General features: G+C 53.0%; 4 protein-coding genes across 4 annotated transcripts; 2 read left to right on the forward strand and 2 right to left on the reverse strand.

Annotated features, from left to right (window-relative positions):
• The first annotated feature begins 2,745 nt into the window (after window positions 1-2,745).
• On the forward strand, window positions 2,746-8,880 carry LOC128979952 (uncharacterized). The gene is given in 5 exon segments (XM_054398347.1): window positions 2,746-2,808; window positions 3,043-3,192; window positions 5,764-5,863; window positions 7,894-8,024; window positions 8,602-8,880. Coding segments are annotated over 5 exon segments (723 nt in total).
• A 961-nt stretch (window positions 8,881-9,841) lies between these two features.
• On the forward strand, window positions 9,842-25,756 carry DCAF10 (DDB1 and CUL4 associated factor 10). Its single transcript, XM_054398348.1, has 8 exons — window positions 9,842-9,914; window positions 9,975-10,149; window positions 15,341-15,454; window positions 19,248-19,445; window positions 19,848-20,050; window positions 21,760-21,873; window positions 22,675-22,820; window positions 25,388-25,756. The coding sequence occupies exons 1-8, from the start codon at window positions 9,842-9,844 to the stop codon at window positions 25,754-25,756; spliced, it is 1,392 nt and encodes a 463-aa protein (XP_054254323.1).
• Window positions 25,757-33,239: 7,483 nt separating this feature from the next.
• SLC25A51 (solute carrier family 25 member 51) lies at window positions 33,240-39,462 on the reverse strand. The gene is made up of 2 exons (XM_054398345.1): window positions 39,431-39,462; window positions 33,240-35,809 (listed from the first exon to the last, which is right to left on the reverse strand). Exon 2 carries the CDS (start codon window positions 35,768-35,770, stop codon window positions 34,907-34,909), a length of 864 nt encoding a protein of 287 aa, XP_054254320.1. The 5' UTR covers window positions 35,771-35,809; window positions 39,431-39,462; the 3' UTR covers window positions 33,240-34,906.
• A 9,177-nt stretch (window positions 39,463-48,639) lies between these two features.
• POLR1E (RNA polymerase I subunit E) lies at window positions 48,640-61,749 on the reverse strand. The gene is made up of 12 exons (XM_054398349.1): window positions 61,689-61,749; window positions 61,413-61,516; window positions 59,387-59,463; window positions 57,898-57,983; window positions 57,214-57,269; window positions 56,301-56,445; window positions 54,760-54,867; window positions 54,204-54,300; window positions 53,411-53,544; window positions 52,315-52,396; window positions 50,778-50,909; window positions 48,640-48,934 (listed from the first exon to the last, which is right to left on the reverse strand). Exons 1-12 carry the CDS (start codon window positions 61,747-61,749, stop codon window positions 48,775-48,777), a joined length of 1,242 nt encoding a protein of 413 aa, XP_054254324.1. The 3' UTR covers window positions 48,640-48,774.
• Between the last annotated feature and the right edge of the window lie 7,277 nt (window positions 61,750-69,026).

Below are 69,026 nucleotides of genomic sequence, written 5' to 3' on the forward strand. Positions count from 1 at the left end.
AGGGCACACAGCTCCACCCAGAGCCTGCAAGTAGCCCTGACAGCTGTGTCACCCAGCACCTGCTGAGACTCTGTTCTGGGAAGCACAGTTCAGCCACCTCTGAGCCTTGAGGAGAAGCCAGCAACCGCCAGAGGCTGCATTTCAGAGAGCTGCTGTGCACACCCTCAAATGTCCCAGCTCTAGGGGGGCTGGAGATTTTCTCAGTCTCCCAACACAGCTAGAATAAACCAGCAACTTGCCTCAGCCACCCCTTCTCCCTTGGACACTGCAGAACAGAGAGACAGACAGATGAGATGGATGGCTGAGGCAACCTTTAAAAGGTCCTGTCCAACCGAAAGCACTCATGATGCTATGATTAGGGCAGTTGCCAGGTTGTGTCAAGACTACAATGAGGCATGTCCGCTAGATCTCTAGGAGGTTTCTGGACCCTGGAGAAGGATTGTGCTGGCAGGCAGCACCCATGCAGAAGCCCCCATACCTTCTCTGTCATATGGGCAGCCACGCCGAGGTCTATGCAGAGCCAGGGTCCCGAGGCCCGGGCCGCCAAAAGTCGTTCCTTCGCGAGGGAGGCCACAGCCCTGCCACCATTCCGGCTAGCAGCCCCTGTAAAGAAGAGGACAGGACAGGGAGGGGACACGGCAGGGCAAGGTGAGGGCAACCCAGGCCCCGTGGGGCCTCGCCAACCCGCAGCCAGACCTCTCTCGGCGGGGCCGCGACGCGCCGCCCCTCACCTGGGTTCTCGGCCCGCCGGGCTCTGCTCCTCTCCCGCTCCTGCGCCCGCTTCCTCCTCCTCGCCGCCAGCACCCGCTCCCAGCGCCTCCGCTTCCTCAGCACGTTCCGCTGTGGGGGCAGCGGAGCCTCAGGCCTGCGGGCTCCTGCCGCCAGCGGCCCGGCCCGGCCTGCCCGGCCGGCCCTGCGCCGCAACACCTACCGAGCACGGCGCCGCGCCGTCCGCCTGCTCTGCGCCGGGGCTGACGGCCGAGGGCTCGATCTGCAGCAAGCGGAGGGCCTCGCAAGATACTGCAGTCTCCTGCTCGAGCTCCGCCCGCACACCGCCACCAACACCACTGCCTCCCTCCATCGCTGCCGCACCTCCCTCCGGGGCGGGGCTGCAGCCGGAGGGGCGGGGGCGGGGCGGGCGCAGGCCCGGCGCCCCGGACGGAGGCTGCCAGCAGCGCCGCGGGTGCAGGCGAGCGTTCGCCAGGCCGGAGAGAGAAGGGGGCGGAGGGGCCTGCCGAGGGAGGGCCGGCTGGGCTGGGCCGGGCCGGGCCGAGCCGCGCCCACCCGTCTCGGCCCCCTCTTCTTCGGCCCGCGGCGGGAGGACGGGTGAGCGGGGACGCGCTGCGCGCTCTGTGCCGCGCCCGTCCGCCCGTGAGTAGCGGTCGGCCCGGGACTGAGCGGGAAGCGATGGATCTGACTCGGCACCTCTGGGGCTGTGAGGGTGGCTTCTGGCCAAACGCGGACCAGGGGCCGGGTCTGGTCTCGGTGCTCTCGGCTGCCCCGGCGGCGGGCCCGGCCGTCCTCTCCCGGGAGAGGCGGTGGAACAGAACAGCGGTATCTACATCGGCTGCGGCCTCCGCGGAACCGTGGAGGTCCGCCGAAGCCGCCGTCTTCTGCCCCTGGCCGGTTCCCCGGTCGTCCTCGGATTGTCACACACCGTCGCAAATGGAGAATGAATTCCCGCCGAGAAGCTGCCGCCCCGTGGCACGCACCCTGCGCCCTCCGGCGCTTGTCCTCCCATGACAGAGTGGGAAACCCACCGGAGCCTTGCTCTGACGTGTGCGGGCCTGCTCCGGCCTGCACCTGGGGTACAGCTGACCCTCGTGTGGGGGCAGCCCTTGCTTCCAGGTGCCTCAAGCAGCTGCTTGCTGCATCTCGGTGCATTTTTTTACTTGTCCTGAGAAGTTTCATTTCTGAGATGGCTTTCCTGTTCACACTTGCTTTAGCGCTCTTCTCATCATTGTCAGCCCTGGATACATTCTAGTACTGCTCTTCCAGTGTCTTCCTTCCTTAAAGCAGCAAGTGGAGGTGTCTCTGATGCAGCTGTCCTTGTTGCTGGTTTATGCTGCAGTGGTATGTTGGTATTTCAGGCCAGAACTGAAGTATATGCCAAGAAAAAACACTAAGAATGTCTGATCCAGCAGGTTTCGCTTTCACCCCAGAACTGTGGAGATCACTATGTGCTGGTGGGGTGATTAGGTATCCTTACAGTGTTGCTGGGAAGGTCCTGTACTGCTGTGGTATGTGGAGAGCCAGGAAGGCACTCAAGGTGTGCTCCAAGCTGGGCTCAGGATCCCCAGGCTTTGCTTCCCTGCCTGCATCCACTGCCCACCACTGAGTCCCTCTATTCCCCTGCCCAGCATGCTCATAAAGATGCAGCAGCTGCTGTCATAAAGCCATTTGCCACACAGCTGACAGCAGTGGAGTATTATGAAGAGTGGCATAGTCTTGTCCATACCTAATACTGCCCAATGCTGTCTGCTCTAGGCATCCAGAAGGCCTGATTCTGCTGTCCCATCTTGTTCTGGAAGAGGGAAGGTGTCTTTGCCTGGAGGGCTCATTGGCAGAAAAATAAAAGGCCCTGAATCTATTCTTTCTCCCCTTTGTTTGGCGGAGATCTGTTAGGGCCACTAGTGGGTGTCCTTGTGATGTTGCTTTGTGGCAGAAAACAGCATTATTGGTGGCAGACACTTCCTGAGCTGAGGAGTGGCCACAGGTTCAGCAGTGGTGTAGGTGGGCTAGTCCATGGCTGCTGAGGGCTGCAAGGAGCTGCAGCTGAGGCAGTGGATAAGAGAGAGGCAAGGGGAGGTGATGCTTGCCAGGTGCCCACAGAGCAGCTTTGGGCTATAGTCAGGAGTGAGACTTGGGTGTTTTTTCCCCAGGGCCCTGACTGCCCTCCTGATGGAGCAGCAAGTAGCTTGCAGAGGTGACCCCGAGTTCTGTCATAGCAGGAACAGCTGAAGGAAGGTCCTCCTGCTAAAGGCTGCTGAGGAGATATGTCTCCTTCCAAATAACAAACTGTCCTACCCCCTTTCTCCCCAGCTGCTGCCTCTCTTGGCTTCAGGGGCACTCTGGAGGCAGCCCTGGCTGGCATACAGCATCAAGGAGGAGAGGCCTGTTGGGCAGTACCCGGTACCCAAGAAGGACATGCTGTATGATATCGTGGAGGTCATGGAAGAAGTAGAGAAAAAGGTAAAAGAGTTCTGTTGCAAGACTTTGCCACTGGAAAGGGTCCAAATCTGAGCAGTAAGAGAACAGTTCTGGTCCAGCTAGGGCTAACGCAAAGCTGACAGGAGACCAGCCTGGCCAGCACTTCATGCAAAGCCCCTTCCAGTCCACAGAATAGGGATTTTGCTGCAGTGTGTCAACAGGATTTTGAGTCTGGCTGGTTCCATGAGAGCAGTGGGTTGTTTCAGATGGTATTTCAAGTGAGCTGGAGCATTTGTTTTTCTGGGAGAGCAGAAACTTGACAAACCATTAGAGGTGTTTTTGACACTATCAATGGAGAAAAAGCAAGGGAGGAGCTGTTTTGATGACACTATTGAAAGGTGCAGGGTATTTCTGCGTTTGAACTTGGCCATGTTTTCTCCCAAGCCCAACAGGCTGCATGGTGGTAGTACAGTAAGCCTGATGCAAACTGTAAGGGGAGAAAGAGGGAACTGGACAAGAGTTTCCTTCTCTGCTGAAGAGAGGAGTGCCACACAGTTCTTCCTGGTGGCTGAAGCACTCCACCAGCCACAGCTCCCTGGAGACTTGGGGTGGTGCTTGTCCATCCCTTTGCTTGCAGCAGCACTAGTGAAGCTTGCATAACAAAGGAGTCAGCAGTCTTGAGGGTAAATACGATGTACAGAGGAAGAGCCAGCTCTAGTGTCACATGTTGTAACGCAAGCCCCTGTGTGTTTGTGTGCTGCAAGGATCAGCAGTGACCTGTGTAGGATCCAGTGAAGCTAGAAGGCTTAGATATCCCAACAGTGGTGCCAACCTCTGTTTCCAGAGGTTCTGAAGTAAACTGGTGGCTTGTGCACAATGAGGGAAGAGCTTCCCCTTGGTTACCTAGAAGCAAGCAGAGGGCAAGACAGGAGGAAGGCACAGGCAGTTGTGGGACAGTGGAGGGAAGGGGAGAAGTTGCTCTCCTTTTCCATGACAGCCTGAAGAGCCTGTGGGCTCTTTCACAATTACAGCAAACCCAGTCTGTTCAGAAATGCAGTGGGCAGCCAGGCACCAGGGCTGATAAATTCTAGCTGACTGCTGGGACCCAGGCAGCTTGTCCTGCATGTGGAGACATCAAACAATACTGGGCCCCTCAATTCAAGAGAGATATTGAGGTATTGGAATGTGTCCAGAGAAGGGCGATGAAGCTGGTGAGGGTCTGGAGCACAAGCCCTGTGAGGAGAGGCTGAGGGAGCTGGGGTTGCTTAGCCTGGAGAAGAGGAGGCTCAGGGGTGACCTCATTGCTGTCTACAACTATGTGAAAAGAGGTTGTAGCCAGGTGGGGGTTGGTCTCTTCTCCCAGGCAACCAGCAGCAGAAGGAGGGGACACAGTCTCAAGCTGTGCCAGGGGAGGTCTAGGCTGGATGTGAGGAGGAAGTTTTTCACAGAGAGAGTGATTGCCCATTGGAATGTGTTGCCCAGGGAGGTGGTGGAGTTGCTGTCCCTAGAGATGTTCAAGAAAAGACTTGAAGAAGAAAAGAGGCACTTAGTGCCATGGTCTGGTTGATTGGATAGGGCTGGGTAATAGGTTGGACTGGATGATCTCTTCCAACCTGGCTGATTCTATGATTCTATAAGAGGTGAAGAAAGAGCCTGGGCATCAGCATTTACTGGGGGCAAATCAGAGTGAAACAGGGCAGCATCCTTGTGCCAGCACATAGAGCACTTGTGTGCCAAGGGCTCAGGCTGGGCCAACCCTGCCTCATGTCGTGTAAGCCTGAAGGGACCAGGAGAGTAGTGGGAGAGTTGGGATGATCAAATGCAAGAACATCTGTGTTGGGGAACTTGCTTGTCAGGAACTTGTCAGGGAGAACCCACGGCGAGGGAAGACCCGCACAATCAATATGATTGATAAGCAAGTCTCAACTTTATGGTTCAAAAGCACAGCTTATATAGCATCTTTGGCTAAATATGCACAGGTGGCATAATTCTATTGGTACAACTTAATTGAATATACCAAGTGTCATCATTTAATTGGTTTAAGGTAAAAAGCTCAATTATAATGTCACGCCTACTTGCAATTAATTCTACGTGCAGTTCCACAAACTTCTCTCTCATTAGGTACTTATTTTCATCCTGTTAAACACAGCTGCAAGGACAACCACAAGGCCATAGTAACCTTGGCACATCCTGTAGTTCAATAACACAGCTGCAACACATCAGCCTAAAAGCTATCTGTGAGCAATAAGCAAAAAGATGGAGTATGGCCTACATATTTTGCTCAAACAATTGTTACATAAAACCATGTCCCTTAGATTCGAGCCATTCTCCAACACATCTGGAGACAGCCTCTCTGGAGAGCAGCTCACCAGTGTGGTGCTGTGATTATTGGTGCTGTGGCTGGAGTGAGTGAGGCAGTTAGCCACAGGATAACACTGCAGCAACACCTGATGTCATGCTCAGCTGTATGTACAAGTGGGCTCAAGGAGACAGAAAATGGGTCTGCAGAGACTTCCTGGACTGCTCTGCTAACAAATTGTGCTCCAAACCTCACATGTTGAAGTCTCTCTCTATGCTAAGTGACAGTTCTTGTTTTTCTTTCCCCGTGAATAGACTGGATTCCTGCCCAAGGTGTTCAAAGCTATGTCTCACAGACCTGCTGAATTTGGAGCTTTTTTTGCTTACTACAATGCCATTATGAACAAAGACACAGGTAAACCGTACCACCACCCCAAGTGCTCTTCCCTTTGTAGATGTGAAAAGTTGCTAGGAGGAACACTTCTGACACCCTCAGATGTCTTCCATCACTTTGTCTTCTCCCAGCCCATAACAGCTGCCAGAGTCTGGAAGTGCATGGCTGCTTCTGGCTTTGCTCCTCTTGCACACAGCTTCACACCCTTTAGCTTGTGGTTCAAAGGCAGAGCTCAAGGTGAGCTCTGCTGCCTTGCTGCACTGTGCTCTATACCATGACAGAGAAAGGAAGGGATGCTGCCTAAGGGAAGGTGAGCCAGCAGCTGGGTGTGCTGGCCTGGAATAGGAACAGGCGATGGTTTCTTGGGCAAGGCTGTACCTTCATGATGCCAGAGCAGGGCAGGTCTGACAGCTATAACTGGTTCAGGTCTGTGGGGATGAAGAAGATAAAGCTAGAAGGTCAGCCTAGGGCTCAGTCAGGTTCCACACCAGGCTGGCACTGCAGTGTGCCTCAGGTGGGGTCCCAGTCATGGGCCCAGTGAAAACCAGCTCCTGAGAGAGAAGCAGATCCCTGCCGAGCCTGCCTGTCTCTTCCTTCACAACAGTTCTTGGCCACGAGCTACCCAAGAACAGCATGAAGTCTGTGAAGGAGGATGTGCCCTCTGCTTCCTGGTGTGCTGTGCCAGTGTCTTTGAACCCAGAGTGTCCATACCCTGCAGCAGCTGCTTGCTCTGTGCTAGGGTGATTGAGCAGTGAGTATGGTGATGAGGGAGTGCTGGGAGCAGCCGTGCTGCTGGGAACACTATGCAGCTCTCCAGCAGGTCAATAGCTGTATGTTTCTCTCCTGCTTCCATGGTATCAGGCACTCAGGACCTGTTCTCATGGCTTTTGCTCTGAAGTAAACCCCAGATTTTGTAAAATAACTTGGTGTGTGTAGTCTGCTCCTCCTGCTGATGTGAGAAGAGGCCTCAGGAGGAGTGTCTTGGCAAGTTCTGCAGGCAGCAAGGAGTGCAGCCTTACACCTTTCCCACATGGCACATGCTGTCTCTGTGTGAAGCTCTCTGCTCTCCTGTGCTGTGGCATGAAGCTGTGAACCCATCTGTATGAGAGCTCCTTTTCCTCTTTGTGTTCCCATGCTTCCTTTTTGTCTGACCTGAAGAGTAAGGCTATTTTGGATCCCATCCTCCTCAGTGTCTCTCCTGCAGAATCATGATGTTGCCACCAGAGCAAGCAGCCCTATTTTGACTCCTCTTTACCCAGCTGTGGTGTGTTACTCTGGTGGTCACTGGAAGTTCTCTCTCTCACTGGTCAAAGCACCAGTCCTAGAGTACCTCATCATCTCTTGTGTTTTTCTTTATGCCTTCAAAAGCTGCCAATAATGTTTGCTTGCTGAAACCTGCTCAACAGGTTTTAGAGCAAGGCAGTTTTCTGTAAAATCAGCCATAAAGCATCACAGGAAGAAAAGACAATATCCTCTTCAGCTGTTTGCTTCTGAGACATATGCAGGGAAGCATCAGCTGAGCTTCCTACTCAGTCAACAAGCAATTCTGCTTCCTTTGCTGAGTTGTTCTGTCATCTAGAATTGTTGTTTCCCTGTTGACGAAGCCTCATGTCCTTCATCATAATTAGGTGCCCCACAAGCAACTATCCATGTAATTTGGTCACATGGATGATCATAGAATCACAGAAAGGTTTGGACTGGAAGGTACCTTATGGTACCTTTAAAGACCATGTAGTTCCAGCCCTGCTGCCATGGGCAGGGAGACATCCTGCTATACCAGGTTACTCAAAGCCCCATCTAGCCTGATTTGAAGACTCCCCTTGTCACTCTGGACATCTCCTTCCAGTGCCTCACCACCCTTATTGGAACACATTTTCTCCTTATGTCCAGTGTAAGCCTGTGGGCTTTCAGGTTGAAACTGTTGTCCCTTGTTCTGTCACCCACCAGCAGGCAGCTTGTTCTCAGAGCCTTCCCCTCCCAGTTTCCCCAGTGATACTTGCTGTGGTGGACATTTTTAATAGCAAACTGTGCCAAATCTGCTGTCCCTGTAGGGCAGCTCAGCAAGGCAGACAAAGAACTCGTAATTGTGGCTACAAGCATTGTAAACAGATGTCCCTACTGTGTGATTGCACATGGAGCACTGCATTGGATCTACTCCAAGCAGCCAGCGCTGGCTGACTAGGTCAGTGGCATTATGGCAATGCGTGTCCCACCTTCCTTCAAAGGACCATGAGGTCCTTTGGGTGGTGGGAATGGCCCCCTCCTGTCTGCCTTGTCACCTGAAGCTTTGATCTCTAAGTCTTCAGCAGTTCCCAGAAATCCTCACCTCTGAGGCCTTAACTCAGTACCTGACCGAGTAGACTTACTCGTGAGCAGTAGGAGTAGGACATCAGGATGGGTTCTGTGTATCCTCATCTGTCTTCAAACAAGATGTAGGGAGGAACTGTTGACCTGCAGAGCATTCACCCTTCTGCAGTGTTCTCTGCTGGTTTAATCTGGTCTGTGGGGGATCTTGCTACCAATGGGGAGCTGCAGCATCCTGGCAGCACTGGGTCCCGTTTCAAGAGGTCCTCCATAGCCTGCTCAGCAAAATTGTCCCTGAGAGGAGAAGGGTGGTTGTGCTTTGCTGATGGCAGCCAGGACATCTTGTTCAGATGCTGAGTAAGAGCCTGTGTGCTGCCATCTCTTTGTTTTGCAGAACAAAGAAGGTGGTCACCCAGTTAGGCTGTTTGCTGCCTCTACTTTCTGCCCTCTCACAGGTCACTGTGAACTGGAAGCTGGCTGACCTGAGTGGCCGGGAGCTGGCTATGCTGGAGTTTGCTCTCGCTGTCTGCCATGCTGACGTCACTGAAGAGCATTTCCAGAAGCTGGAGAGGCATAGGTTTGGCCATGAAGATGCCTGGGACATAGGCATGATTTCTGCTTTCTTTGCCATGTCTAATTGCATAGCTCACTTCATTGACCTGCACCCAAACAAGGTGTTCTACACTATGGGCAGGATGCCACATGGGGAGAAGGATGAATCTGAGTGCACCTGATATGGCTCTCTGATGCCTCTGTATGTGAATGACCAATTGAGCTCTTAAATCTCAAACTAGTGTGCCTTATTTCTGAATGTGTGGAAGGATCAAAAGGTAATGCCAGGCTGTAGGCATGAGGGATGCTGGAGATCCCTTGTCCTCAGCATTCAGAAGTCATAGAATCACAGAATGAATTTGGTTGGAAGGAAACTTTAAAGGCCATCTAGTCCAACCCTCCTGCAGTGAGCAGAGACATCTTTGACTGCCCCATCCACGTGACCTGGAATGCTTCCAGGGATGGTACATATACTACCTGTGGGCAACCTGTGCCAGTGTTTCCCCACCCTCATAGTAAACCATTACTTCCTTCTATGTAGTCTGGTTCCCACCTTTTTTTGGTTTAAAACCATCACCCCTCGTGCTATTGCAACACGCCATGCCGGGAAGTCCAGTGAGACCTCTTTGGCTATGTGCTACGTCCAGTATTCGTGGCAAGGTCAGGGGGACAGCTCCAATCTCTGCACTCATTGTGCAGAGAATGAGCTCACTGGGGTACAGCGTGACTGAGCGTGGGCTGTTCCGTGCCCTTCTGCCAGCCCAGCGGTGGGAGATCTAACACATGCCGTAACAGAGCGCCCGGCTGCTGTCTGTGCTCGGGGACACGGGGAGAACGGCGCTGCCTGCCCTCGGCACCCCATGCTGCCGACGAGTCCGAGGCCCTGCGGGGCACAGTCCGAGGCAACGTGAACCCGAGGCCTGTGGAGCGCAGCCTAGGAGCTGCGGGGTGGCCTAAGCTTGGGGTCCGCGGGGCAGCCGCAGCGTACAGCGCCGGGGTGGTGCGAATCGAGACGCCGCACGCCTCCCGCCGCAACCCTCCCGCCCCATGCCACGGCCTCCCTGGGGGGCGGGGCTGCGCGCGCGCAGGCGCGGGGCCACCGGTGGAGGGTGAAAGGAGGCGCGGCCAGGCGATGCCCAAGCCATGAGTGCGGAGGAGGAGGAGGACCCCCGGGCGGGGACCGGCGTCGGCTCGGCGGTCCCGGGGCCCGGCTCACCCGCCGGCATGAAGCTGGCGCTGCAGCCCGCCTCCCCGCGGGCGGTGCCGGCGGGGGGCGGCCTATTCGGCTGGCTGCGCGGGCGCTGCTTGGGCCGCAGCGCTGCCGTGGACCCGGCGCGGGACACCTTCGGCGCCATGACCGGGCTGTACGCCTCCATCCAGCCTGCCGACTCCGTGTACCTTAGTACCCGCACGCACGGCGCCGTCTTCAATCTCGAGTATTCGCCCGACGGGTAGGGTTCCCCGCTCCCCTTGTGCCCCCGGTTCCCTGCCGCTGCTCCAGCCCTTCCGCTGCCCGCCAGCCTAGGATGCGGGAGGGCGCGGGCTGCCTCGGTGCGCAGGAGCCGTGCCGGCCCCGGTTGTGCCCCTCCCGGGTCCTCGGCTGGGCTCGCGGCCCCTCCTTCCGCCTCTCTGTGCCTTGACGGCTGCCCTGTGACAGAGTGCCGAGGGCACCGTGAGGGCTGAGGTGTCTCTTCTGGAGGAGAACCGGGGAGACGGGCCCGGCTCACCGGGCCCCGGCGCTGGTTCCTGTCGCCAGCGGCTGCCCGGATGCTGTACCGGGACTCGTCCCATTGTGAGGCGTCTGGCCGGTGTCTCGCACCGTGTGGCAGCCGCGGTGCTGGCAGCAGACACCGGACAATGTGGGTGGAGCTCACGGGGGTGACAGAGGGTACCTTGCGACCAGGGGTGATCCCACGGCCTGACGGGGCTCCTCACTCCCTTGGGTCCTCCTTGCGTCAGGCGGGGGAACATTAAACTGAGGCTCAGGTTTGAGAACAAGGTGGTGGAACCGTTTTTGCAACCAGAAAAGCACTCGCGTGGGATGTCCTCAGGCAGCTGAGCTCGGAACGCGAGCCTTGTTTGTTTCTTCAGACCGCGGTGGGGTTTGCGGTCGGCGCTGGCAGGTGTGTGCAGAGGTGTCCTGCAGTACAGCTGTGTGACAGGGTAGGCAAAAGCAGGCGACACTTGCGTTGGTTTGGAATGGCAATGCGTTGGTGCGCTGGCAGCCGGCTCAGCAGGCACTGGGCGGTGTTTGGCATAGGCCAGGCCTGTGGCACCACCGAGCTCGGTTCAGAGGTACCAGCATGTTTGTGTGTTGCAGCGAGCTTGTGAAGGAAGTCTTCTTGGCAGAGGCCTCAGGCGGGTGCAGCAGTGTTTTTGGTTTGGACAGAGTTGCAATCTGTGTGGCCCTTGATGACTAGTCAGGTTTTCTGTTACCGGTGAGTTTTTCTGAGAGCAGAGTTCTGGTTCCATGAGCACCTGAAATGATAACAGTTTTGCTGTGATTGTGCTGGAGAACCAAACTTCATCTCCTGTTTCCTCCTCTGTTTTGTGAGGAGGACAAACTTAATCTCCACAAACTATCAAAACCATTCTCAGGAGACTGTTGCTGGAAAGCAGCTACCTCTGGATCCCCAGCCTGAAGGTCCCGAGGGAGGTGCAGGGTCTGGTCTGTGGTGTGTGGTGGTGGCATTACTCCATTGGAGCAGCTGCAGTGCCTGGGCTGGAAAAGCTCTTGCGTGTGGATGTTCTGTGTGAAGGTGTCAGCAGTGGGAGCAGCACACCTGGGCTGTGGTTTTAAGATTAGTTGTGCAAGTTTCTGGCAAACAGTGTAGTTCCCCATGCCTGGTGCTTGTGAGGCTGCATGGTGAGCTGAACCTGGGACTTTCCCCCTCCTAAAACAGACCCAGCAGAAAGGTTCTGGTGTTAAAGGGATGAGTCCATGGACCTGGCTGCAGTGCTTGGCTCAGCAGACAATGAGTGTTGTTGAATGTAGGTTAGGGCCTCAGCTGCCTTAACACCAAGTAGAAGGAACCCAGGCTTGGCTTGCTTCTGGCTGACTCTGTGCTGGTTAGGTTCAGCTTGGAGCATTCACAGATCTGCCTTGCCTGTGGAGATATCTGGTTTCTCTGCAGCCTCTCCTAGAAGAAACCTATCCATCGTTAGTGGTGGTGTCTCCCTGCTCCTTGCCTCTCTTGGCTCTGGCTCCTCAAGGCACTGTTCTGAGATGCTGCTAGTTGGGTCTGTCCCTGTCCTGGGACCTGCTCCTTAGAGGCTGGTTTTGGGTACTCAGGGTCACTGAGATGTGCTCCCTTCTTCCTATATACCACTGCTGATCTGATTGGGGATGTTGCTGTGTTGAGAATCTTCTGAGCTTTCCTGCAGGTTGCTTCACCAGTTTAGCAGGCCAGGATCCACTGTCACTGTTGTATCGTTGTACTTAGATCTTGCCAGTGTGCAGTAACTCAAAGACTGGTGTTGATGGTACCACGCTGGGTGCGGGTGCTTGCCTGCTTTAGGGTAAGGAGGGTCTGCAGAGGGATCCAGACAGACTGGATCAATGGCCTGAGAGCAGCTGTATGAGATTCAGCAAGGCCAAATGCCAGGTTTGCACTTTGGCCACAACCACCTCGTCAGAGCTACAGGCCTGGATGGAGAGCTGCTCAGCAGAGAGGGCCCTGGGGGTGTTGATTGATGGCTGGCTGAAGTAAGCCAGTGGCATCCTGGCCTGGATAGCAGTAGTATGGCTAGCAGGAGCAGTGTTCATGCCCTTGTGCTCAGCACTGGTGAAGCCACACCTGCAATCCTGGGTTGTGTTTTGGGCCCCTTGCTCCAAGAAGGACATTAAGGGGCTGGAGCAGGACCACAGAAGGGCAACAAAGGTGGGGAATGGTCTGGAGAACAGGGCTGGGGAGGACCAGCTGAGGGACCTGGTGGGGTTTGGTGTGGAGAAGAGGAGGCTGAGGGGAGATGAAGACCTCATTGCTCTCTACAGCTTCCTGATAAGAGGCCAGAGCCTGGTGGGGGTTGGTCTCTTCTCACAAGTCACAGCTGATGGGACAAGAGGAAACAGCCTCAGGCTGCGCCATGAGAGGTTCAAATGGAATATTGGGAAGAATCTCTTACTGAAAATATTTGCAGGCATTGGAATGGCTTGCTCAGGGAGGTGGTTGAGCCCCACTCTTGGAGGGATTTTTGATTCATGTAGACATGGTGCTGAGGGACACGGATTAGTCAAGGACTTGTCAGTGTTAGGTTAATGATTGGTCTTGATCTTAAAGGTGTCTTCCAGCCTGGGCAGTTACATGATTCCGAGAGCCCCATCAGAGGCTGGTGCAAAGCTGGAAAGCCTGCTCAGGCTCTGGCATTTGACATTTCTGTGACTGTTGGGACCCTTTGAACTCAGCAGAGATCTCTCTGGTCTCATTTACAAATGAGCTGTGTACTGGACAGGGTCATAGAATAAAAAAATCACAGAATGATTTGGGCTGGGATGGTTCTTAAAGGTCATCCCATTCCAATCCCCTACCATGAGCAGGGGCACTTCCCACCAGCCCAGGTTGCTCAAGGCCTCATCCAGCCTGGCCTTGAACACCTCCAGGGAGGGGGCATCCACAATTTGCTAATATCTAATCTAAATCTGCCCTCTTTCAGTTTAAAAGTGTTATGCCTCTTCCTGTCAGTACACTCGCTGGTGATGGGTACCTGCCCATTTTCCTGTAGCCCCTTTAGGTGCTGAGAGACCACCATAAGTTCTCCCAGTCTTTGACTTGTTTTTAATTATTTTTTTTATTTGAGAAAATCTGTAAATGAATACATAGAGATCTTCCTATGGGGAAGAAAAGGTGATTTTCAATTATTTTTTTAAAAGGAGTTAATGTCCCTGAAAATGTAGTTCTTGGAGTTTATTGTGAATTTGGTGTGAATTAGGCTATATAGGAAGATACTAAATGTTCATTCAGACTTCCCTCTGTCTTCAGAGCAGAATCAATCAGGTTGGAAAAGACCTCAGAGATCATCAAGTCCAGTAGTGTAGGTAGCCTTGTTTAGTGTTTGCCATGAGGTTAAATCTCAGGAAAAATGGACAGCAGGAGCCTGTGTACATGCCCTGAGTCTCTGCTGCTGCCTGGTGCAGTGCCTTGCTGCTGCTGCCTTTGACCACCACCTCATCACTGCTCTCCCCTTAGGACACAGCTCCTTTTGCCACAGGAGTTTTTTTCATTGTAGCTCATAGCATATGATGTCTGACAGCCATCCCCTGGCTTCTTCTGTTATAAAAACTAAAGCTTTTGAATCTAAAATTTTTTAGATTTTGGTGAAAAATCACCTTTGTGGCAGGGAGCTTGACTGTTTTACATAAACCTTTCAATTGGTCTTGTTTCTAGCTTTGTGCAGTGCAGATGCAGACAAACACAGGCAGTCATCAGTGCTACTGGAACACCAGGGTGGTGGGGAAGGAAGTCTGCTAGAGAGCATGGGGTAAGAGCTGCAGGGTGCTGGGGAAGGGGCTGTGGTATAGAGAGGGGTAGGAGCTGCAAGTTGCTGGGGACAGAGCTGTTGTATAGAGAGGAGTAAGAGATGCAGGGTGTGGGGAAGGGGCCGTGCTATAGAGCGGGGTAAGAGCTGCAGGGTGCTGGGGATGGGGCTGTGCTATAGAGAGGGGTAAGAGCTGCAAGTTGCTGGGGACGGGGCTGTGGCATAGAGAGGGGTAAGAGCTGCAGGGTGCTGGGGAAGAGGTTTTGTAGGAGCTCTCCCTGAGGGGCCTCTGTTCTGCTTTCCCATGGCTGCCAAGCCAGGTGTCCCCTTCAGCCTGCCCACCTTTCCAAGTGGTGGTGTGGCTGTGGCAGTGGTGGTGAAGCTGGAGTCACTCCTCTAACAGTCTTAGGGACTGCTGTTGTAGTCATAAGGGAAGGGAGCTGGAAGGCATGGCCACGTGTCCTCTGTAATGAGGGTTGGTGCCGGGACAGCATCAGTTACCTGATGGTGGCCCACAGCTGGCCACACACAGAGCAGAGCAGGCTGCCAGCACCTGGTGCGGGCCTATGTCTTTCACAGAGCTCCTCAGCCTGCCATATGACACCGTAAAAAGCAACCTTTTTGCCTCAGAACCCCGTAGAAAGTGTTGCCAGTGAATGCACAGACGGGTACCATGACAGGGGCGCAGCCTGGTGGGAAATCTGCAGTAGAATTTCAGTCTTGGCTGCTGTTGTGTTTTTTCCCTCTCTTTCCTGCAACATTAGGTAAATATGCTTGCATGAACAAAACAGTTTCATACCTGAGCTTGATTCTCCTTTTCCCTCAGACAGGAACTGCTGAGCTCACATGCTGGAGTGCTGGGACAGCTCGCTCCTAAGAAACTTCTGATGTAGATCCCCTTGGCTGGTGTGATTTAAGTAATGCCATCACTGGATCTGTGGAGAAGTTAACTTGTTCAGAATGAAACTGTGCTGCTTGCTTCTACCTGTCCTGCGTGTTAGGTCCTTGAGAGCAGGCACCTGTGTGAAGGCAGTAAAGCTGCTGCAGATCTTGTGCAGTGTGGGCAGAAGGCCAGGCCCTGGATGGTCCAGCAGTGCTCTGTGGGGTGAGCTGCTGCACACAGGTGTCAGTGGTTTAACTGAAGTGTTTCTGCTCTTTCACCTGCAGGTCAGTGTTGACTGTTGCTTGTGAACAGACTGAAGTACTGCTCTTTGACCCCATATCTTCAAAGCACATCAAAACCCTCTCTGAAGCTCATGAAGACTGTGTAAATAATATAAGGTAGGTGAGAGGGAATGCTTTATTTTGCCATAGGTGTCCTGAGCTGGTGTTGTGCACTTGCTCGGAGCAGCCTCTGCGAAGCCATTAGGCTGCAGCTTGTGCCATTTCCCTTCTCTGTGGAGTTGGGGGAAGGCTTGAAAGGGGAAGAGGAGGAATCTGAAAGTCTTGGTTTATGGTTGGTGAATGGTTTTGTGGATGAGGAAGCTGTAGTTCATGGCAAGGGAAGAGTGTGAAGGTATCAGCACCTGTTTTGGTAGTGTGGTACACCTTGAATGAGTGTGGTAAATCAGAGCCTAACAAGTAGTGAATGATTGATATTTGAAATGCAGGTCTGAGACTGGCAAGATTAGAGAATCACAGAATGTTAGGGGTTGGAAGGGACCTCCAGAGATCGAGTCCAACAGCCCTGCCAAAACAAGGTCACCTAGGGCCGGTCACACAGGAACACATGCAGATGAGTCCTGAAAGTCTCCAGAGAAGGAGACTCCCCAACCTCTGGGCTGCCTCCTCCATGGCTCCAGCACCCTCACACCAAAGAATTTTCTCCTCATGTTGAGGTGGAACCTCCTGGGTTCCACTTGGTATCCTTTGTCCCTTGTCCTATCACAGGACACCACTGAAAAGGGCCTGGCCCTTTCTTCTTGACACCTATCCCTCAGGTACTTGTAAACATCAAGAAGATTCCCTGTGGGACTAAACAGTCCCAGGGCTCTCAGCCTGTCCTCCTCACACAGATGTTGCAGTCCTTCCATCATCCTCATAGCCTCTGTGGGACTCTTCAGTAGTTCCCTGTCCCTATGGAACTGGACACAATACTCCAGATGTGGTCTCACCAGGGCAGAGTAGAAGGGAAGGAAAACCTCCCTTGACCTGCTGGCCACATTCTTCTGAATGCATCCCAGGAGTCCATTGGCCTTCATGGCCACAGGGGCACATTGCTGGCTCGTATGTAATTTCTTGTCCACCAGGACTCCATGGTCCTGCTCTGCGTAGCTGCTTCCCAGCAGGTCCCCCCTCACCTGTACTGGTGCAGGGGGTAGTTCCTCCCCAGCTGCAGGACTCTGCACTTACTCTTGCTGAGCCTCAAGAGGTCTTTATGGTTTAAATAATTTACGTGTTTCTCAGGATGAAATGGGAAACAGCAAGTGCAGGAGCTTAAATCATCAGTAATGTTTTTCCTTTTCCAATCTGTTGTTTTCAAGCTGCTCTGAGGGTGGACTTTGACATGTGAACTTAAGACGCTTTTTAACCTTGAGGAAAAAATTGCAGCCTCTCTTCACTCAGATTCTTAAAGAAAACAAAACAAAAAAACCCAAACAGACCCCCCAAACAACCTCCCCCCCAAAACTCAAAAACTAAACTTGAACCACGAAGCCCCAAGAAAACTGTAGAAGGAGTCTGAATATGTGCCCTCAAAAATGCTGAATAACATTTGTGGTGCCAATGTCTTCACACATTCTTCAGAGGAACTGATTTTTCTTGCAAGCTGTCTGCCCCTTTTAGAAGAGGTGAAGTCTCACATCAGCTGAATGCTTTTCAGAAACACCAAAGCAGAGGATGGGGTTGGCTGACACCAACAGAAGATGTTGAGAAGATGCTTTTCTCTAAGGAAGTGCAGCTTTTCAGGCCTGGCTGGCAGTAGTTGCCCTTGACACGTGCTCAGGATTTAGATGAAGCTAGCTGTGCAGCAGAGCCATGTTATGAGTGTCCAGCCCTCATAATCACTCTGCTCTGGCTCAGGATTGTCTAGGTGGTGTTTTACCAGTAGCATTGTCTTGCAGGCTCCTTGACCACTGGATTGTCTCTGTTGCACTCAGCTATGCTGGTCTTGAAAATTTGTCTGGTTACTTAGCTGAGAACTCCACTGAAAATTCCTGCCAATCTCTTCTCTTACTCAGAGGTTCTCCTTGCTCACTTTGGCTGACTGTAAGGCTTTGTAAGGTGGTCTTGAGTCTTAATGTCTGTCTTATGTATAGTTTGATTTACATAAGTGCTGGTGCTGCCTCCAGGCAGGTAACTCAGGTCTGCTGTTCGTCATCAGACTAAGGTCCATCCTAGCAACATGCAGTAAACTTTTTGCTTTCTTCAGAATGCATCTTAAAGCTTTATTTTGTCTTTGTGGGATACCGGTGTCCTGTTCTGTACTTTTCTGCAGGTCCCCATTTGTTTGTTGTTGTAACCTTAACAATAGTCTGTAATACACAGTTAGCATCATCAGGAGTGTTGTTTCTGCTTAGTGACCAGGACTCCAGGCACTATGGTGCTACAGAAATTCCTGTAATAAGCACCAAAACCAACCAGCACTGCTGCTGAGCACTACAGCAGGTGCCTCAAGGAAGCCTGCAGAGGTCCTCTGCCAAGGGCCTGGTTGCTGGGGATTTGTATTTAATCATCTGGAGCAGACGTTTTTTCCCCCTTGAATTTGGTCAGGTTTTGAGCTTATTTAAAGCTCTCCTATGGCAGAGCTCCATGGCACAGATATGTTTGAATGAGTATTTAAGTGTTCTTTAAAACCTGGCTTAGTTTGAGCTACAACATAGGCCTAGGGTATTTTTGTTTCCTTAAGTAGGAAGACAAGGAAAAATCGGTCTCTATGTATGTTCTAAGTGTCAGTTTTACATGCCTGCTTTTTCTGCACCTTCAGTTAACTGTCTGCTGGGTAATTCCCTATTTGAAAGCTGTTTCATACCATTTGTATCTCCATGTCTCTCTTCTGAAACATTTGTGGTGGGTGAAGTAAGGCTGCCTGTAGCACCTTAGAAGAAGGCAGTTGAAGGATTTACACAGGCAAGAAGTGTGCTCCATTTACTTTCACCCCAAAGATCTGAAATGTTGGATTCCTGCCATTGCAGCTGGTTATTTGTCACTTGGAGCCATTGCTATTTTCAGACGATGTGGCCTGGTTTTAGGTCTGAAGGGTAAAATGCTGTTCTTGGGGATAACTTGGCCACATGTGTCAGTGGGCTGTTCTTGCCTTAGTGTTTGTGCAGCTGCTTCTGGTGCTCTTCAGACATGTTTTATTTTCCCTTCTATGTCAGGTAGGGTGTTTTTCCTAGCTGCTTTTACCAAGCTTGAATTCCAACCAAAATTGTAGGCTTTGTTCTTCTAAAAGAAAGGACAGACATAGACTGGAATGGAGCATGATGAACTGATCTGTGTAACGCAAGCTAAATCATTTTACCCAGAGATAGCCTCAGTGTTTGTGACACGAGCAGATAACTTGTCAGAGGCATGTTCAGACAAATGCTTGTCTTCACTTGGTGGTTTTGAAAAGTCTTGCATTTGCTTCAGGTTTAATTTGTGACCTAGCTGTGCCTCTCTTGGTGCTGATTCCAGCTCTTCTATTCTCTTCTGTCTGATGGAGTGTATTTACATCAGATATTCTTTCTTCTGTAATCACTTGGCAGTGGTCACATTGCCTCACAGCTTCAGGCAGGAGTGACATACACCTTGGATTTAGACTGAATACCAGAGATTCTATCAAGATAAAAAGCTGCTACCCAAACAGGCTAACCACCGAGCCTGATCAGTGCAGTAACCCAACTACTATGGCTCATGTTCTTCTCCACATTCTCACCCTCTCCCTGTATGACAGTGCCGAGCCTGCTAGCTGTTCAGAAGGCAGGAGCTCAAATCTGCTCAGTGCAGAAGGTGCTTAGTCCACGTGGAGCACTGTGCAGGTGACACAAGTTCACTGCTGCATCAAGGTGCTCTGTAGAACTGTTGGTCTGTGAGTAGCTGGTGAAAGGAGCCAAGGCAGCAGGCAGGCAGAGCCCTCCTCTCTCACTCTCAGGTTTCTGGATAATCGACTGTTTGCCACCTGCTCTGATGACACCACCATAGCCCTCTGGGACCTGAGGAAGCTGAACACCAAGGTGTGCACCCTGCATGGCCACACTAGCTGGGTGAAGAACATCGAGTACGACACCAACACCAGGCTGCTGGTGACATCAGGCTTCGATGGCAACGTCATCATCTGGGACACCAACAGGTACCTGGTGGTGGCTGAGCTGTTCCTGGGGCACATCAGGATGGGGGTCTCACATAAAAGGAAGAAAAGCTGCTCCACTGAATGGTGCCAGGGTGCATTCTTAATGCTGTCACTGGTTTGTAGTCCTTAAAGAGCTCGTGTCACCTTTGTGTGGCCCAGTAGGGAAGGAGAGAGCTTGTGTTGCTGACCTGCCAAAGTGTAGCTCTAATTTTTGAAACAGTTCCATTTGTTGATAGTTGAAAACTGACTTCTGCTGTTTCATTAAGATCTGATCTAAGCAGGATAAAGACAGTGCTTCAGAAGAGTTTTTGGGTGAACAGTGATGACCAGCACCTCTAGACATGATTAGGGACCTGAGCTGAAGGCAGCTGCATACATTCCTTGTTCTGTTTCGCTGTCCAGGTGCACAGAGGATGGATGTCCCCACAAGAAGTTTTTTCACACTCGTTTCCTTATGCGCATGAGGCTGACACCAGACTGTTCCAAAATGCTGATCTCAACCTCCTCTGGATATCTTCTGATCTTGCATGACCTTGATCTCAACAAGTCATTAGAGGTTGGCAGCTACCCAATTTTGAGAGCTAGGAGAACTACATCAAGTTCAGGTGAATGCTTGTGAAAAAAGTCTGCAGCAGCTGCTTTTAGAGGTATTTTATGTGATACACCTAGCTAGTAAAAAAGGGCAGAGGTGGAAGGGTTCTGCTGTGAGGACCTCTTGGGCACAGTAGCTACTTTGTTCCTCAGAGGTCATGTATGAATGTACTGTTGAGTGGCATGTTCTGACTCAGAAGGGTATCTGGGTTAGGGTCTTTCAGTGTCAAGACATCAGCACTACAGGATATAGAGTCATATAATCATAGACTGGATTGGGTTGGAAGGCACCTTAAAGGTCATCTGGTCCAACCCCCTTGCAGTGAGCAATCACATCTTCAATGAGATGAGGCTGCTTAGAGCCCCAGACAACTTGACCTGGAATGGTTTCAGGGATGGGACATATACCATCTCTCTGGCAACCAGCACCAGGGTCTCACCACCCTCATGGTAAAGAATATCTTCCATATCTAGAATCATAGAATTGCTTGGGTTGGAAAAGCTCTCTAAGATCGAGTCCAGCTGCCAACCCAACACCACCATGGCCATTAAACTATGTCCCCAAATGCCACAGCCACACGTTTCTTGAACACCTTCAGGGATGATGACTCCACCACTTCCCTGGGCAGCCTGTTCCAGTGCCTAACCACTCTTGCAGCACAGAATGTTTCCCATGGCCAACCTAAACCTGCCCTGGTGCAACTTGAAGCTGTTTCCTCTTGTCTCAGCACTTGTTCCTTGGGAGAAGAGTCCAACCCCCACCTGCCTCCAGCCTCCTTTCAGGGAGCTGTAGAGAGCAATGAGGTCCCCCCTCAGCCTCCTCTTCTCCACACTAAACACCCCCAGCTCCCTCACCTGCTCCTCCCCAGTCCTGTTCTCCAGACCCTTCACCAGCTCTCTTGCCCTTCTCTGGACCTGCTCCAACCCTCAATGTCAAAAAAGTCCCAGTGACAGTTGTGGGGGGAGCAGCAGGGCACCCCTGGTGTTCCTGGTGGGGTGGAGAGTCACTCCCACTTGTAGCTGTCAGCAAGCAGCCAGGCAGGCGAATGTGGCAATGATCTCCGACGCTCTGCCCTGGCCCCAGCAGCAGCTGCAGGGGCCTTGGCATGGTGCCATGCTGGGCCAGGCTGTGGAGAACAGGAGGGAGCAGGCCAGGCAGCCAGCCACTGGCATGGCAGTGGCAGCAGAAGTCTAATCTAGTCCAAACCTAAATGGACTGTGGAATGTTGTTACCTGGAGCAGGCAGACTCTGGCTGTAGTTGTTTGCAGTCCTTGGTTCTGTCTCAAGAAGCTTCACCCATGCTGGGTGAGCTGCAGCCGCCAGCAATGGCAGCCTCTTGGCAGCAGGCTTGCAGCATTGTGTGCTCTGGAATGTCACAGCTTGCTTCCTTCTGCTTTGTGACAGGAGCAGAGCGAAGTACTGGCAGAGTCTGCCATTTGGTGTCAGGCCTGGGGATAATTCTGTAGGCCAGCTTGTGGTAGTGACAGTGCACAAGGAGGGAGGATGGCAGCCCCCCTTTTTACTCCCAGTATAGTTTGCTGTGCTGGTAGTTTTTTGTAGGAGGCACAGAGTGGTGCTTCCAGAATATAAAACTAAACTTTGAAAAGTGTTATGTTTTGGGGTTGTTTTTTAACCAACTGCTAACCTTAACATTTCCAAGATGGTTAAGTGAGGGCATGCCCAACAAGGGGGCTGTGCTCACCTGGCTGGTACTGTTTGCAGACATCATCTCATCATCGGGTTCCTCTGGCCTTCGAGCTGTGGGGTCACCCTGTCACCAGAATGATTCCAGTCCCCTCTCTGAGAAACACATCTCCAGGTCCTCCCAGCGAGAAGGTAGGAAAAGATTGTGGTGAAAAAAATTAATTTTGGACTTTGATTCATTGTATTCATGAGAGGACAGAGTATAATAATGAAAAGCTGCATTTTTGTCTCTGGGATTTGTAAAAGAATTGTTTCTGTGACTTCTGTTAAACCAATGAAGTATCATTGAAAAAGATTATGAAAACTGGTGACCCTGCAATAAGCAGACTTCCTCTGGGCCTAGGACATGCTTTCAGAGTAAGCATAAGCTGGGCAAATTGGCAAATACTTTGTGAATCTCATGTGCTTTAAAGTAAGTATAGTCCTGAGTTTTAACAATTCATGGTTCTTATGAAAGGAGGAGGCTCATCTGGATTGGCATCCAGGTGTGAGGAAATCTGTGAGAAGGTTTCTCGGGTCAGGGGGAGAAGAGAATGAAGCTACATAGAGCTGAGCAGACTTCAGAAGGAAATGGAAAGGATGTAATACAAATTTGAAGAGCCACCCTTACAGCCATGCTTTAGAGTTGGTGTTAATGAAGCGTGTGTGTGTGTATAAAGTTAGCTCTGACTGACTTCATGGTGTGAGGAGATTTAATGCAGGTCTTGGAAGGCAGCTTTCACAACATGAGGCATCTGAGGTCAGGACTGAGCCCAGTGGTATTAGATGCAGTTGTTTACATTCCCTCTCTTGATTTACCTTTTCATAGAGCTGCATCTTTTCCAGCAGCCAGATGCAGGTGTCACATGTGTGACCTAGTTTCAGCAGTAGGCTGCTGGTGAGAGAGAGGATCACTGTATAGACACAAGTGACACAGCTGACTTCTCCTTCCAGGTGGGTCACCAAGAAATAGCTTGGAGGTCTTAACACCAGAGGTTCCTGGAGAAAGAGATCGAGGCAACTGCATCACATCGCTGCAGCTGCATCCCAAAGGGTGGGCGACACTGCTTCGGTGCTCAAGTAATACAGATGACCAGGAGGTAAAACAGGGGTGCCTTTGAAACATACCTTGATGAGAAGGTATCTATCATACAGCTATGTGGGGGTAGATTTACATCTGGATAAACTAGTCAGCTATTTCTGCTTACAACTGCATTGATTTTACACCAAGATTATGAATTTCCCCTTTTTTGATGACTGTGTCCCACATTCAGTACCCCTGTTGCTCAGCTCTTCTGCAGAATACATTTGACACTTTTCAAGCAGTAGCTTTGCTGCCAAACACATCACTTAGAAGTTAAGTACCTGCCAAGATATAGAAGGCATGAACTTGGAAAAGTCAGAGAGAGCTGTTGTGTCGGTGTGAGCTGAAATTCCCCGCCCACACCGACAATAACCAGGCTAGCCCAGTCTGGAAGCAAATGAAGGCTGTATTTACAAGCAGAGTCTAAAATCTACGATGAAGTGCAATGAATATGTACACATATACAAAATTCACAACATTCACAAATATATACAATCAACAGAAAAGCACAACCGATCTCCCTTTGCTTCCCCCCAAGGGGACCCTCCCAAAGGGGCCTCTCTCTCTCCCAGGAGCTTCCCCCCAGACCCCCTTGGACAGAGAAGCAGAGTTAGTTAAGCAGAAAGTTGTTAACTTAGCTGCCAAGGTCAGTATGTGTTATCTTCAGCCAGAAGAGAAGAAGAAACAGCAGCCAGACAGCCCAGCCATGGCCCCCACTGCAGAATGCAGAATGTGCAGAGTGCCCCACTTTGTTTTGGGTAATAGTTCTTAAACATTTCTATCTATCCAATGGAAGTGTTTAGAACAATCAGTATTTTGCTTTCTTACACCCAATAGTGACTTATTTATACTCTTTCATTTTCTCTGTTTTGAACTTTGCAAGGAAAAAATTAAAAAGACAGTTTCAAACCATCACAGCTGTGCTCTGGTGACCATGAATTAAGTTGAGCAGTGAAGCTTTGCTGAACTTCTCAAGTGCCTTGGCAATATTTTCTCCCTCTGTTGGTGCTCCAGGGATGAAGGCTTCTGCTTTCCAGAGGCTGCTTCTGCAGTGCTGTGAAAAAGCCTTATGGTTTATGTCTGCATCTCCTGAAAACTGCCACACTGTAGTCTGAATGTGATCATGTCCAGTGATGGCTGTCGCTGGATGCCCTGTCCTCCATTCCCATCCTAAATCTCTGCAACCTCAATATAAAGAGTGTCAGTGGTCTTCCTGGCAGAATCCATTTCAGGCCTTCCCTTGAAGCGCTAAGCAAGGCTGGTGTTGGATTCTGTTGCGAAGGGTCCCATAACAGCTGCTGTATTGCATTGGGACTCTGTTTTAAGACAAGCAGTCTGTAGTGCACTCAGAACTAGTGACAAAACCTCTTCATGGGCTGCACATAGAAAGCAGGAGACTGCATGTTGTGTTGGGGAGCACTTGCTTTTGAGGAAGTAACTGCCAGGTTCACTCACAGCTTAAAGCCCAGCCAGAGCCCTCAGAACACCTGGGCTGTACCACGTGGTCCTCTTGCAGGCACACATTTTTCTTAGGGTTATTTCAAAATCAGTTGTGCAGACCACTCTCTTTCCAACACATGCAGATTTTATTTTCCAAAACCATGAAAAATTCTCTGAATAATTGGCCTATAATGAACAGTTTTGTTAATTCAATAGCTAATGTAAATTTGGGAAGGTTTGGGGGTTTTATTTGTCTGGGATGGGTGGTTTGAAGAAAGCCACTCTTTGTAATGGTCCCCTCCTGCAGAGGAGTAGAGGGCTGGATGGAAGTGTGGCAGATTTACAGAACCAGCCTTTAAGTTTCCTACAAATTACATCAAAGCAGTGCACAGTGCAGGAGCTTCTCCAAGCACAAATACTCTTTTGAGTCAGACACTGCTGACCTAGTTACAGTCCCCACGGGATCTGCCTTACTCTTTACTGGTAACATGCTTCAGTAAAGCTCTCTTTGTCTGTATTTCAGTAGAATACTTGGAACTGAACTAAGAACATTTATTTTGTCTTGTGGTTGGAACTGAGTCTTCCACTGTGGTGCAAACTGTGATGGAGCTGTTTCTGCCTTTTGTCTGAGATGAGATTGTTGGAGCACACACGGAAATCCCTGCCCGTCTCCTAAGTAACGAGCTGGCTATAGAGCTGTTCATAAGATTCCTTCAGGGGTCTATTTCCCTCCTGTTGGCAAATTTGTTCCCTTTGCATGTTGAGGGCACAAAATGCCAGTGGTCAGCTGTAAACTGCAGCAGGATGAGCTCTGCTTTGCTGTGGGTTTAATTTAAACGTTTACTAAATCAGAGCAGATGCATGGCCAAAGGATTAGACATTGCTCTTTCCAGATGAAATATAGATTTGAAAGATTACATCCAGAACTCATTCAATTAAAAAAGCAGCTCTGATGCCAGAGAGCTGTTTGGTTTAGATGCCAAGAGAGCTAGATGTTCTCAGCCTCACAGCAGCTCCTTACTGAAGAGTAGATCATGGCAGCGTTGGCCACAGCTGTGCTCCTCACTGAATGTGCCGCTGCAGGGGAGGGGCGCTCACAGTGCTTCACCATCCCTTCAGCCTTCTTTTCTCCTCTCCCTCCAGTGGACTTGCGTCTATGAGTTCCAGGAAGGGGACCCGGTGCGCCCGGTCTCGCCGCGCTGCTCCCTGAGGCTGACTCACTGCATCGAGGAAGCCAACGTTGGCCGGGGCTATATCAAAGAACTCTGCTTCAGCCCTGATGGCCGTATGATCTCGTCCCCGCACGGCTTCGGGATCCGCCTGTTGGGCTTTGATGGCCACTGCAGCGAACTCGTTGACTGTTTGCCCAAAGAAGCCAGTCCCCTGAAAGAGATCCGTTCCCTCTACTCCCACAATGACGTGGTCCTGACAACCAAGTTCTCTCCAACACACTGTCAGATTGCCTCGGGGTGCCTTAGTGGACGTGTTTCTCTCTATCAGCCAAAGTTTTAGGCACATCTTGCATCAGCAGGACCTTCAGATGTTTGTGGTTTTTACTTCAGTTTAGTTGAAGTGTGTTCTTTCTGAAATCTCTAGATCCAGAGGAGACCATAGTTACTATGATCTCTGGACACAGCAGTGGAAGAAGTTTCCAGCCCGGCACTACGCCTCCTCGTAATGTATCCACAAGCCCCTTCCATGTGCTGTGAGACCTCTGCTCCTCCTGATCCTGTGCCACTGAGTCACTGTTGGGGTTGTTTGTACCATAGTGCTCATGGGCAGTTCCTTCACTGCCCACTGAGCTACTTGAGACACGTGTGGAGGGGCAGCAGTTCCAGAACTGGCTCAGGCTCCCCTGGCACGACCCCTCCTTGTTCCAAAGGAGCTGACTTTGCACTTCGGCTTCCTCAGCCTTTCCTGTCACTGAAACTACTGGAGGGTGGTTATGAGATAGTGAGCTGCTTTTCTGTGTAACTAATACCATAAGTTGCTGTCAAAAAAGAAAAAAGATATTTGCTTTTGTTTATATATAAATTTGGTTGGTTGTGACTGGCTAGGAGTCAACTTTCTGTAGTGTTTTTCTGCACTTAAAACATTTGTTTTTCTGTGATTGCACATACTATGTTTATTGCCAGAAGAAAGAAGTTCTGGATGGAGATGTAGCTGCATTTTATCTTTTTACTTCCTCAGAATTTAGTAGGAAAAGCCTGGAGCAGGGAAGCAGGAGCTGAATGAGTGATGACCTTGCCCCATGATCCCTGCACAGGAACTCTTTTGAGTGCTGGGTACAATGGGGCTGTCCTTGGCCATGACTGCTGCCTCCAGATTTTCTGCTGTAGGGAGCTCTCCACAACAGTAACTTAAACCTTCATCCCATGCCTGAAACTTCATGCTGCAGAATCTCCGGCTGGTGTTGTTAAGGCTCTTTTCCACTTGACTGTTCTTCCACACCTTGCCTGCACCACTGTTGTTAGAGGAACTGGCCCAGGACATGTCCATAGCATAACCGGAAAAGCCTTCATGAGGACTACTGGTCTGGGGATGGGTTAAGAGCATGCCTGTCTACAGTAAGGTCTACTTGGACTTAACTAGGCTTGCCCTGTGATGTGACAAATGTTAATGTGCAGCATTAAATCAGATGTGAAGTATGACTGCCAGGTTTCCACCCCTCCAGTTAATAGTGCTAACCTTGCAGAGAAATTGATGGCAGTTTCCTACATCTGAGCTTGTAGCAATCTCATCACTGACCTGTTTCAGGACTTTGGGGTTCTAGTGCTTCACTGAGGTCTTGCTGACCACTCACCCTGAACTCAGCAGGAGGCTTTACCCAGGCAGGGCTGTCACGTTCTGAAGTGCAGACTCGCTGTCTTCGGCTCGACGGATCACGCTTTGCAGCTGACTCTTACAAAGCCTTTTCAGCATTTGTGTGTTGGGAGCAAGGAGACATCCACCAGGGTGAGAGAGCTGGAAGTGCATGAACCCAACCACCCCCTTGTAGTTCTGAATGTGTGTGGGTTCTGTGCACTGCGTGGTGGTGAAGTCATTGAAACTTAAGGCTGCTCTGCATTATGAGGAAAAAAAAATTATTTTTATTTGAAGAGTTTCTGAACAGGAAGCCTTCAATATTGGGGATCTGGTAATCTGAGGACTAGTTAATCAGTCCTGAATTGGTTTTCATCATCTCTAGCAGCTGGTTGCTGAAGGACTACACTCATATAATCAGGTCTGCGCAGCTGAGAGACCTCACACTGCCTGCTAAGTCCTAAACTTTGTGTTCTCATGGGGCTTTAACAGAATTATTTGATGATGATGTCTCAGTAGAATACCATCCAAGCTGGAGGAGGGAGAATAATTTGTATGTAAATGTGCTCAGTTAACTTAAAATGCAGATAGATGCCCATGGTCTTCTCAGCCACTGCCAGGCTGGAGTATTCATAGCATTTCTGAGCACTTGGGCTGCTGCTGAAGCCATTGCCTGGAGCTGGAGAGCAGAGATGAAACCATAGATGAGGAGGTGCCCTGCTGGCTCACACTTGACCACTGAGCTCCAGCACTTGCACCCTTTGTGTGCTGCTGGGACTGTGTGTAAGGATTGCAGTTGATAAAAAGGTAGTTTTTTTAACTTTAATTGGCCATGCCATGAAAAAGAGGCCTAGGCACTGAACAAATAACATTGTTAGACCAAGCAGGAGCACGTCACTGGCACCCAGCTCCCCCTGTGTGTCTGACAGCCTGTGACCCCTCCCTGCCCCTGAATCTTGGCTTGTTCAGGGGGAATTCCCCTGTGTGTGACTTTGTGTGGTGGCAGTGAGGGGCATGGGGAACTTGAGGACAGTTGAAAAGCAAGATAGAGCTAAGCTGTTTTGGGGGGGAAGAAAACCAAAACCCTTGAACGTATCCTCCCACCCCAGCAGCACCATGTGGCATAACTTTGCATATCAGGCTCCTGACAGGAGCTGAGGGTCCTGTTCTGAAGCGTTCTGGAGGGGGATGTGGTGTGGCTCTGAACTCCTGCAGGTCTCTGCTCTCCCCTCTGCTGGAAGCTGTGGCCTAGTAAGGCTAACTAATAAAGAAGCAAGTTCTGCCCCGTTCCCCTAGGGGGCTGTGATGGCTGTTTCCCGAAGCTCTCCTTGCTTCCAGGCTGTGCTTTCCTCACCTTCTTTAGTGGTTTATGGGACGTCACTGAAGGGACTACAGCTGATGTGCTGAGGGAATCTTGCTGTTCCCACAGGCTTGAGCTGTGCTATCTGTGGAGGCCAGGCAGCACCTGTGAAATCAAAGCAGTTCTTGTTCTGCTTTCATGGCTGGCTTTGTTTTCTTCCCACCAGAAACCCCTTGAACCAGTAGATCGTTCAGGACTTCAATTCCACACCTGTCAATATGCACTGAGTGTTACTTTTAATTCTACCTCATGATAGCTGTTTTTCACGAGAGTGTTTTGCCAAAGCACTGGACACCGACCTTTGTTCTGTGTGAGGAACTCTTGCTGCAGAGGGATGCTGTCACCTCACCCAGACACTGCCTGCAGGAGCAGGGGGTTACCAGCTCTGTCCTGCTCTGCGACCAGGGACTCACAGCAGGGCTGCTGCCAAAAGCTGTCCTGGATAAGGGTCTTCGTGGTCATCTTTGTGCTTCTGTAGCCTGTCCTGCAGGTGTGTGCTAGGATAGATTCTGTCCATATCAGCTGTAGAAATGTGACTTCTGGCTATGTTTGTAGTCACCTTGGATGAGTAGATAACCTCAGATTTTGATTAGGTTGCTCTTAGCAGCAGCAGGTGGAAAGTTTCAGTGAGAGGTCATCTCTGACTGCTGAAGTGCATGTAAGGCTGCAGCTCACTGGTCTGCAGCTGACCTGCATTGCAGCTGCACCTGATGGAAGGAGTTCAGTTGTCTTTCTAAATAATACAGCCTTGCCTTAATTAATGGAGTAATTAGTTGGTGAGCTTTGGATTATTTCTAAACCATCAAAAAGGAAAAACAAGGTTTATTTTGCTGTTATGTTTGAAAAGATGAATTCTTAACCCTTCAGAACCATGTAAAACTATCTGCAACAAACGTTTCCAAGAGCAGATGGAAGCCTGTGCTGGTGGCTCATACCTCAGGTTTCCTAAACTGGTTCACTTTTGGCCATCAAATCACAGAACTGTTTAGGTCAGAAAAGACCCCAAAGGTGATCAGGTGTTAAACCACTCACATGGTGCCATCAGCTGGTGAATTTCTGCTGAAGACAGAGCTCCCTGTTAGACTGTGAAGTGTGTGGTATGTTTTCAAAAGCATGGGTTTTCATACTCTTCACCCTGTACAGTGTAGGAGTCCTTCCCTTTGCAGCGCAGTGATCAGCTGCATGAGTGAGATCTCTACAGGGAACAGCACCGCGCAGTGTCCAGGGGAAACAAACTCCTATGTGAAGCCTGCAAGATGACAGCCCAGTGCCTGTTGTGGCAGTGAATGATTTCCCAGTACTCTGCTGCAGGGTTGGTCGCTCGGGCGCTGCAACAGCGTTAAGCATTGGGGGAGGGGGAGAGGAGCTGTTCGCGGCAGGAGGCAGGAGCGCTCAGCCCTGCTGACTGTGAGGCTGTTTGTGTTGCTGTGTGAACAGCTCAGGGCAGGCCGCTCGTCCGACGTGGGTAGTTCAGGGAAAAACGTAGCCTCCAGAGCTCTTGGGGATAGAAGAAAAGCACAGAGACAGACACAAAAATGCTTGTTTGCACTCTTGGAGCCTGGGCAAGGACACTGGGTTGCCTGCTATCAGAACTGGAATGTAAGCATCAGGTTTTGCTGGTGAATGGGGCTGGGGGGCGGGGAGGAGGTGTTCGATGTGGTTTGGGTTGTTTTTTTTTTTTTTTTTGTGGGTGATGTTTTGATTTTAGTTTGGGTAACCCTGATGTGGAGAAGGTCCTGGTACCCTAAAACATGGGTCTGTTGCTCTGAAGTGTGGGCTCTTAGGAGAGATGTACACTTGCCAAATGAAAGCTTTTAAAAAACCTAGTTTACAAGATTCTAAAATGTTGGAGTAAAGGAAAATGTCAACAGCCCATAATATTTTTGTCCTGCAGGAATAAGAAACTTCTCCTTTCCTGATCTTAGTCAAAGGTGCATTTTCTTAAGCACTGAGTATCTGAAGTATAAGGTTTTTAATACAAGAACAAATTGTGCATGTAGAATATTTTGAAATACCTGAGATTTCATAGGAAAAACTGTAGCCTTTCAATAAAGTATCAGAACAGCCATGGAGGCATTGTACTTGCAGCTCTACGGTAACTGTTTGTGGACAGTTTCTCTTGCTTGGTAAGAAATTAAACATCCAATAATTCAGTGAATCAAAACTCTGCTGTAATGTTTGTCTCGCACACAACAGTGCTCACCGGCTCTTGCTACTGGCTCTTGCCTGCTGCCTGCAGCCACGAGGCAGAAACGCTGTGGAGAGCAAGAACCCCTGCGGGAGGTCCCTGTCCCTCTGTGGGGTTCTGCTGCTGCCTGCGAGAAGAAGCGACGAGGGCAGGACATTGGGCCTGCTGTGATTAATTACAAACACGATGTAATTAAACATTCCATTGCCTGAGGTGGCACCTGTGGGGTAGAGAGCTCCTTTTGTTCAAATCCTTGAATGCAGCACTGCTGTCCCTGTGGCATTTTGCTGGAGGAGCTTTGCAGTGGTGAGCAGGTAGGGATCTCCCCACAGGGCATAGCCTGAGATGGAAAACTGCTGCCTGCTCTGGCACAGGGGGGTGGCTGGGGATGGTGTCTGTGCCTGCAGTGACTTCCTGCCCTATTACACTTCACTTAGAATCACAGAATGGTAGGGGTTGGAAAGGACTTCCAGAGATCATCCAGCCCAACCCTCCTGCCAGAGCAGGGTCACCTAGGGCAGGCCACACAGGAAGACATCCAGGCTGGCTTTCAAAGTCTCTGGAGAAAGAGACTCCACAACCTCTTTGGGCAGCCTGCTCCACAGGTCCCGCATGCTCCAGGGGTCTAGCACCCTCACAGTAAAGAAGCTTCTCCTGATGTTGAGGTGGAACCTCCTGGGTTCTAGCTGATATCCGTTGTTCCTTGTTCTAGTGCCAGGTGCCACTGAAAAGAGCCTGAGAGAAGACCATGGAAGCAGGCTCAGGTGGCTGGCCTACCTTTGCTGTGCAGGTGGCCATGCTGAGCTGCTGCAGCATCACAGACCCAGCTGCAGTGCTCTTCCACTGAGCTTTCAAAAGGGGACAGGCAGTCAAAATTTGACTCTGAATCTCTTACCCACCCAACAGCCCTGTTTGATGTAGCCCAGGCAGTGGAACACAGTCTGCACCCTTCCTGAAATATCCACCTGTGTCCAGTGAACCTACCTTGATGCTGCAAAAGGGCTGTTGGGGCTTGCCAGCACTTGTGGCTTTCTCCTGTCCCCTCATGCCACCTTGCCTAAGGAGGGGAGAGTGCTGCCTCTGGTTGCGAGAGCTGTATGTTTGTGTGAGAAGAACCAAACTGACCATTACAGCCAGACTGGCCTACAAGAAGGCTGCAGAGGGGCTGTTTACAAAGGCCTACAGGGACAGGCCCAGGTGCAATGGCTTCAAACTGGAGCAGAACAGATTTAGATTGGATGTGAGGAACCACTTCTGCACCATGAGGATGATGGAGCACTGCAACAGGTTGTCCAGGGAGATGGTTGAGGTCCCATCCCTGGAAATATCCAAGGTGAGGCTGGACAGGGCTTTGGGCAACCTGATCTAGTGGAGGATGTCCCTGCTAAGTGCAGAGGAGTTGGCCTGGATGAGCTTTGGAGGTCCCTTCTAACCCAAGACATTCTGTGACTCTTTCGCAGCTCTTGCCTTTTCCAGCCACATCATTTCAGAACTGCTGAGAGGTGCTCCCCTCCTATTAGTTCACTTTCCTTGAGTGTTCTTTCCTCACCACACACAGTTAAAAGAGTTTGATTACCTGATTAGCACAAAACACAAGCAAAAGGTCTTTGGAACAGAAGTAATGCCTCAGAAACTCAGCAGTGACTATGTGGCACTGCCTGCCCTTGCCCAAAGCAGTTACTACCTAAGGCTGTTTCAGTGGCTACCTCCAGGCAGCTGATCCTGTTCTGGCTGTGCTGAATTCCCCTGTTTCTGCAGCTGGAAATGGAAGCTGTAGTCCCCCCAAGAAGAGCACCTGCTGTAGGCAGCAGCAGCAATTAGAATTCTAATCCACACCAGCCTCACTCTGGCTGCAAGCGTTTAGAGCAGGCAGCAGTTCAGGCTGGGTCCCTTTGGCTGTCCTGACCACCATATCCTGGTTTAGTCCCAGCAGGCTGAGATTCTGTGAGATCAGCAAACCAGGGCCTGGGGCTCCCAAGCTGCCCCTGAACAGGACACACCCTCAAGGAGATAAGGCAGGCCAGGGTCATTTCCCTGCACACTTTCTCTTCCCAGAAGCCTGCAGTAACCCAGCCCTGCATGCAGAGCACAAAACCGGAGTTAACTGGTACCTGGCTGGGAGCTCTCTTCCCCCTGATCCTTGCTCAGCATTGCTTCAGTTCCCACACTGCACCTGCAGCAAGCATGGCACAGAGGTGGCCTGGTCACAGTCAGTTTAAGACAAAAACAATCTTGAAATTGTCCTGAACAGTGCTCTAATGAGCAGAAGCATCACAACTCCTTCTGTGCTCTCTTCCCCCTGCCCCAGCACCACATCCCCTTCTCCCACACAGCTCATGTGCCAAGGCTCACTGGTGCCTCTCTTCCCAGTCACAAGAATCGCACCTCCCACATGCAGCACATCTACAATTTGTACAGCTGCAGCACCGCACAGCTGTCAGTAGTGGCAAGGCAAAGCTGATCCTGCAGCACACCCCCAATGGGGACAGCAGCATTCCAGGGCTGCTTGTTACCAGTCTGCTACAGCAAAGCCAATCACCAGTGAGTGGAAGGCTTAGCTTCAGCTGTGACCCTTCCCACCCCAAGTTTCCTAACACAGAGAAGTCTGTAACACCCTCCAGGGAGAGACAGGATGCAATTTCGGTTTTTATTCCATCGAGGAGTGATTACAAAAAACATTTCACTGATAAAAATCACATTCTGCCAGTAACAAACACAAGCAAACGTTTTATTTCAATGCAGATCATCACAACAATCAGATACAGGAAAGCTCACTTGTGCCTGGCTGGTCTTGGCTGAGAAAGTAGGGACTGTGCTTGTAATGCACTGATCAGAGTCAGTATCTGAGGAGAGTTTAGCAAGTGGAAAACTCAAAATAAGAGCAGTAACAGCTCCTCCAGAACTTGGGAAAAGACCCACTTCAGACCAATTTCTGGAAGCTTTCCTGCCCCATCATACAAAGTATTTTGTTTTGCATATATAGTTTCATGAAACAAAGTCCCCCAGGAAAGCACATGCTGTTTTGTTAAGACCCTCTCCTAGTTTATGGTCATGCTTGCTCTTCTGCTCCTCTCCCTAAGGCCTGAAGTCTCACATCCCTCAACTCCCAGGTCTGTAGGACACACACCACTTCCTATTTCTCTAAGGCTTTTTAAAACTCACCTACAGATGTCCTTAAATATACCTTCAAAGGCTGCATCTGTTCTGCCCAGCTGCCTCTGAGGTCACCTTTGTCTCTGCTACCCTCACAGACCTCCAATAAAGTGGGAAATACACAGAAACCCCCTGGTCAGTGCTACTGTGCAGCCCCATCTGAGGGGACTGTGGAGCACACATTGAGCAGGCAGAGTAAGTCCCAGGTTAAAATATCTCACTGTGATCCATGATTCCACAGCCAAAATGAAACAGAAGTGTTTGCAAAGACCCCTCAGCACAGGAGAGCTGTGTTTGTGAGCTACCTTTGCAGCTGCAGAAGCTGAACTATTTAAGGGCCATTTTCTTCTTGACCCCACAGCTGAGAGCAACAGAAAAAACAGCAATGCAAAAAAAAAATCCAAATAAAAAAGCAAAACAAACTCCATGTTCACAAGCAGAAGGGTTTTTAACAAGGAAGGACACTTTAAAGCTTTAGTAAATTCACTTCAGCTCTTCCCTTTTCACATGAAGGCACACAGTGCACACTCAGAGATTCCAGGTGAGCTGCAGCCAGCTCACACTGCAACTCCCGAGCTCTCAGTGGCCACCCTCACACTGCTGAATGAAACAATCACCTTACAGCCAGCACCAGGGCAGCTGGCAGAAGAGTCTGTGTAGGCTTAGCGTAAGCTTGAAGTTCTAAACTTCAGTCATCCCCATCTGGATACATCCTTTTGGCTTTAAACAGTAAGGATTACTTAGGACCCTAAAACAGTGGAAATGCAGTTCTTAAATCACCATTTTGAAGTTTGTGAGGCAAGGTAATTGCCCCTCCTTGATTTTCATGTTCTACAATGTGGGCAGAGGAGCACATTCCATCATGGAGCACTGAGAGATTTTGGGTGTGATACAGAATCAGCTGCTGGATCAAGAAAAGTCTTTTTTGTTTTTAAGCCTTGTACTTGCCTAGTAGCTCCGTGATGGGCAAACTCACCTGCCAGAAATAAATACCTCTAAGTGTTCATATGAATTGCACCAAGGTTTGGGTGCATCACCAGTCACCCCAAGTACCAAAGGCCAGTTGCCTGTGGCAGCATCAAGCACTGCTCCCTGGCTCGCAGTGGCACCACACGTGCCAATCCCCAATAAGCAGCAGAGCTGCAGCAGGCAGTGGTGCTCACAGCAGCTTCAGCAGGAACTCATAGGTGGCATTGATTATGCCCCAGGACAGCAGGGAGCGGTGGTAGTTCAGGTGGGCTCCCCTGAAGAGGTGGATCAGCTTCCGGTCACGCTCCAGCCAGATCTTCAGGAACACCTTGGAGAAGGACTGGAACTCGCCCCCAATCTGAGCCTGCATGCGAGTCTTGACGACGTTCACTGGGAAGAACAGGAACCCCAGCATGGCGCCCAAGAGGCCCCCGCAGATGAAGTCATTCACCAAATGAGCACTGTAGGAGGTGGCCTCTGGCAGGCACTGCTTGATGGGTCCCCGCAGGCCGAAGAAGAGCACATTGCTGGGCCCGTTTCGGAGCAGGATGGGCACCAATCCCCGGTAGTACTCCCGCACCCCATAGGCCTTCAGCACCTTAAAAGCCTGGTAAGTGTTTGTGAACTTGTCGTGGTGCTTGTAGTCTTGCAGCAGGGTCTGCACCCGCTCGAACGGAGTCAGCAGGGCCTCAGTGGTCCCGGCCAGCACTGCCGCCATGCTGCGCGTCAGCAGCTCGGGGGCGCTTGTGTGGCTGTGGAGCAGGCAGGAGAAGTCCTCGTACAGGCCGAACATGAGGGCCAGGGTGGTGGTCTTCTGCATCAGGGGGGGCAGAATGCCACGGTAGAGATTCCGTATCCCATCCTTCTGCAGCTGCTGCACCGCGTCCTTCGTCCTTAGGCCGTAGAGCTGCTGCCGGAAGAGCACCTTCTGGATGGGGAAGGTGACAGCGATGTTGGTGAAGGCTGCGCAGTAGCCACAGAGGTAATGCTTGCCAGAGGCAGCAGCTGTGTCACTGCTGAGGTGCTCCTTGGAGCCCTCTTCTGGATCCATCATACTGGATTTCCTTCTGCACTGTATCTCAGCTCCAATTGCCTAGAGCAGAGAGAAAACAACTACCGTGAGCAGCAGGAGGTGACCTGTAGCCTGTCCCACATTCCAGCAGCACCTGGCACTCTACACAGAAGTGTTCTGGGTGGAGAAGAGCTCCAAGATCAGAGTCCAGCCATCACACATGGCACAGAAAAGCCCACACAGTCTGAGGTGTGACAAATGCCACAGCAGATGGATATGGCTGTTTTCTACTCAAGCCTCAGAGACACGAAAAGTGATATGAAGTTCTCAGGTACCACATGAGAGCTGACATGAGGAAGCCCACACAGTGACTTTCCTGCTCACTCTGCCAAAGAACTCAAACAGCACAGACTCTGCTCTCAGATGAAACATCACTGCCACAGAGGAGTAGGGACAGCAGAAAGCCTAAGAAAAAGACAAACCAAATGAAATACATGAGCAGCACTGCAATGCCTGGCCAGCTGCATCCCAGGCTGCATCCAAAGCAATGAAGAAAGGGGATTCTGCCCCTCTGCTCTGGTGAGGCCTCACGTGCAATGCTGTGTCCAGCTCTGGAGCCCTTGTCCTGAAGGGTCAAACCCCAAAACACGCCCTAACCCAGACAATGGGATAAGCACCTGTGAATGTGCAAACCTGGACAGTTCCTGGGGTCCAGATGGTCCAGGCAAATGTGTAGCACCTGTAATTAACTTTGTAAGACACCTGTGAACTGTGTGTACCCCTGGCAGTGTTCAGATATGCCCCATCCCATATGTTCATCTATCAGGTTTCTCTGTTACCAAAGGGCATTAATTATCTTGGGACAGTATTTAAACCAGACAAGAAGTTAGGCAACTTGCCTTGTTCTCACCAGACAGCAGCAAGAGCCAAATGTTGCCAGAGCAGTAGCTGAAGAGTCTGCACCAGCAGACCAACTACACCTGGGCCTTGCACCTGGACCAAGGCAGAAAGGGGAAAGCTCCAAGAGAACTGAATCTTAGAAGAGCCACGGAAAGGCTACAGCCCATTGACGGAGCACACAACAGAGAGGCTCTTAGCCCTCTCCAAGCCAAGGGCAAGCTCCAGATCATGTACTGGGCACGAGAGGAGAGAGGCTCTTAGCCCTCTCCAAGACAAGGGCAAGCTCCAGACCATGAACTAGGCGTGAGAGGAGAAGGGCCCCTAGCCCTGTCTGAGCCAAGGACTGCTTGAATTGTAGTCACAGCATCTGGGAAGATACCAGACAGAGGAGCAAGTCTTGAGTCCCTGGCTAATCTGCCGCAGAATCCCACTTGTGGAAAACCACAGACTGCAGCACCTTTATTTCCAATTTGAATTGCTGTATTGGAAATTCTTAGATCTGTGCTTAAATCGTTTAACTGTCTTCATATGTGAAATGTATCACTCACAACCAAGACCATAACCTGTAAATATACTTTGTAAATAAGTTACAGCAGTGTTTGAAGATACCTCTGCCCAAAATATTAAATAGTAAAATATATACATTTCATTACAGCCCTCAACATAGGAAGGACATGGACCTGCTGGAGCAGGTCCAAAAATGGGGCCACAAAAATGATCAGAGGGCTGGAGCACTGCAGTGACAGGACAAGGGGCAGTGATTTGAAATTAAGAAGAGATTTAGGGTGGATGTTAGGAGGAAGTTCTTTACCATGAGAGTAGTGGAACACTGCAACAGGCCACCCAGGTAGGTGGCTGAGGCCCCAGGCGTGGAAATATTCAAGGTCAGGCTCACCAGGGCTCTGGGCAACCTGATCTAGTGGAGGATGTCCCTGCTGACTGCAAGGGAGTTGGACTGGATGACCTTTGGAGGTCCCTTCCAACCCAAACCATTCTGTGATTCAATGACATGTAAACAGAGAGGGTCCTACCAAATAAAGCAGAGGAGTACTGAAACAGTCACTGCCAGGCAGCACTTGTTCACCATCTGAAATGGGGTTGCTTATCCAGCAGGGATCAAAAGCTGGGTTTACAGCTGCACCAAGGCCAGCACAGCACAGCCTGGGCTAGGTCAGGAATAGCCACATGAGGCTGGTCATGATCACGGCTCTCCTTGGCCTGATCCTGTGCTGTGCAAACACACTGCCCACAGCTGCCACTTCCACAAGCACCTTCTGTAGCCAGGCAACATCATCAGCCTGGGCCAGCAAGGAAGGAGATGAGGCAGCACTTACAAGGGTGGTATCATCCATGACACATTGCCAGGAGAGCAGGGTGTCTCCCACAGCTGCCTGGTCTAAAGGTGACCAGAAGCCCTCTGCTGCTCGTCTGCCGCTCCTCTGCCACCAACCCAAGAGCACTCCAGTATTTCGCTGGTGCCATTATAGTCCTCCTGGTCAGGGGTCTGGGCACTGGTTCGTCTTCAATACTCCCCACCAGCAATACGAAATCTCAGTGATTTCCAGATGGTGTCTGGGGCCAATACTCCTGCCTGCAGCCTCTCTCAGCATGCCATGTGGGCAACACATAGCAGAGGCTGCAGAGGGACCACCTGGACTGCTGCAGGTCACCACAAGATGACTGTGACCAAGCATAGCACTCATCTTGAAAACAAAACACAGATCTGCCTGGATTGGCTTTCTCCCCTGCATTAAGGCCTGGCAAGCAAAAACGCCATCTAAAAAATGAAGGCTGTTTCTGTCAGTACCAGAAGGGTCACCAGGGACAGGGAGTCAAGCTGGGTGCCTTCTGCACAACTTCACAGAGGCACCAGGTTAGGTATTATTCAGATCACTGTCATTCTACTTGCACACACTATGAAGGCCACATCTCAGACTCAAGGTCTGAGACAGGTGCTATACTCACTCAACCTACACCATGTGAAGTCTCACGAGAGAAAACACTGTGAAGGGAGTGACTCCAAAGACCTTTGACCTTTGATCTTTGTGAGAGCCCTCACTTTCAGACAGGCTTTGTGAGGCCTGTGCCACCCACAGGTACCAGAGCACAGCAGCTGCTTTGTTAGAATTTAATGTAAAATAGCATAAGTTTTGGATCCAGGGCACTGCCTGCACACTGCACTCCCAAGGCTGCAACACCTCGTTTGGGCACAGCAGCTTCCCCGTCTCCAGGAGCTGATTTCAGCAGATTCTGAGCCTGAAGCACAGGTGATCCTTTCCAACATCAATTTCCTTGATTCCAGGTCTGTATCTCAGGTGCCTGCCACTGTCACCATCCTATGGTGTGCATCTCTTGTGCTCCTTGAGAAGGACCTCAACCCATTTACCTGCTAAAAGACCATGGCCTTCAGCATGCTGCCACACAACCCCCTAGGTCTGGAAAACAAGGGAAATAATGAAGAGAAGAGCTGCAGGGAACAGCACTGTACTGCATCTCTCTGCCACTGTGAGCAATGGCCATGCCTACTGCCGTCTTTCCTGCTGCTGAGCCACTGTGCTGCCCAGCAAGTCCTGCGGGTCTCACCGCTGTCCCAGATCACTCTGGGACAACCGAGAGCCATTCACGCACCATAGCCGGCCCCGAGGCGGAGGCCTGTGTCAGTCAGCACGGAAAGGTTCCCGGCTCCCTGCTTTCTCCAGCCGACCGCACAGCGCTGTGGCACACACACCACCAATATAGGAGGGCCTACCGGCCCGTGGTCACCGCCAGGCCACATGGCCCACTGAGCCCTCCCCGACTCACCGCATTCTCGGCGCGGGACTTCCCGCGGTGCGGCCGCTCGGACAAATCCGCGAATCCCAGTGCTTCCGACGGCACTAGCAGGGCTGCGGAGAGCCGGCGTGCCGAGAACGCTGGGGAGCGACTGCAGCCCCGCCGCGGCGCGGCACCGGGCGACCTAAAAGCAAAGAGCCGAGCGCTGGTCAGGGACGCGGCACGGCCGCACGGAGAGGCTGCGGCTAGCGACGCGGGGCCCGCCAGTGCCGGGCCTACAACACCGCCTCACTTCCCGCCGCCAGGGAGGTGGCCGCAGGCCGCGATTGCGTTCAAGGTCAGGCCGGCAGCGCGGCAGAGCACAGGGCAGCGGCTGCGACCCGCTCCCGGCGGAACCGCACTCGCCCGCCTGCCCGCGCCCGCCCGTGCCCGCCCCGCCGCGCCTGCGCGGCCGCAGCGCCAAGCGGGCCAGGCTGGGCCCGACCGAGCGTGGCCGGGCAGCAGGCCGGGCCTCCGGTACGCACCTGCGGCCGTTGCCATGGCGGCGGGAGGGGACGGAGACCTCCGGCGGCGGCCCTGCTCGGCCCCGCGGCCTCCGCCGTGAGTACGCCGCCGAGTGACGCAGCCGCAGCAACGTAGGCTGGGCGGACGCTGCCGGCGGGCACAGAGACCCGGCGGCACCCTCACTTCTCACGTGACCCAGGCCGGGGGCAGGCAGCGGCTCTGCCCCCTACCCTTGAAGCCAATCAGGCAGGGGCGCGAGGAACGAGCCAGCTCAGCTCCCCGCCCCGCGTGCCGCGCTCTCCGGCTCGGCGGCGCAGGAGCGAACGCTGCCAGGCAGCGCCAGGCAGCCACTGCCGGACGCTTCCCGTCCCGTGTGAGCTATGGCTCACAGCTTCGGTGGGAGCGGCGGGCGCGCCTCCGCTGCGGGAATCTCGCAGCTGCTGGTGCTGGCGGGGGAGGCGCGAAGCTCAGCAACACTTGCAGCCTGTGTCTCCCTCTTCCAGCAGCTGGCGCTGCTCTGGTCCGAGCCGGTCCCTCAGCCCCGTTTGCAGGGACGCGAACAGCTCCCTCGGGACGGTACCGCGTCTCGGGTACCTCGGACGAAGGTCCTAAGCGCGGGACCACGGGCGCTCTGCCTCGGCAAAACGTCGCCAGGACAGTCGCTGCCTGATCGCCGGTCCCCGGCTGCGTGCCTGGGGCAGCCATGGGACTACCAGGAGTTCGGGTGCTGGGTCCCCGGCAGCTGCGAGGCGGCTGGGAAGTGGCCGGGAAAGTCTCCTCAGTGTACTCAGAGCGAGGCGGCATCCCCTGTGCTCTGCTGGGCCTGATGTTAGGATCGCCTCTTTCCGGGGAGGGCCTGCAAGCTACAGGGGTCGCAGGGTCTGCGCCGCTGCTGCTCTTTTGTCGCGGCCTTTGACTTGAGGCTAGGCTGGGCGACAGCGACTGAAGACGAACCAGTGGCCACACCCCCGACCAGGGGGCTATAATGGCACCAGCGAAATACTGGAGTGCTCTTGGGTTGGTGGCAGACGAGCAGCAGAGGGCTTCTGGTCACCTTCAGACCAGGCAGCTGTGGGAGGCACCCTGCTCTCCTGGCAATGTGTCATGGATGATACCACCCTTGTAAGTGCTGCCTCATCTCCTTCCTTGCTGGCCCAGGCTGATGATGTTGCCTGGCTTCAGAAGGTGCTTGTGGAAGTGGCAGCTGTGGGCAGTGTGTTTGCACAGCACAGGATCAGGCCAAGGAGAGCCATGGCCATAACCCTCCTGCTCCTGTCCAGCCCATCTGGGTGTCACTGCTCTGGCAAAGGTTACAGTGGTCCAGCTTGGTCATGGGGCTGGAAGAGACCTCAAGAGCCCACCCAACCCCCCTGGCTCCAGCAGGGCACCCACAGCTTGTCCAGGAGCACAATGGCCAGAGGGGGTTGAAAGCTCTCCACACAACGAGACTCCACAACCTCTCTGGGCAGCCTGCTCCAGCCCTCCAGCACCCTCACACCAAACAAGTTTCTCCTTGTATGAGGAGTCCCAAACCTGCAGCTGCCATTCCCATTTGTCTCCCGTGGCACACATGCCTCTGCAGAGGCAAACAGCTTCTCCTCCACCCTCTCCTGCACTCTCAGTGTGCAGGGCATGCTCTGAGGCAAGCTGATCCCAGAAAGGTGAGCAGAGCATTAGCAAACCTCTCTTCATTTCCACTGCAGCATCTTTCCCCCCTCTCTCGGATTTCTCCTTTCCTGTTGTTCCCCAGGGATCACCCCATCTACCCACACTTCCCTCTGTCATACAGACAAAGGGGCTTGGGTGGTGGCTGCCTGTATCCTGGCTGCAGTTTTACATGGGACCTGCCTGCAGCCCTGTCCTGCCTGCTTCACGAGGGGCTACTTGAAGCTGAGGACATCGATCTGGCCCTGAGGTAGAATCTCTGGTCCCCCTCCAGTTCTGCTACATCCTAGGCACTGAGAATCATAGTGAAGAATTCCAGCATGCTGCTGGGAAGGCACAGAATTGTCCCCCAGAGTGCTGCAGCTCATGGTGAGACCGCAGATGAGTCACAGCTCCCTTGGGCTCCAGTTAGCACTCATGGGTGCTGCTGGCAGATGAAGTCAGAGCAGACTCTGTGGCACAGAGCAGTGATTACTAATTGTCAAGAGAGGCAATTAAGATCCTCATCTCTGCTGCAAGTGGCTCCCAATCATGGACAAGAAAGCTGCCTAATGTAGTACAGCCCTCTGATTACTACCTTGTTAGTTATGCAGGTGGGAAGTGATGAGGTCAATACCAGAAGTCTGAAATCAATCAAAAGGGACTTCAAGGCAATGGGAAATGTAGTAGAGGGATCAGGGGCACAGGTAATTTTTTCATCTATACCCTTTGTTGCAGGCATGAATGCTGAAAGGAACAGGAAATCATACCTGATTAATAAGTGGCTAAGAGGCTGGTGTCACCAACAAATTTGGGTTCTTTGATCTTGGGGAACTCTGTATGGCCCCAGGTCTACTAGCAACAGATGGGGTACACCTGTCTCAGAGGGGGAGAAAGATCTTGGCACACGAGCTGGCAGGGCTTGTACAAAGGGCTTTAAACTAGGCTTGAAGTGGGAGAGGGTTAAACACAACAGTACTAGAGATGAACTGAAGGAGGCTGAGTGTGGTAAGGCAGAGATGGGGGTAACACCAGCAGCCCAGCTGAAGTGTATGTACACTAATGCACACAGCATGGGTAACAAACAAGAGGAACTGGAATTCTTGGTACAGGAGGAAAACTATGATGTTGCTGCCATCACAGAAACGTGGTGGGATGACTCTCACAACTGGAGTGCTGTAATCAAGGGTTACAGACTCTTCAGGAGAGCCAGGAGAAGGAGAAGGGGTGGAGGAGTGGCCCTGTATATTAGGGAGGCTCTGGACATCATGGAAGTAGAGACTAAGGATGATCAGGTTGAGTCCCTATTGGTAAGAATTAGGGGGAAGGCCAACAAGTATGACATCCTGGTTGGAGTCTGTTATAGACCACCTAATCAGGAAAAAGAGGTTGATTTAATTTTCTTCAAGCAGCTGGAGGCTGCCTCAAGATCACTTGCCCTTGTTCTTGTGGGTGACTTTAACCTGCCAGACATCTGCTGGGAATTGAACACTGCAGAGAAGAGGCAGTCTAGAAGATTCCTGGAGTGCATAGAGGATAGCTTCTTATCCCAGCTGTTTTGTGAGCCTACCAGGGGTTCAGACCTGCTCGACTTGCTGTTTACCAATAGAGAAGGGCTGGTGGGAGATGTGCCGGTGGGAGGCTGCCTGGGGTCCAGTGACCATGAAATAATTGAGTTTTCAATATACGGTGAAACCAGGAGGGGCAGCACCAAAACCTCCACCCTGGACTTCTGAAGGGCAGACTTTGGCTTATTCAAGGAACTAACTCGGAAAGTTCCTTGGGAAACAGTCCTTCAAAACAAAGGGGTCCAGAAGGGCTGCACCTACTTGAAGAAAGAACTCTTGAAGGAGCAGGAACAGGCTGTGCCCATGTGCCAGAAGAGGAGCTGACGAGGGATATAACCTGGATGGGCAAGGAGCTTCTGAAGGAATTAAGAGAAAAAAAGAGGGGCTATCACCTTTGGAAAAAAGGGGAGGTATCCCAGGAAGAGTTTAAGGAGGTTGCTAGTTCTTGTAGGAAAAAAAAGTAGAGAGGCAAAAGCCCATTTAGAACTTAGACTGGCCACTGCTGTAAAGGAGAATCAGACCCAGCCAGCATGGATTCAGGAGGGGCAGGTCCTGCCTGACCAAACTGATGTGCTTTTATGATCAGGTTACTCCTGGTCAATGAGGGGAAGGCTGTGGATGTAGTCTGCCTAGACTTCAGCAAAGCCTTTGCCACTGTCTGCCACAAGAAGCTCCTGGCAAAGCTGGCAGCTCGTGGTTTGGACAGATTGACTCTGAAATGGGTCACGAACTGGCTGGAGGGCCAGGCCCAGAGAGTGGTGGTGAATGGTGCCACATCCAGCTGGCAGCCAGGCACTAGTGGTGTCCCCCAGGGATCATTGCTGGGCCCCATCCTGTTCAATATCTTTATTGATGATCTGGATGAAGGAATTGAGTCCATAGAATCACAGAATCATAGAATCAGTCAGGATTGGAAGGGACCACAAGGATCATCTAGTTCCAACGCCCCTGCCATGGGCAGGGACACCTCACACTAGATCAGCCTGGCCAGAGCCTCATCCAGCCTGGCCTTAAACACCTCCAGGGATGGGGCCCCAACCACCTCCCTGGCAAACCCATTCCAGGCTCTCACCACTCTCATGGTGAAGAACTTCTTCCTCACCTCCAGTCTGAATCTCCCCACTTCCAGCTTTATTCCATTCCCCCTGGTCCTATCACTACCTAATAGCCTAAAAAGTTCCTCCCCAGCTTTCTTGTAGGCCCCCTTCAGATATTGGAAGGCCACAATAAAGTCACCTCGAAGCCTTCTCTTCTCCATACCGAACAGCCCCAACTCTTTCAGTCTGTCCTCAGAGGAGAGGTGCTCCAGCCCTCTGCTCATCCTGGTGGCCCTCCTCTGGACACCTTCCAGCATGTCCAGATCCCTCTTGTAGTAGGGGCGCAGAACTGGACGCAGTACTCCAGGTGGGGTCTCACCAGAGCTGAGTAGAGGGGGAGAATCACCTCCCTTGACCTACTGGCCACACTTCTCTTGATGCAGCCCAGGATCTGGTTGGCTCTCTGGGCTGCAAGTGCACACTGACAGCTCATGTTGAGCTTCTCGTCCCCCAGCACCCCCAAGTCCCTCTCCTCAGGGCTGCTCTCCAGCCAGTCACTGCCCAGCCTGGATTTGTGCTTGGGATTGCCTCGACCCTGATGCAGGATCTTGCACTTGGTCTTGTTGAACCTCATGAGGTTGGCTTGTGCCCACCTCTCCAGCCTGTCCAGGTCACTCTGGATGGATCCCTTCACTCCAGCATGTCTGCTGCACCACACAGCTTGGTGTCATCAGCAAACTTGCTGAGGGTGTACTCAATGCCTCTGTCCATGTCACCGACAAAGATGTTGAACAAGACTGGTCCCAGAACTGATCCCTGAGGGACTCCACTTGTCACTGGCCTGCACTGGGACATGGAGCCATTGACAGCCACTCTTTGGGTGCAGCCATCAAGCCAGTTCTTTAGCCATCTTGTGGTCTGCTCATCAAACCCATGTGTCACCAGTTTGGAGACCAGGATGTGGTGTGGGACAGTGTGGCAGGCTTTGCTCAGGTCCAGGTCAATGACATCAGTTGCTCTCCCCTCATCTATTAATGTTGTGACCTTGTCATAGAAGGCCATCAGGTTTGTCAGTCAGGACTTGCCCTTGGTGAAGCCATGCTGGCTGTACCCAATCACCTCTTCACTACTCTTCTGTCTCAGGAGTGCCTCCAGGAGAATCTGCTCCATGATCTTACCAGGCACAGAGGTGAGACTGCCTGGCCTGTAGTTCCCTGGTTTTCCTTCTTACCCTTTTTGAAAATGGGAGTAATGTTTCCCCTTTTCCAGTCAGTGGGGACTTTCCCAGACTGCCAGGACATCATCAGTAAGTTTGCAGATGACACCAAGTCAGGAGCAGGTGTGGATCTGTTGGAGGGCAGGAAGGCCCAGCAGAGAGATCTGTACAGGCTGGATGGGTGGCGAGAGGCCAGTGAGATGAGATTTAACAAGGCTAAGTGCAGAGCTCTACATTTTGGCCACAATAACTCCAAGCAGTGCTACAGGCTGGGGACAGAGTGGCCGGAGAGTAGCCAGGCAGAGAGGGACCTGGAGGTGCTGGTTGATAGTAGGCTGAACATGAGCCAGCAGTGTGCCCAGGTAGCCAGGAAGGCCAATGGCATCCTGGCCTGTATCAGGAATAGTGTAGCCAGCAGGACAAGGGAGGTTATTCTTCCCCTGTACTCAGCTCTGGTCAGGCCACACCTTGAGTCCTGTGTCCACTTCTGGACTCCTCAATTCAAGAGAGATGTTGAGGTACTGGAATGTGTCCAGAGAAGGACAACAAGGCTGGGGAGGTGCCTGGAACACAAACCCTATGAGGAGAGGCTGAGGGTGCTGGGGCTGTTCAGCCTGGAGAAGAGGAGGCTCAGGGGAGACCTCACTACTGTCTACAACTACCTGAAGGGAGGTTGTAGGCAGGTGGGGGTTGGTCTCCTCCCAGGCAACCAGCAGCAGAAGGAGGGGACACAGTCTCAAGCTGTGCCAGGGAGGTCTAGGCCTGTTGTGAGGAGGAAGTTCTTCACAGAGAGGGATTTGCCATTGGAATGTGCTGCCCAGGGAGGTGGTGGAGTTGCAGTCCCTGGAGATGTTCAAGAGAAGGCTGGATGAGGCACTTAGTGCCATGGTCTGGTTGATTGGATAGGGCTGGGTGATAGGTTGGACTGGATGATCTTGGAGGTCTCTTCCAACCTGGTTGATTCTATGATTCTAAGAACATCACTTCTGGCTTGGCTGGCCAGGAACCAGCTCTGCTTTGTGCTTCTCTGCTCCCTTGGCAGGCAGATGCAGCCACAGCAGTTCATTGGTCACCCCAAAACCCATGGCAGTCAGGAGGATCCAGTTCTGCTCCCTCCTCGTGCCCCAAACCAACCACCTGAAACACAGCAGGAGAGGACAGCAGGAGATGAAGAGCATGAACTCACCATGTGTCTCAGCAGGGTGCTTCAGAGCAGCCTACACCAGACCTGGCCCCAGTGGGCCAGAGCCTAAGGAGAATTAACCTCTCAGCAAACACAACACCTTCCCTCTGCTGAGACTGGAGAACACAGCCTGAGCAAGCCAGAGGCTTCCAAGGTCCAGCACAGGCAGGGTCAGATTCCTGCCCATAGGGATGAGCAGCTTCCTACCAGAAGCAGCATGGAGAAAGGGACCTAGGGGCAGACACCAAGCAGAATGTGAGCCAGAAATACGTCCCTGTAGCAGAGGCTGAGGGTGTCCTGGGTGGTGTTAGGAGACAATCTCCAGCATGTAAGGCAGGTGATCCTTTCCTTCTGCTCAGCACTGGGGATGCCACAGCTGGAGTGCTGGAGTGTTCTGGGCTCCCCAGCATGAGCCATGGACACGGCAGAGCCTGCAGAAGGATGGCTGAGATGCTGCAAGGCCTGGAGCACCACTGCTGTGGGGCCAGGCTGGCAGAGCCAGCACTGCTCAGCCTGCAGCAAAGCAGGCTCAGAGGGACCTCACCCATGTTGTAAATGCCTAAAGATGCCCCAAGGAGTTGACTCTTCCCAGGGCAGCAGAGGCTGTGAGCACACTGAGCCTGGGGAATGGCTCTTTCCCTGTGAGGGTGACCAAACACTGTCACAGGTTACCCAGGGAGGCTGCAGAGCCTCGTTCATTGGAGATCTGGGTACCCGAGTCTGGACAGTCCTGCTTGAGCAGAGGTACTGTACAAAATGACCTCAAGGGATCCTGCCCAACCTCAGCCATCCTGTGGCACAAACACTGCCACTGATGATCAGCAATTCCCACAGCATGAATTATCCCCTACCAGAATCCTGTTTGTGTCACTGCTAATAAGAGCTGTGAACAGAGGGACACTGACCCTCAAACAGCAAAATGACTAAGCCCTGAGCGCTCCCTGAAGCAAAGACAACTCAGAGGACATCACAGAGACTTTTTGCTTTAGGTGATCCTCAGCTTTTCACAAGCCCCTGACCCCTACTGCTCTGCTTGGTGAACATCTGCAATGAGGCTGAGAGCAGGACTGGAGAGGAAATGCAGAGAAACAACCCAAGGACTGGGAATCCACAGCTGTGGAGCCAGCATCACCCTTCCTGCAGAAGACAGCAGCTTTGAGTTAGCAGAAGCCTCCCTCCCAGGCAAATTCTCCTGTGGCAGGGTGATTGCTGAGTGGGTGGGGGTCAGGCTGTGGGTGCTGTTTGTCTGGACTTGAGCAAAGCCTTCTGACACTGTCCACAGCATCCTCATGGAGAAACTAGAAACTGGCAGCTCACAGCGTGGATGGGTGGAGGCTTTGCTGGGGAAAAAAGTGCTGGATGGCCAGGCCCAAAGAACGTGGGGGATGGAATTAACCCCAGTTGGTGGCTGTTCACCAGTGGCTTGCCCAGGGCTCAGGTCTCTTTATCAAGAGAGACAGGTGGGAGTCAGTCTATTCTCCTCAGTAACAAGTGATGGGATAAGAGGAAATGGCCTCAAGTTCTTCCTGAAGAGCTTTAGATTGGACATTAAAAGAAACTTCTAAGCTGAAGGGGTTTTCAAACCCTGGCACAGGCTGCCCAGAGGTGGCTGAATCTCCATCCCTGGAAGTGTTTCCAAGAGGCAGAGATGTGGTGCTGGGGGACATGGCTTAGCCCCAGCCTCGGCAGAGTTAGAGAAGGGTTGGACTGGGTGAGCTTAAAGAGCTTTGCCAACCAGAACAGTTCTATGGCTCTATTCCACCACCCCAAGCAGGCAGGGCAGAAGTGGAAGAAGCATTTTGTGCTGCACCTATTTTGCAGACAGAATGACACCAAAGCTCTGCAGAGAAGCCCAGAGCCCAGGGGTGCTGTGCTTCCTGACCTGCCTGTCTGAAGGGGTGAACGGCCCATGGGGCAGCAGGGCACTGCCAAAACAGTCAGCTGGTGGTTGGGGGGGGACCTGCAGCTTCCAAGCGTGTCCTCCTGCTGGCTCAGCCTGCATCTTCCTCCCCTCAGACAGACAGCAGCACTTTTTCCTGTTTCTGTAGAAAAAGCTGCACCAAAGCAGCACTTTAATGAGGTGTGGCCCGGCTCAGCCTGCAGACAGGGTCTCAAGGTGCTGGTGATGGGCAGCCAGACCCAGCAGGTGTCCCTGGGCAGCTCAATGTCCAGCAGAGCAGTGGTTCAGCTCTGTGATACCCTGCTGGGACCCGCCGGGCACCTCAGGTCATCCTCCTGCGCTTCCGCCGCCCCTCTGCCGCTTTCTGCACGGGCAAGGGCAGGGAGAGGATGCCCAGCTTGTGCTTCTGATCCTCCTCAAGTCCTGGCAGCCCCTTGGCATTGGAGATCCTCAGCCGCATAGCCCTGGCGATATCCAGCACCCTGGGGAGCAGCAGAGAAGCCGTCAGTGGGCAGGGAGCCCTCTGTACCATGCACTGCACCAGGCAGGAGGCAGGGCCCAGCAGGATGCAGGCTCCACCTCTCAAGGTCACCCTGCACACACAAGCTCAAGGCCACAAGGCAGAAGCCTCCTGGGAAGGACAGGAGGCTGCTGAGCTGTGCACCACCACTTCCAGGAGCATCACCACCCACAAGGGTACCCAGGGGTTCTGCTGATCCCCAGTTATCACCAAACCTTAGCAGCACATTCCTCATCCAGGAGCCCCTGGTTGGCCCACAGTGTGCCTTCTCACACAGGGCAGCCAAGGGTCTGTGCCCTCCACAGGCCCTACCCAGCCAATGCCAGCAAGAAGGACCACGGTGCCCCAGCCAGGAAGCTCTTGGTGGACAGGGCAGGAGGAGCACAGTGAGACACCAGCAGATAGTGCTGGGAGGTGCTGCTGAGGGTTTCTGACCTGTCCTACAGCAGCCACAGCCAAGCAGCGCAGCCTGCAGCAGAGGCAGTGCAGAGCTGAGGAGCTGCAGCAGCTGTGGCTGACACCTGCTGGGAGCAGCCTGTGCTGCAGCCACTGTCACAGTGCCTCTGCCATGGCCAGCTGCAGGCCAGGGAGCCACAGCCTGGGCTGTCTGCCCAACTGCTTTCTGCCTGTCCATTCACCCTGACTTGACATCACCTCACTGCACACACAATGACTGGCCGCTCTGCCAACCACTCTGCTGCAACCTCCCCAGGTCCATCACTGTTTCAGAAACAAAAATGACCTCCTGGGTGCTGAGCATGGAGTGGGGAAGTGCCAGGGGCCTGCAGTCCCTCACATACACACCAGCTGCAGGCTCAGACTGCAGCTGTGAGGAAAGACTCTGTTTCCAGTTTCCTTGTGGCAGTCAGCTGCAGACCTGCACTGGCACTCAGACTGGCACCTCAGAGGGACCAAAGCTTGCTATGGGTTTAAGGACTAATGTCCTAATTGTAAATAAAAGTTTTCCAGAGAATTGGAGAGAATCCAGGGGGATGGATCTCTGCAAGGGGCTGAGCAGAACACAGAAGTTATCTTTACCCCTTTCCATTGGTATGCAAATTTCTGTGCCACCTGAGGTGCAGCTTGTTCCCCTGGTTGCTTCCTTCCCCCTTTCCCCTTCTGCCTTTGCTTGCCTTCTCCTCACCTTGTCTGGGTCATGGTAAGAGCAGTGGCAGGGACAGGGGAGAGATGATTCTTGCTAGCTGGCACAGTCTGCTGGGCTGTGCCCAGGGGGTCTGGCTCTGTGGGGCTGGCTGCTGTATGTAGCTATATGTTTTTTACCTTTTATATTTAGTTTGGTTTTGCATTTAATCTACTTTTGTAAATATTATTTCCATTTAATTTCCAAATTCTGAGCAGGTGTGGTTATTTACTCATTCAGGGTAAAGCCCAACTCTCTGTGGTGCAAAACCACCACACAGCTCTACAGAAAGAAGGGCACAGAGCACCAGGAGATGCCACTTGTCAGGCATGAAACAGAGCAAGTCCTGGGATCTGTCCTGGCTGGACATGTTGGTGATGCTGCCTCTGCCTTCCTTCTGGCACCTGAGCACCTCCTGATGCACCTGAGGACCTCCTGGCAGCCCTCTCCAAGTCTGAGATGTACAATCACCCTCCTTTACGAGCACCATGACCTGAAGATAAAGCCTCAACATGCTCATGAAGTCCAGTGAGAGCAAAGGAGACTCATCAGCAGCTATGACTCTGTGACCCAGGTACTAGAGAGGCTCCAGGGCTCCCTTCCAGGGGTGCTGTCTGGGAGGATCAGGGCTGTCCAGCAGGCAGGGACAAGCAGGGTGACTCACCTGCTCTCGGGGAGCTTCAGATCATTCTGCAGGACTGTGAGGTCTGTTTGGAAGCTGTTGATGTGCAGAGCCAGAGCAATGACATAGGCTGTGATCTTGGCCTTCATGGATGCAGAGATCAAGTTCTGGACACTGCATGGCAAGCAAAGGAGCAGAGGGCAGATGTGAAGCACAGAGGGGCAGAAGGCAGATGTGGGGTGTCCCACGGAGGGGCAGAGGGCAGATGTGGGGTGTCCCACAGAGGGGCAGAGGGCAGATGTGGGGTGTCCCACGGAGGGGCACAGGGCAGATGTGGGGTGTCCATGGAGGGGCACAGGGCAGATGTGGGGTGTCCCATGGAGGGGCACAGGGCAGATGTGGGGTGTCCCATGGAGGGGCACAGGGCAGATATGGGGTGTCCCATGAACCAAAATGCAGCCTACATGGCTGGATGAGCTTTAAAGGTCCCTTCCCACCCAAACCATTCTGTGTTTCTATTGACCTTGCAGGAGCTTCCCAGCCTCTGCTCTTCTCCTGGCAGACCTCCATGACAGCACCAGGCCCTACCCTTACTAGATCAACCTCTGTCTCTGCTGGTGAGACACCTCCTGGGTCTCAGCCCAAGAGCATTGACCAGTGCAGATCTTTAGCTCATCTCTGCAGGTTTCAGTTGAGAACCCAAACAACTGCCTGAGAGCAAAACCCAGCACAGGCCACAGCAGCACCTCTGGGGTGCTGGAAGAGCTGAACATCCACCTTGGCTCAGTGGCACTGCACGTGTAGAGAGCTGTCCCAGCAGCTGCACAGCCTGCACCCACACATGGCCAGGCTGAGCGCTGGGCATTCCCCTGGCCATGCTAGCTGAACCCATGTCACACTCAGGGCCCTGCTTCCCCCAGACCTTTCAGACCAGCACTGTCTGCACACAGCAGCAGCCACCACCCAGGGAGCGCTGCTGAGGCCACACCTCAGCTTTGGGCCCCTTACTCCAAAGACACTGAGGGGCTGGTGCAGGGCCAGAGAAGGGCAACAAAGCTGGGGAAGGGTCTGGAAAAGAGGGCTGGGGAGGAGCCGCTGAGGGAGCTGGATGGGGTTGGTGTGGAGAAGAGGAGGCTGAGGGAGACCTTATTGCTCTCTGCAGCTCCCTGAGAGGAGGCTGCAGCCAGCTAGGGCTTGGGCTCTGCTCTCTAGGAACAACCGATAGGACAAGAGGAAAGAGCCTCAGGTTGCACTAGGGACATGAGGAACAATTTCTTCCCCAGAAGGGTTGTCAAGGCTTGGCCTAGGCTGCCCAGGGCAGTGGTGGAGTCCCCATCCCTGGAAGGAATTAGAGGAGTGTAGATGTAGTCAGATGGTTTAGTGGTGCCCTGGCAGTGCTGTGTCCATGCCTGGACTCAGTAATTTTAAAGGTCTTTTCAACTGAAACAACCCCTTGACTCTAGAGGGCTCAGGGTGTGAAGCAAGAGAAGCTGCTGCTATCTTCCATCCTGGTAGGAGGTCTCCAAGCTGAACTCTGCCAGGTCTCTGCCCTAACATCAAAGCAAGCAGAGTTTCTTACCTGCCGTTGTTGTAGGTCAGTGAAGTGAAGTTCTTCATCAGCTTCCTGCTAATTGTGTGTGGGCAGTCAGGACCCATTGGATCTAGGACAGAGAGGGGTTTGCAGTGAGTCCTTCTGTGCTGCCCCCTTGCCCACCACCACCATGCACCTTTGTTACCATGGCACTGATCAGCACTTCCAGGAACACAGTGAAAGGAACCTGGGCACTTGATCTCCAGGTCTCACCATTTTCCAGGCCTGAGAGAGGCTCCTGCCAGCTTCTGTTGTCCTTACAAATGAGGCCTCCCACCTGAGCACCACTCAGGCTCAGGTGTGCCCATCCCCTGCATCTGGCAGATGCCTGCCTTGCAGAGATGATCCTGCCACACACCACAACTCAGACACGACCAGCAAACTCCCACTAGTACCATGCGTGGTCCTTCTCACACCCTCCACAAGTCCTTCAGGGCGGCTCCTGCCTTCAGCAATGCAGGAGGGTATCTACACCAGGCTTGCCATCTCCTCCACCATCCTCCCTGCCACCCAGGGCACCACTGATGGCATTTTCAGTGGGCACTGACACAAGCTCCGTGGGGGACAGCAAGCCCCGCTCTTGCATCCTGAGTGCAGCAGGGGCATGGTCACCCTGACTCACACATGGAGCTGAGCAGCACAGGATGAAGACGACTTTCTCAGAGGCACACAGATATGAAGGATCTGACCGGTACTGTGTCTCCTGCACTTGGAATGTGGAGGCTGGAGGAGGGAGTGTGGACAGCTTTCAGCCTCTTGGCTTAGGACTGAGGCATGAAAACATGAGCCAGGTTTGTAAGCACGGAACTATGGATGAACCAGAGAGAGGCTCAGGGTTTCCAGCCCAAGGTGCCCTGCCTCATAGGATCTGGTGATGCCATCCTAATGCACAGCACTGAGGAGGATCAGAGCTAACAACCTCTGACAACATGGGGATGCTCAGCCTGAGAGTGGAGCAGGCTGAAAGCAGCTGCTGCAGATAGCTATTGCATTGCACAGCTCAGCCTGTGCAGCTCCACTACAGCAATGACAAACCAGGTCCCAGAGGGCATTCTGAGAGTGGAGGAGCTCAGAACTCCCTTACGCTTCTTCCTGATCACTTTCAGGCAGCTGAACTTCACCAGGGTGTCCAGGAACCAGAGGCACCTGGCCCTGTGGTCTCTGCTCTTCCCATCAGCAGGCAGCAGCTTCAGCTGCTCTAAAACAAAGGAGCAGTGGCTGAAAGAGAGACAGGAGGGGAAAGTGAGGCTCAGAGAACCAGGAATCAGTTTATACTCAGCACACAGCTGTCACTTCCCAGACACCTGTGGAACACTTATCAATGGCAGCTCCTCTCCAGGTGCAGATGCAGTGCCAGACCTGCAGGCTCTGCATGTGGCACAGACCCATTTCTGCTCCAGCACAGGGAGCAAGGTGTGGGTTGTGCTTTTCCTGCTCAGCACAAGCAGCTCCCAAGAGGTGTCTGTGCCAGCCTGCCAAGCCACAGCAACCTCCATAGCAAGACCTGGCTGGGACAGGGACAGGCCACAGCCACATGGTGCTCAGTGCAGTCCAGGGCCCCATCTCCTAGACACCTGCCTTCAGACCCTCTCTTCCTTCTTGATGATTGGACTCAGTGGTTTTAGGTCTTTTCCACCCAAAACAAGTCTGTGACTGGCCTGCAGCCAGCCCCCAGAGGCCAGCCCTGCTGCTGCCTCCCCTGTCCACAGCCAACTGTGCTGCAGCTTTCCTAGGCAGGCACTGCTCAGCCATGTGTGGATCAGATGTCCTCCCTCTGCTCTGGACAGGTCACCCTGTGTGCCCTCCTGCCCCACAGCAAGACTGCAGCTTCACAAGACCCACCCTGGCCACTGCCAGGCTGTCTGCAGCCAGCCTACCTTTTCTCCTCTGCTTTCTTGGCGATCTCCTCTGCAGTGATGTTGACAAAGGCTGCTGCTGGGACTCGCAGGGCCTCATACTCTGCTGGGGACAGAACTGGAAGGGTTTTAAGGAAAAGTTCAGGCACACTTTTGCTCCTCCCCTGGCCTGAGCTGCCTGCAGCCAGGGGAGCTCTGTCCCTGGCTTTGGGAGCTGCAGGGCAAGACAGGGGACAGGAAATTACAGACAGGCAGGACAAAATGACAAGGCCTGGAAGCTGGCCAGTAACAGAGGTCTCCAAAGGGCTGTGGCTCAACCACAAATCCCTTCACCTGCATGGCTGACCTCACTACTGCCCCAGTGCAGCTGCTGCCAACAGGCAGGTACAGCATCCTGCTCCTGGGAGGGCTCCAGGCCCCAAAATGCCAACACAGCATGTCCCTGCTCTCAGCTTTGGGCCCAGGAGGGGAGAAGGGGTAGCTCACCCACATGCCTGGCAGCACCCACCCCACGTGCTCCACACTGGGGCTGAGAGGTGAAACCAGAGAGGAACCACCCTGCCATGGCAGAGGATACTGTCCTCAAACTTGTACACCTGCTCTGGTTTCTCAGCATCTTCATTACAGGGTGGGAGAAAGCTGGAAATGTTCTGTGTGTCCTCTTGGGTCATATCCTGGATCAAGGCTGTGGAGGGAAGGAGGAGAGAAGAGTATTTGGACCATGCAAAGGAGAAGACAGACCACAGCAACACAGCCCAGATCCTTCCTTTCAGCACAAGCCTACTGAAGGGTGGTTCTTGGCCAACACCAGTCACAGCAAGTGCTCTGAAGGTCTATACTCCAGCTGAGATTCTCACATGGGAGCTGAGTGCACAGCAATCACTCCAGCTGGCACAGGAGAGATTCTGACACCCCTGCCATGTGCCCATCACTTTCACCAAGACCTTTCTGCTCCTTAAAGTCCAGAAAAACCACATGAGATATAGAAACTCCAGAGAAGGAGAGCTCCAAGACTGATGCTGCTGCAGCTCTTGCCTGCAGGATAGGCACCCTGGGCTGCAACGGGCACCTGCTGGGCACGAAGCAGGGCCACCAATACCCAGCCCAGCAGAGGAGGGGTGAGATGGGTTCTGCAGTCAGACACCTCTCCCATTCCTGGCTAATGGAACTCAGAATCCCAGAAGTGCTGGTGGCAAGCAGCTCTGGAGGTCTTCTGTCCAACAACTGCCTACAGCACATGGCCAGGGAAGCCCTGACTTTGTCCTGCCAAAGCCTGGAAACCCCCAAGGATGACGACTCCATAGAACTCTGTGACCTGTCTCATAGCTGCCACGCTCCAAGGCAAAAAAGTTCACCCAGGCTCCCACCTGAACCTCTCGAGGTCCAGGGACCTCTGCAAGCTGTGCAGCTGGCTCCTGTTGGCACTGTTGAGAAAGGTTTAGCTCTGAGTGCCCTTCAGCAACCTGTGGGCTGCTGTGGGATGCCCTCTGGCCTCCTTTCTGCCAGATGAACCAAGCCAAGCTGCCTCTGCCCATCAGCTGTGTCTTCCAGGCCGCTGCCTCTTCTTGCTGCCCTGTCATGACTGACTTCTCTGTCACTGCTCCTTGCTCAGGGCAGTCACAGGGGGTGGTGCAGCCTCCCCAGCACTCCCTGGCAGGGGTATCGACATCACTTAGCTGTGAAGAGTGAACATTCCCTGCAACAGGCACAGTATCCAAGCCCAGACTCCTGCTTGCTGCTCCTCCAGCTGAAGTCTGATGAAGGCCTGAGGAGGTCCATCAGCCTGGCTCACAGCAGCTGCTGGGCCTGGCTGAGGTACAGACCCTTGATCAGGGGCATGCTGTGTGAAGGCAGGGCACAGTCAGCTTCAGGAACATCCAGCACCCCATACCAGGTGGAGGTACCAGCTTTGTCCCAGTAAGCTGACATCCATGGACGTCCAAAAGAACTCCCAAAACCAGGCAGGGACAGACACTGATGCCACAGGGACCTCCCCCCACCCAGGCGACTCCCACCCTGACTTCAGCAGGACCATCAGGGAGCAGCTGCCTCTGCAGCAGAAGGCTCTGCAGGTTCCCCTCAGGTGCCTTGCTGGGCAGGCCCGGGCAGCCCTGGTACCTGTGACTCCCTTGGCATCGATGACGCTGGCTGCGGCCCTGCTGACAGCGGTGCTAACGACGTCGCTGCCAACCGTGTTCAGCCGCCGCGTGCTCAGCGCCCGCTTCTGCTTGCTGGTGCCGAAGGCCTCGATGCACAAATCCATCTGCAGGGCATAGGGAACCAGGGCACGGGGCCTGAGCACCCCTGCTAGCCAGGGCTGCTCTCACACAGGCACCAAACCCTCACACACAGGCAACCAAACCCTCACACACAGGCAACCAAACCCTCACACACAGGCAACCAAACCCTCACACACAGGCAACCAAACCCTCACACACAGGCACCAAATCCTCACACACAGGCAACCAAACCCTCACACACAAGCACCAAATCCTCACACACAGGCACTAAACCCTCACACACAGGCACCAAACCCTCACTCACAGGCAACCAAACCCTCACACACAGGCAACCAAACCCTCACACACAGGCAACCAAACCCTCACACACAGGCACCAAACCCTCACTCACAGGTACCAAACCCTCACACACAGGCACCAAGCCCTCACTCACAGGTACCAAACCCTCACACACAGGCACCAAACCCTCACTCACAGGCACCAAACCCTCACACGCAGGCACCAAACCCTCACACGCAGGCACCAAGCCCTCACTCACAGGTACCAAACCCTCACACACAGGCACCAAACCCCCCCGCACAGGCACCAAACCCTCACATGCTCCCCTGGGCACATCCCAGCTGTGCTGCCAGCCCTGCCCTGCAGGGGACATACCCCAGCCTGAGGCACTGCTCCTCTGCTGCCTCAGTGAGCTGCAGGGCACTGAGAGGTTTGAGCATGCAGGAAATGAAACTGTCCCACTCCTGCCAGTGTTACCTGGAGCAGAGCATGAGGTAGGGTTCCCATCTTACCTTCTCCCTGTAGGACTTGTTCTGGTACTCTCTGCTGTCCTCAGCTATGATGTTATCTGCAAGACAGCAGTGGGAAGCGTGCCTGGCTTGCAGCAGCCACCACAACACAGCCTCTCACACCCCTTCAGCTCTGACTCACTACTGGCAGACTTGGCACACAACCTCCAGATCTCCTCTGCAGGACTTCTCCAGCTAAAGAGCAGCTGAAGGTGAGAGAATTGCCCAGGGCAAGGGGAGAGGCTGTAAAGCTTCTACCCTTACCCTGTGGGCTGCAGCAATGCCCAGGGCCTGCTGCACAGGGTGGAAACAAGCTCCCAAAAGAGCTTCAGCTTGTGCTGCTGGGGCCAGTGACAACCAGCAGCTCTGATGGGGAGCAGCTGCTGTGTCTCAGTGGTGCAGTTCCTTGTCCCAACAGTCCCCCAGCAGAGGCTGCACTTTGAGCAGGGACAGCTTTGTTACTGCCTCCAGCACTTCCACCCTGCCTTCTCCCTCTGTGCCTCACACCATGCAGGACCTCAGGAGCAGACTGTAAAGGCCTCCTCCTTCCTGCATGCTGAGGGCAGGTGGCAGAAATAAGGCAGAAGGAGCAGCCAGGGAGCCAGCAGAGCCCACAGGGTCTGGATGCACACAAAGGGCTAGCAGGCAGCGACTTGGTGCTGAGCTTGAGAGCATTTCCCCTCCTACCTGACAGCAGGGGCTGCATGTGGAATATCTCAGCATTGTAGACTTCCATCTGCCCAGAGTCCTTGTCCAACACACCCACGAAATACCTGGGAAGGGCAGATGGTTAGTGAGAGACTACCCTGGGAGCAGGGTGCAGACCCACGAGCACTCCCCACCCCCAATCCCTTTGGCTGTTCCAAGCACCCTCGCAGTGTGCAGCCTGCCCTAGGTGAGCCTGCTGGGGCAGTGGGGCTGGAGGAGATGATTTCCAGAGGTGCCCTCCAGCCCCTATCTCTGTCCCTGTGATTCCTAATGTCACAGCAGAGCAAAGTAAGCCCAAGGCAGGCACTGGTCTGTGTCTGTGCATCTCTGTGCAACACCACAGAGACCTGTGGAACTCTTAAAAACAACTACACTAGCTCCAAAATGCACAAAGAAGCCCAGGTGCCAACCGCTCCTCTGTCTTTCCTGTCATGGCAGGAGCCTTGGTTTCTCAGTGCTTCCATACAGTTTCCTGGGCTCCCCAGGGCCACTTCTCTGCTTAGTAGAAGTCACTTGAAGCTCTCCAGGCTGCTCAGAAACGTGGCTGTGACAACTCTAACACAGGACAGTTTATCTTGTCTGAATTCCTTCTCAACCCACATTGCAGAGGGACGATCCCATGGTTTGTGCTGGTCCTCACCATGCCTCACAGTCCCCCAGGAGCCCCCCACAGCCACCAGGCTGGTCAGGCAGGACTTGCTGTTGATGCAGCTGGCTGCCTCCAATCACCTCCCTGTCCTCTCTGTGCCTTATTGGAGCTGTCATGATCTGTCTGATGATCTTCCCAGGCACAGAGGTGAGACTGACAGGTCACCCTCTACCCTTGAGATGCTTCCTATCTTCCAGTCCCCAGGGACCCCACCTGACTGCCTGGGCTTTTCAAATATCATGGGGAGTGTGGCCTTGCAACCACATCAGCCACTTCCCTCATGACTCTGGGATGCATCTCACTAGGTTCTATAGATTTATGCATGTTCAGGATCCTCAGGTGGTCCTGAATGTGATCTCCCCTTACAGCAGGAAGCACTTTACTCCCCTGGCCCTCACCTAGTGTCCATCAACTCAGGAGGGCTGAGGAGCAAGGCTGCCAGTGAAGACTGAGGCAAATAAGCTATTGAGTACCTCAGTCTTCTCCTGGTCTGGTGACACCAGCTCTCCATCCCCACCCCTCAGAGGGCCCTCCTCTGCTGGCTGACATACTTCCCTGTTCTGGCTGATGACTGCTTCCCAATCACCTCCTCGTCCACTTCTTCACAAGGCCTTTCCAAGGACACTCTGTCTGCAGCATCACAACTCCCAAAGGAGCTAACATGCCCAAACAGCTGCCTGGTGCTGGAGCCTCCTGTCAAATCCTCCTGATTCAGCTGCTGGCCTGGGTGGGAGCTGCTGAGCCAGCTGCAAGAGAAGCTCCCAGGAGGTGTGAGCAACGCCCTCTGCTTGCAGCTCCATCTCCCCACTGACCCCCTACCTGCACAGGGAGTTGCACTTCAGAACCCCACTGCTGAAGTTGTTCCCCACGTATGAAAGCCTCTCTGTTTCTGAGACCTGAAAGGCAGAGAGGACTGGGTTAAGACAGGGCTGTCAGTGACCCTCTGCATGGGCTTCTGTCCCTGGTGCCACAAAGCTCTTCACTCCCAGACACCAGCCATGCACAGGCAAGCTTCACCTTGCCTGTTTGGGCTGTTTTGTACCAGGACAGACAACATCTCCTGAAGCTGAAACTGCCCACGACATGCAGCTCTAACTCAGCTCTCCCTGGGCTGGAAAGTGAGGAACCCCTGAAAGGAAATGTTAGGACTTGTGATTTAAACTGAGTTCATCAGTGGCAAACCTGGATGTCACCAGAGTTAAAAACCTTGCTGTGCTGACCACTGCACTGAGTCCAGAAGCAGCACAAGATCACAGGCTCATGGGATGTTAGGGGTTGGAAGGGACCTCTGGAGATCTTCCAGTCCAAGCCCTCTGCCAGAGCAGGAGCACAGAACCCAGCACAGGTCCCACAGCAACACATCCAGATGGGGCTGGAAAGGCTCCAGAGAAGGAGACTCCACAACCTCTCTGGGCAGCCTGCTCCAGGGCTCTGGCAGCCTCCCATTGCAGAAGTTCCTCCTCCTGGTGAGCTGCAACCTCCTGTGCTGCACTTGCCATCCCTTGCCCCTTGGCCTATGGCAGGCTGCAGCTGAGCAGAGCCTGTCCCCTCCCTCCTGAGCCCCAGCCTTCAGCTCTTGACAGACATGGAGCAGATCCCTCTCAGCCTTCTCCTCTGCATACTGCAGAGCCACAGGGCTCTCAGCCTCTCCTCCCCAGGCAGGGCTCCAGGCCCTTCAGCATCCTTGGAGCCCTCCTTTGGCCTCTCTGCAGCAGATCCCTGTCCCTCCTGACCTGGGGAGCCCAGAGCTGGATGCAATCTTCCAGGGGAGGTCTGAGCAGGGCAGAGCAGAGGGGGAGCAGAAGCTCCCTGCCTCTGCTGGACACACTCTAAATGCCCCCATTGGCCCATTGGCCCCCCATTGGCCTTCTTGGCCCCCAGGTCACATTGCTGTCCCATGCAGAACTTGCTGCCCACCAGCACTCAAAGGTCCTTCTCCTTGGAGCTGCTTTCCTGTCCTGCCGCAGTTTGAGAAAGAAGCAGGGTTTGCCCACAAAGTCACCAGTGAAGAGAGAACAGGGCTTTGCAGTCACCTTAAGCTACTACTGCCAATGTTCCAGGGTCCTTAGCACAGCTGTTTAGAGCCTGTCTGAGCTTCTGCCTAGGACGAACCTCAGATTTCAGCCTGGTCATAGTCACCACCACAGGCGAGGGCAACTCAATTTACAACAGGGTTCCCAGTGGCCCCTCTGAAGGTCTGGTACTGCTCAGTGACTGCAATTCACTGACTGAAAACTGGAGCTAGCACCAGGAGTGCATTCCACAACATTTTTGTGCCCACCACCCTGCAGCATACTTCCCCTGAGGGTCTGACTGAATAATTTACTTCTTGAGCTCTAAACCCTAACAAGAGCAGCAGAAAGCACCTTCTGGCTTCAGTCTGGGCTTTCTCTTCACTGAAATAACAATAAATCCCTTTAAAGTGTAATTTAACAACAACAAAACCTCTCCTGAAGCCTGGGAGATTTGCTGCCTGAGACTCTGTTGGGAGTTAAGGACATGGACTGCACTTCAATGAGGCAGGAGTGTGGAGAGGAGCAGCGTTCTCCCTGGCACAGGACCACAGGGGCTGCAAGTCAGATTTGCCTTTCTAGTTCCTCGCTGCCATCACCACAACCACAGGGTCAATAAAATTGTGTAAGAACCCTTCCCTGCTTGGGAGCCCAGGAGGCTCACCGCGCCCTGCAGCACAGCGCTCCACAAACGGGCACGGGCAGAGTGATGGAGGCCCGTTCCGGGGCCGGCGCGGCTACGGGAGCCCGGAGCTGAGCCTGCCCTGAAACAGGCCACGGGAACGGATGCTACGAACAGGAGGAGAGGCTACAGACGGCGGTCAGATCCTTACCAGGATCCTCCGGTGCTTCTTCCGCGGGTGGACCTTGTCCTTATTTCGGTAGACTGTAAACTGCAGGGAGTCGGACTGCTGCAACCTGCCGTTGGAGAACCGCACTGTACGGTGCGGGGATGCGGGAAGAGCTTGAGACCGGGTGATGCCCGCTGCTCCCCCGTGCCGCGCCGCCTCACTCCCCTTCCGCGGCCCTGTTCCCTCCCCGTGGCCTCTGTTCTGTCCTGTCCTGTCCCGTCCCGTCCCGTCCCGTCCCGTCCCGTCCCGGTGCCTCACCCAGCAGCGCTGGCTGCTCCGCTCCGGAGTCGCCTCGGTAGCGCCAGGTGGCGGCCGCCATGTCGCGCGGCAGCGAGAAGTGCGCTGAGTGGCTGGAGGCCAGAACGGCGTCCTGCGCGAGGCCGTCACTTCCGGCCGCCGGTGCCGCCGCAGCAGCCGCTCAGGGGCCGTGCGGGGCGGAGCCGCGGGGGAAGGGGCAGCAGGGCCGAGGACGACGGCCGCGCCCGGCCCTTCCCGCCGCCCTGCGGAGCCCCGCCGCGGCCCTTCCCGCCCGGAGGGCAGAGACACCGGGGAGGGGAGTGGGGACCGCAGGTGAGCGGGGGAGGCGGCGGGCCCTGCGGGTGGCGCCGGCGCTGGACAACGGTGGGGGGCGGTGGGTGACGTGGGCCGCCGGGCCGGGGCCGGGTCTAGGGCGGAGAGCAGAACCGGAGCGCTTGTTTTCGTTCCAGCCCCGGGCAGCCCCACCGGGCCATGTGGAAGCCCCACGGGAGGCAGAAGTGCCCCGGAGGGCGGCGAGCTGCGGGCAGGCCACCGGGAGCCCACCCGACGGGGAGCGCAAGAGATCGGCTCGCCGGTGCTGCGGCGTTTGCCGGGGCGGAGGGCTGCGGTGGATGCCGCCGGGGTGGAGGAGAACTCCGTTCTGTGCTTGAGAATAACCGGTGGGACAGCCTGCAGTCCCCGTGGCCCTGGGGACCCCGGCTTCTACCGGACCAAACGGTCGCTTGACGGCTCTCGGTCCGCTGGGCCGTTTGGGCGTCCGTGGGGCCGCGGAGGGTCGTGGCCCCATGGCGGCACGGTCACGCTGGTGGCAGCTGCGCGCTCCTTTTGCCAGAGTTCAGCGGGACGGAGCTGGCAGCGGGGCTCTGCCTCGGGACTCCGTGAACGGCGTTTGGCTCTGACCCGGTCTGCACGGAGCTGCGCCGCCGGGTGCGGGGTGAGGCGGTGGAGGAGGGCTCTCCGGAAGACGTTCCATGCTATATCTGGGGGTGTCTGTGTGCGATACGGAATGAAGTGCGAGGGTGCATTTTGATTGCCGGCCGTGCGTGGGAGATGGGCTGGGTATGCTCTCGGGAGCCTTGAGGGACATCAAACAGCGACAGGCTGGAACACTCCACCGTTTGCAAAGGCTGAGGGAGCTGGGCTTGTTCAGCCTGTAGAAAAGGCTTCTCAGGACTTAAGGGGGCTGCAGGAAAAATGAGGGAAGCGTTTTTTAGGGAGCATAGTGATAGGATGAGAGGTAATGGTTTTGAGCTGAAAGAGGGTGGATTTAGCTAAGGTATTAGGAAGCAAGTCTTGGCCAGGGGATGAAGATGCCCTTGCTCACCACAGTGGGGTAGGAAATGGCTGACCTTTAAAGGGTCCTTCTCTGTGATTCTGTGAGTCCATTTCTGGGAGCAGGGTTGCAGTGCACTCAGGAGGCAGCAGAGGAACAGCCTCTCTTACCTGCCAGTTAATGCAGTGCTGTGGGACTGCCAAGGAAGCACCTTCAGATGGCTTGTGACAAACTGGGTCTGATCTCCTGTGCTGGGCTAATCACTGAGCTGATGGTGTAGGGGACAGCACCTGAGCGGAGAGCTGCACCTGTGCTGCTGGTACACTCCACCCCCTTGCCAGCACTGACCTCACCAGCTGCCAGCATTTCTTGTGGCCATGCCAACAAAGGGAAGCTGCAGCAGTGGGGCTGTTGACCCTGTCGTGATCTGCTGGAAAGAAAAGGTAGAGCTGGAGAGGTGTCTGTGTGGAAGGGGAGAGGTTACTCACTCTGAAATACAAAAGCTGCTGACTTTCTTTATCCATCTTTTAAAAATGAGTCAGGAGGAAATTATTTAACTCAGCACAATACCCTTAGAGCATGGTCACTTCACAGACCCACAGAAACATCCAGTTTGGAGAAGACCCTTGGGACCATCAAGTCCAAACACTGACCTACTCTACTAAGCTCACCCCAAACCAGATCCTCAAGCACCACATCTGAACACCTCCAGGGCTGGTGACTCCACCGCCTCCCTAGGCAGCCTGTGACAGTGTCTGACCACTCCTGCTGTCAACCAGTTCTTCCTCATGTCCAGCCTAACCCTACCCTGCTGCAGCTTGAGGCCATTCCCTCTTGTTCTGTCCCAGTTACCCGTGAGAAGAGGCCAGCAGCAACCTCTACACAACCTCCTTCCAGGGAGCTGTAGACAGCCATGAGCTTTGCCCTCAGCCTCCACTCTTTCACACTAACCATCCCCAGCTCCTTCAGTCTCTCTTCATCAGATTTCTTCTGCAGGCTGCTCTGCCCTGGCTCCAGCACCTCCACATCTCTCTTGTGCTGAGTGCCCAGCACTGGGCACAGCACTCCAGCTGTGGCATCCCCAGAGCTGAGTGCCAGGGGACAGTCCCCTCCCTGCTGCTGCTGGGCACAGCATTGCTGAGCCCAGCCAGGAGGCCTTTGGCTTTCTGTGCCACCTGGGCACTGCTGGCTGCTCTTCAGCTGCTTGTCCATCAGCACCCCCAGGGCCCTTTCTGCCAGCAGCTTTCCAGCCACACTGCCCCAAGGCTTGCCTGGGGTTATTGTGGCCAAGGTGCGGGCCCTGGTACATGGCCTGGTGGAAGCTCATCCTGGTAAAGCTGGCCATGGCCCCAACCTATCCAAGTCCATCTGCAGAGCCTCCCTACCCTTGTGCACCTACCTCAGTGCCATCTGCTAACTCACTGCTGATCCACTCTGTCTTCATCAAGATATCAGTAAAGATGTTCAGCAGAAGGGGTCCCACTGCTGAACCCTGAGGAACACCATCTGTGACCAGCTGCGTTCTAAGGAGTGTTTGAGACCAGACATTCTTTTTAATCCCTTATTAGTGCATCTGACCGTGGCAGGGGTCTGGTAGAGGTGGGGCTGAAGGGGTGACTTTGTGACAAGACTCCAGAAGCTGTCCCATATCAAATGGAGCTTGTTCCAGCTGGCTCCAGGATGGACCTGCTGTTGGCCAAGGCTGAGCCAGCCAGCAGCAGGGGTGGCACTTCTGTAACAACACATTTAAGAAAGGGCAGAAGACTGCAACAGGAGTGGAAAATGTGAAACAGTCCTGCAGACACCAGGGTCAGTGAAGGAGGGGGAAGAGGTGCTGTAGACACTCAAGCAGCTTGTGCTGAAGCCCAGGCTGTCCCCTGGAAGCCCACAGGTGTCCACATGAAGCAGGTGGATGTGCCCTTGAGGAAGCTGCAGCCCATAGAGAGCCCTTGCTGGAGCAGGTTCCTGCTGGAACCTGTGGCTCAGGAGAGGGAAGCCCACTCTGAAGCAGTCTGTGAAGAAGTGCAGCCCATGGGAAGGACTCCTGCTGCAGCAGTTCATGGAAGACTGTCTGCTGTGGGAAAGACCCCAGGCTGAGCAGGGCAGGAGCAGCAGAGCTGAGGTGGTGTGGACAGCCCCCATCACCTGGCCCCCAGTGCTGCTCAGGGGAGAGAAAGAAGACTTGAGTCTGGGAAGAAAGAAGGTGGAGGGAAGATGGTTTTAGTTTTGTTTTCTGCCTCTGTTACTTCTTGGCAATAAATTAACCTTGCCCAATGGGATTGTTTGGGATGTAATTGGAGTGTGCCCTCTCTGTGCTTATTTTGTCTGCTTCTCCCACATCTTGCAGAGGAACAAGAGTGAGGGAGTGTCTGACTGGGTGACCAATCATCCACAGTGCCAAGACAGACCCAGCTGTGCAGGGCAGCCCTGCAGACTTTGGTCCTTTTGAGGGTCAAGAGATGATGATAGAAGATGAGCTTTTGGAAGAGTTTGGGAGGATGACAAGCAGGGAATTGAGCAGAGGTGTCCTCTGCCGGTGGCTCTTAGGTGGATGCAGCTGTGTGCTGAGGCTGTGCAGCTGAGAGGAGTCCACTGCAGGGTGGCAAACCAGCATTTGTTCCTGGATCTGACCCTGCCTTTCTTGGAGGTAAAAGCTGAGGCAGAGGAGTTCACCTGGAGCTCTTTGCCATAAGCACCAGGTTGGACCACTGTCACTCGCATCTGTGTACAGAATGTTCTTAATGTCTGGACCAGTTTGGGCAGATCCCAGACCCATCGCTTGGACTACCTCTTGCTTTATCTGGTCAAAGGCTGCTTGTTGCTCAGGACCCCATTGGAAACTGTTTCTCTTTCGAGTCACATCATATAGAGGTTTCACAATCTGACTGTATCCAGGAATGTGCAGTCTCCAAAATCCCACTATGCCTAAGAAACGCAGAGTTTCTTTCTTGTTGATGGGATGTGCCATGGTGGAGACTCTTTATCGCATCCATTGGGATGTGACGGCGACCATCTTGCCACCGCACTCCCAGAAACTGGATTTCTCTGGCAGGTCCTTTCACCTTGTCTCGCTTGATAGCGAAACTGGCTTGCAAGAGAATGTCAATGATTTTGTTACCTTTCTCGAAGACTTCTTCAGCAGTCTCACCCCAGACAATGATGTCATCGATGAACTGAATGTGTTCTGGAGCACCACCTTTCTCCAAAGCATCATGGATCACTGCATGGCAGATGGTTGAACTGTGAATCCACCCCTGGGGCAAACGATTGGATGTGTACTGAATGCCTCTCCAGGTGAAAGCAAACTGAGGCCTGCATTCCTCTGCTATGGGAATAGAGAAGAAAGCATTAGCAATGTCTATGGTAGCATACCATTTGGCCTGCTTGGATTCCAGCTCATATTGGAGTTCCATCATGTCTGGCACAGCTGCACTCATGGGTGGAGTTACTTCATTCAAGGCACGGAAATCAACTGTCAGACGCCACTCTCCATTCTGCTTTCTCACAGGCCAGATTGGACTGTTGAAAGGTGAATGAGTTTTGCTGATGACCTTCTGACTCTCCAACTGACGAATCAAGTTTTGAATGGGCACCAAAGAGTCACGGTTAGTTCTGTATTGTCTGTGATGCACAGTTTGAGAAGCAACCGGCAGCTTTACATCCTCTATCTCATGTTGTCCCACAACTGCAGATTCATCTGAAAGCTCAGGTCTAATAGACAACTTCAATTTTCCTCCATCAATTTCTACAGTTGCTATTCCAAAAGCCCATTTGTAACCCTTAGGGTCTTTAAAACACCCTTCTCTCAGAAAGTCAATTCCCAAAATACAAGGTGCATTAGGACCTGTTACAATAGTATGTTTCTTCCACTGCTTCCCAGTTAAACTTATGTCAACCTCTATCTTAAACAACTCTTGAGATCCACCAGTGACTCCCTGAATAGTTATAGATTCTCCCCCTTGATAATTTGATGGTATTATGGTGCACTGAGCTCCTGTGTCAACCAAGGCCCTGTACTTCTGAAATTTTGAAGTGCCAGGCCACTGGATGTACACATCCCAATAGATTCTGTTATCTCCATTATCCCTTACCTCCCCCTGGCGGAAGGCAGGGCACCCCTAATGGTGGGGATTACCTCCACATGTACAGCTGGCACAACGTCCAGCACCAGAATTAGGATCACTGTTGGAGCTATCAGAGTTGTTCTGGGAAACTGAGGAAGTGACAGCTACACTTCTGGTGTTGTTACCTCGGGATCTGCCCCTCTGCAGCTCCCGTAACCTCTTGAAAAGATCAGAAGTTGGTTGACCATCCCATCTGTTCACGTTCTCACCAAACTGATCACGCAGAGTTATCCAGATACTGCCACGTGATTGCCTCTGCTGTCTGTTTTGGTTTGACCTATTCTGGAATGGCCTTCTTGGAGCACGTCTGTTTCTGACAGCTGAAACTTGTGTCCATCTGGAGGAAGAGGAATCAGAATCATCCCCCTTCATCAAGTTGGATATAGAGGTTTTAAGTTCCTCCTTCAGCTCTTTCATGCAATTCTCCATCTTTCCAGACAGCGTTTCAATGGCTGAAACCAAAGAAGTACGTGCAAGACTATCCTCCAATTGCCTCATTTGGTCAGTGAAATGGCCAACAGTAGGAGGCACTCCACCATAATTTCTTGCCACAATCCTGCTTGCCAGAATAGTAGCATAATTAGGAGGAGCAAGCTTAATGAGCTTTTTGGCAAGGCCTGTTCCAACAGGAATTTCATCAGGATTCAGAGTCTTATGATCTCCATACATTATTTCTCTCACAGCAAATTCTCTCAGACGCTTGATTCCCTCATCTATTGTGGTCCAAGGCTTAGGGTTCCATGGTAAATCATCTCTGCTGGGGTACCTCAGCGAGACTGCCAATAAGAGGCGTGCCCACAGAGAAACTTTACCAAAGCACTTGCCTAGATGCCTGTCTATGCCTGTATCCTTTGAGAGCATCCCCAACTGAGAGGCCGACTTATCACATACCACCAGTGCTGGGGCTCCCATATCAAAACACCTGGCTAGCCAAGACAAGACTGGCTCATTATCTCCTCTGATGTAATCCTTCCTCACATGTCTAATTTCCTGTCTGGGTGCATTAGCTGACTGTATGTCATCCTCATCATCATCATCCTGAGGTCGCTGTTCCCATATTCCTATTGTAATCCTCCGTTGAATTTCCTTGAGTTCAGAGGCACTGCCAGCAGTTGCTAATTTAGCAGGGTCTACATCTCCATCATCCATGTGGGGTCTCAAGAGGTCTGCCAGAGTTTTAAGGCTAACCTTCTCTTCCTCACCAGAAGGATCTTTCTTAACAGAGGGACCCTGAGTAGAAGGACCCTCATCTCCATCTGCACCATCTCCTGCAGCATCTGCATCTCCTCCTGCAGCTCCTTTGCGCTTTCTGCTGATAGTGGCAACCAAATTCACTGGATTGGCTTTCACATTCACAGCAGAGTTGGAAGGAGTAGAGGAATTTTGTGCAGGGTTAGCAGGAGCAGAGGGAGTCTGTGCAGGGTTGGCAGGAGGTGTGCTTTGAGATCCTGCAGCCACTGCTGTGTCCGTCTGGGCAGCAGAGGGAGGAGAAGGAGACTGTGCCTCGTTAATGGCGTCTGCCTGCACAGCTATGTCTGTCTGTGCAACCATTTCTCTCTGTGTAACTGTGTCTGTTTGTGTACCCCTGTCTGCCCGTGTACACCTCTCTGCCTGTGTAATTGAGTCTGTCTGTGTAACCGAGTCTGTTATCTCAGATTCTGGCAAAGGTCCTGCAGCTACTGCTGCTGGCTCTGAGTCAAAACTATCGGCAGCTTTCTCACAAGCCTGAACTGTGATTTCCTGGTCACCATAATCAGAATCAGAAACCAATTCCGAACCTCTCTGAGCTTTTCTATATTTCCTCTTACATCTACACAGGTCGGAAGAACGAGTAGCCTTATGTCTTTCTTGACACAGTGCTATCACTAGCCATATGATTATTCCAAGAAACAACAAAATTAAGGCTAGCACAAGATATCTAGGGTACCACTGGTTCCAAAG

This window comes from Indicator indicator (genome assembly GCF_027791375.1).
Source record: "Indicator indicator isolate 239-I01 chromosome Z unlocalized genomic scaffold, UM_Iind_1.1 iindZ_random_scaffold_80, whole genome shotgun sequence".
Lineage (NCBI taxonomy): Eukaryota > Metazoa > Chordata > Aves > Piciformes > Indicatoridae > Indicator > Indicator indicator.

Excerpts from the sequence above, each read along its gene's own strand:
- DCAF10 (XM_054398348.1), top strand. The coding sequence starts at position 9,842 with ATGAGTGCGGAGGAGGAGGAGGACCCCCGGGCGGGGACCGGCGTCGGC. Across the intron at positions 9,915-9,974 it reads GGTCCCGGGGCCCGGCTCAC|GCCTATTCGGCTGGCTGCGC; the intron begins CCGCCGGCATGA and ends CGGCGGGGGGCG. Across the intron at positions 20,051-21,759 it reads GAGAACTACATCAAGTTCAG|ACATCATCTCATCATCGGGT; the intron begins GTGAATGCTTGT and ends TACTGTTTGCAG.
- SLC25A51 (XM_054398345.1), bottom strand. The coding sequence starts at position 35,770 with ATGATGGATCCAGAAGAGGGCTCCAAGGAGCACCTCAGCAGTGACACA.
- POLR1E (XM_054398349.1), bottom strand. The coding sequence starts at position 61,749 with ATGGCGGCCGCCACCTGGCGCTACCGAGGCGACTCCGGAGCGGAGCAG. Across the intron at positions 50,910-52,314 it reads CTGACCTACAACAACGGCAG|TGTCCAGAACTTGATCTCTG; the intron begins GTAAGAAACTCT and ends CTTGCCATGCAG. Across the intron at positions 48,935-50,777 it reads CTGAAGCTCCCCGAGAGCAG|GGTGCTGGATATCGCCAGGG; the intron begins GTGAGTCACCCT and ends GCTGCTCCCCAG.